The following is a 72,089-nucleotide window of genomic DNA, read 5'->3' as shown; positions in this document are numbered from 1 at the left end:
CCAAAATTGGCATGAATGATCAGTTTCCGAAGGAAATTGCAGAACGGCGTAAAGTTCTGTATCCAATTTTCAAAGAAAATAGATTAAAAGTGAAACGAGTAGCTCTCGTCGTTGATAAACTATATATTCATAACCAGTTGTTCAGAGACACAAAGACTACTCCATGGTTATTTAAAAAATTACAAAGTTCTCATAGATGAGGAAAATAAATTCTAGCCCGGTTATGGATTGTAGCAATACAATAAAAAATATAGCTTTTCTATATATCTTCACATATAACTAATTGATCACACAAGCACTAATTCAACATAGTGAAGATAAAAACTAAGTTAACAGAAGGCACAGTATGTGTGGATGGTGTGGTGTGTGTTTATTTGTAATATTTGGGAAAGTTGAGTGAGTGAGTGATGAAATGGTTGCATATCCCAGAACCAATGTATTGCTGTGAGCCGGGGTATGAGAGGGCTTTCAATGTTGTTCAGATGATGGATATACTTTTATAATGAATTATACATCTTATTTATTTATTGTCCTATCATGGTGGAACAGTTTTAAAATAAATTATACATTTAATTTATTTGTTGTCCTATCATGGGGAACTACATTTTTAAAATAAATTATATCTAATTATTTATTTATGATCCTATTTTAATGGTACGGTCCATGACCCTATACCCTAGACACCCACCTGAATGACCCAGATACTAAGGAGAAGTCCCTGTTTTATGTGCCTGCTGTAAGCGGTCTGTATGCAGCCAAAATGAGATCAGAGACCAAGAGCAGCACTGCCCCCTCAAGATTCTGAGCCTGCTTGGCAGGGTTGGTCCTGCAAAGCCAAAGCCCCCTAAAGGGAGAGCATACTACACAAGGAAATTCTCAAAGCTGCTAATGAGAACCTTGACGACCTTGTACCTAGCCGGTGGAGATTCCGGTGGGGTGCCCCCACCCAGGCAGTGGCAGTGCTGGCAACACTAGCTGCAGTAACCCATGGGGAGGGGGTCACACTTTGACATTCAGAGAGGGGTATATTATTGTGACCCTGGTGGCACAAAATCAAAGTCTGACTGCATGGAGATGCTTGGGAATATGGTCAATACGGGTGACCGTATTGTGGGTGTTTCAGATAAAAGATGTACATTTGACCTCCATCATCTAGGATGTGACAATGGTTAATAAAATCTCTAAATTTCTGCCCATTTTTTGCGCGGTCTTGCAGGCCTTCTCATGCAGCTGCAACTGTAAGTGCATTTGTAAATCAAGACCTTTCTTGAGTTGGGCTCTGGGATGGTGCAATTGTTGAGAATGTGAGCTTATGGTTGTGTGGGGGGAAAGGGTTGAGTGTGTGTGGGTGTATGTGTGCATCCCACAACTGTTGTGAAGGAGTAAAATATGTTAGGGACAATAGAGGATGATCCACAGCTATATATAATACAAATCGAGGTGAGGGCGCTGGAAATGCATTTGGCAGTTGATCTACCTCAATTCGGTAAATGGCACTGTGTGCTCTTTTCAAAGGATGGATCCCAGTCGGTTCAGGGCTATGGGATACAGGGGGTCGAGGGTGGTCTGCCGGGCATTGGGATGACAACCCAACTCGGGTTGGAGGGCTTTTAGCGGGTGGAATAGTAGGGACCAATTGGAGGTTTACTTAGTAGCAATGCAAATATCATGGTATAGCTATATAGACACTCAATCATCATGTTACTTTTTAATGGTACGTTTACAAACATATATTTTGATAAAAATAATTGAAAGTTTTGTCTCATTATGGTAAGTGGTGAAATAAGTATAGCCAGTTACAATTGCAATTCTTTTTGTTGCCAACCTTACTTTGCTACCTGACAACTTTATGTTTTTTACTTTTTAATTACCGTTTATATTTTGCTGTGCGTTTTGTTGCCAACCTTACTTTGCTACCTGACAACTTTACGGTTTTTACTTTTTAATTACCGTTTATATTTTTCGTTTTTTCCCTCAAATTTTTTTTTTTTTTCATTCAACTTTTTCACTCTGGACACTTTATCTGGACATGGTTCGTCAGCACCTTCAACAGCCGAAGCTAAGTAGTAACATTAACATGATGCCTTCTAATTGCAGTCGCTGTACTCATAATATACAGGAGAACGATCGCCTTACGGCGATGATAGCTGTGCTACAGGCCCAGCTTCAGACGCAATCGTTAGGCAAGGGTAATTTCAGTGTAGGAAAGGATGAAACAGCATCTGTGCCACCAGTAAGTACAGATAGTAGTATAAATCCCCTCGCACAGTCCCCGCAGCCGGACAACTTTCTCATTATTTCTGTAGGGAAATGCTGTAGGAATGCTCAACCGGTGTCGCTCATTCAGCCGATAGAAACTTTCAACCGGTTTTCCCCATTAAGCAGCGAGTCGGAGTCGGAGTCTGAGTCTTCTCTTGTCTCTACTCCTCCCGTTACGGGGTCTGAGACGCCGAAGCTTCCTACCATTAGCTCTGACAAATTGAAAACCCTAGTCATTGGCGACTCCATTACCCGCAGTATTAGACTTAAAACGAAACACCCAGCGATCATACACTGTTTACCAGGGGGCAGGGCTACCGACGTTAAGGCTAATCTGAAGATGGTGCTGGCTAAAGCTAAAACTGGCGAGTGTAGAGAGTATAGAGATATTGTTATCCACGTCGGCACCAACGATGTTAGGATGAAACAGTCAGAGGTCACCAAGCGCAACATAGCTTTTGTAAATCAGCTAGAAAGATGTGTCGGCATCGAGTAATTGTCTCTGGCCCCCTCCCAGTTAGGGGGAGTGATGAGCTCTACAGCAGAGTCTCACAACTCAATCGCTGGTTGAAAACTGTTTTCTGCCCCTCCCAAAAGATAGAATTTGTAGATAATTGGCCCTCTTTCTGGGACTCACCCACAAACAGGACCAAGCCTGGCCTGCTGAGGAGTGACGGACTCCATCCTAGCTGGAGGGGTGCTCTCATCTTATCTACCAACATAGACAGGGCTCTAACTCCTCTAGCTCCACAATGAAATAGGGTGCAGGCCAGGCAGCAGGCTGTTAGCCAGCCTGCCAGCTTAGTGGAGTCTGCCACTAGCATAGTCAGTGTAGTCAGCTCAGCTATCCCCATTGAGACTGTGTCTGTGCCTCGACCTAGGTTGGGCAAAACTAAACATGGTGGTGTTCGCCTTAGCAATCTCACTAGGATAAAGACCTCCTCCATTCCTGCCATTATTGAAAGAGATCGTGATACCTCACATCTCAAAATAGGGCTACTTAATGTTAGATCCCTCACTTCAAAGGCAGTTATAGTCAATGAACTAATCACTGATCATAATCTTGATGTGATTGGCCTGACTGAAACATGACTTAAGCCTGATAAATTTACTCTGTTAAATGAGGCCTCACCTCCTGGTTACACTAGTGACCATGTCCCCCGTGCATCCCGCAAAGGCGGAGGTGTTGCTAACATTTACGATTTCAATTTACAAAAAAAAAATGACGTTTTCGTCTTTTGAGCTTCTACTCATGAAATCTATGCAGCCTACTTAATCACTTTTTATAGCTACTGTTTACAGGCATCCTGGGCCATATACAGCGTTCCTCACTGAGTTCCATGAATTCTAATCGGACCTTGGAGTCATAGCAGATAATATTCAAATTTTTGGTGATTTGAATATTCACATGGAAAAGTCCACAGACCCACTCCAAAAGGCTTTCGGAGCCATCATCGACTCAGTGGGTTTTGTCCAACATGTCTCTGGACCTACTCACTGCCACAGTCATACTCTGGACCTAGTTTTGTCCCATGGAATAAATGTTGTAGATCTTAATGTTTTTCCTCATAATCCTGGACTATCGGACCACCATTTTATTACGTTTGCAATCGCAACAAATAATCTGCTCAGACCCCAACCAAGGAGCATCAAAAGTCATGCTATAAATTCTCAGACAACACAAAGATTCCTTGATGCCCTTCCAGACTCCTTCTGCCTACCCAAGGACGTCAGAGGACAAAAATCAGTTAACCATCTAACTGAGGAACTCAATTTAACCTTGCGCAATACCCTAGATGCAGTTGCATCCCTAAAAACTAAAAATATTTGTCATAAGCAACTAGCTCCCTGGTATACAGAAAATACCCGAGCTCTGAAGCAAGCTTCCAGAAAATTGGAACGGAAATGGCGCCACACCAAACTGGAAGTCTCCCGACTAGCTTGGAAAGACAGTACCGTGCAGTATCGAAGAGCCCTCACTGCTGCTCGATCATCCTATTTTTCCAACTTAATTGAGGAAAATAAGAACAATCCAAAATGTATTGTTGATACTGTCGCAAAGCTAACTAAAAAGCAGCATTCCCCAAGTGAGGATGGCTTTCACTTCAGCAGTAATAAATTCATGAACTTCTTTGAGGAAAAGATCATGATCATTAGAAAGCAAATTACGGACTCCTCTTTAAATCTGCGTATTCCTCCAAAGCTCAGCTGTCCTGAGTCTGCACAACTCTGCCAGGACCTAGGATCAAGAGAGACACTTAAGTGTTTTAGTACTATATCTCTTGACACAATGATGAAAATAATCATGGCCTCTAAACCTTCAAGCTGCATACTGGACCCTATTCCAGCTAAACTACTGAAAGAGCTGCTTCCTGTGCTCGGCCCTCCTATGTTGAACATAATAAACGGCTCTCTATCCACCGGATGTGTACCAAACTCACTAAAAGTGGCAGTAATAAAGCCTCTCTTGAAAAAGCCAAACCTTGACCCAGAAAATATAAAAAACTATCGGCCTATATCGAATCTTCCATTCCTCTCAAAAATTTTAGAAAAAGCTGTTGCACAGCAACTCACTGCCTTCCTGAAGACAAACAATGTATACGAAATGCTTCAGTCTGGTTTTAGACCCCATCATAGCACTGAGACTGCACTTGTGAAAGTGGTAAATTACCTTTTAATGGCGTCAGACCGAGGCTCTGCATCTGTCCTCGTGCTACTAGACCTTAGTGCTGCCTTTGATATCATCGATCACCACATTCTTTTGGAGAGATTGGAAACCCAAATTGGTCTACACGGACAAGTTCTGGCCTGGTTTAGATCTTATCTGTTGGAAAGATATCAGTTTGTCTCTGTGAAAGGTTTGTCCTCTGACAAATCAACTGTACATTTCGGTGTTCCTCAAGGTTCCGTTTTAGGGCCACTATTGTTTTCACTATATATTTTACCTCTTGGGGATGTCATAAAAAAAATTATAATGTTAACTTTCACTGCTATGCGGATGACACACAGCTGTACATTTCAATGAAACATGGTGAAGCCTCAAAATTGCCCTCGCTAGAAGCCTGTGTTTCAGACATAAGGAAGTGGATGGCTGAAAACGTTCTACTTTTAAACTCGGACAAAACAGAGATGCTTGTTCTAGGTCCCAAGAAACAAAGAGATCTTCTGTTGAATCTGACAATTAATCTTGATGGTTGTAAAGTCGTCTCAAATAAAACTGTGAAGGACCTCGGCGTTACTCTGGACCCTGATCTCTCTTTTGACGAACATATCAAGACTGTTTCAAGGACAGCTTTTTTCCATCTACGTAACATTGCAAAAATCAGAAATGTTCTGTCCAAAAATGATGCAGAAAAATTTACATTTACATTTACATTTAAGTCATTTAGCAGACGCTCTTATCCAGAGCGACTTACAAATTGGTGCATTCACCTTATGATATCCAGTGGAACAACCACTTTACAATAGTGCATCTAACTCTTTTAAGGGGGGGGGGGGTTAGAAGGATTACTTTATCCTATCCTAGGTATTCCTTAAAGAGGTGGGGTTTCAGGTGTCTCCGAAAGGTGGTGATTGACTCCGCTGACCTGGCGTCGTGAGGGAGTTTGTTCCACCATTGGGGTGCCAGAGCAGCGAACAGTTTTGACTGGGCTGAGCGGGAACTGTACTTCCTCAGAGGTAGGGAGGCGAGCAGGCCAGAGGTGGATGAACGCAGTGCCCTTGTTTGGGTGTAGGGCCTGATCAGGGCCTGAAGGTACGGAGGTGCCGTTCCCTTCACAGCTCCGTAGGCTAGCACCATGGTCTTGTAACGGATGCGAGCTTCAACTGGAAGCCAGTGGAGAGAGCGGAGGAGCGGGGTGACGTGAGAGAACTTGGGAAAGTTGAACACCAGACGGGCTGCGGCGTTCTGGATGAGTTGTAGGGGTTTAATGGCACAGGCAGGGAGCCCAGCCAACAGCGAGTTGCAGTAATCCAGACGGGAGATGACAAGTGCCTGGATTAGGACCTGCGCCGCTTCCTGCGTGAGGCAGGGTCGTACTCTGCGAATGTTGTAGAGCATGAACCTACAGGAACGGGTCACCGCCTTGATGTTAGTTGAGAACGACAGGGTGTTGTCCAGGATCACGCCAAGGTTCTTAGCACTCTGGGAGGAGGACACAATGGAGTTGTCAACCGTGATGGCGAGATCATGGAACGGGCAGTCCTTCCCCGGGAGGAAGAGCAGCTCCGTCTTGCCGAGGTTCAGCTTGAGGTGGTGATCCGTCATCCACACTGATATGTCTGCCAGACATGCAGAGATGCGATTCACCACCTGGTTATCAGAGGGGGGAAAGGAGAAGATTAATTGTGTGTCGTCTGCATAGCAATGATAGGAGAGACCATGTGAGGATATGACAGAGCCAAGTGACTTGGTGTATAGCGAGAATAGGAGAGGGCCTAGAACAGAGCCCTGGGGGACACCAGTGGTGAGAGCACGTGGTGCGGAGACAGATTCTCGCCACGCCACCTGGTAGGAGCGACCTGTCAGGTAGGACGCAATCCAAGCGTGGGCCGCGCCGGAGATGCCCAGCTCGGAGAGGGTGGAGAGGAGGATCTGATGGTTCACAGTATCAAAGGCAGCCGATAGGTCTAGAAGGATGAGAGCAGAGGAGAGAGAGTTAGCTTTAGCAGTGCGGAGCGCCTCCGTGACACAGAGAAGAGCAGTCTCAGTTGAATGACTAGTCTTGAAACCTGACTGATTTGGATCAAGAAGGTCATTCTGAGAGAGATAGCAGGAGAGCTGGCCAAGGACGGCACGTTCAAGAGTTTTGGAGAGAAAAGAAAGAAGGGATACTGGTCTGTAGTTGTTGACATCGGAGGGATCGAGTGTAGGTTTTTTCAGAAGGGGTGCAACTCTCGCTCTCTTGAAGACGGAAGGGACGTAGCCAGCGGTCAAGGATGAGTTGATGAGCGAGGTGAGGTAAGGGAGAAGGTCTCCGGAAATGGTCTGGAGAAGAGAGGAGGGGATAGGGTCAAGCGGGCAGGTTGTTGGGCGGCCGGCCGTCACAAGACGCGAGATTTCATCTGGAGAGAGAGGGGAGAAAGAGGTCAAAGCACAGGGTAGGGCAGTGTGAGCAGAACCAGCGGTGTCGTTTGACTTAGCAAACGAGGATCGGATGTCGTCGACCTTCTTTTCAAAATGGTTGACGAAGTCATCAGCAGAGAGGGAGGAGGGGGGAGGAGGGGGAGGAGGATTCAGGAGGGAGGAGAAGGTGGCAAAGAGCTTCCTAGGGTTAGAGGCAGATGCTTGGAATTTAGAGTGGTAGAAATTGGCTTTAGCAGCAGAGACAGAAGAGGAGAATGTAGAGAGGAGGGAGTGAAAGGATGCCAGGTCCGCAGGGAGGCGAGTTTTCCTCCATTTCCGCTCGGCTGCCCGGAGCCCTGTTCTGTGAGCTCGCAATGAGTCGTCGAGCCACGGAGCAGGAGGGGAGGACCGAGCCGGCCTGGAGGATAGGGGACATAGAGAGTCAAAGGATGCAGAAAGGGAGGAGAGGAGGGTTGAGGAGGCAGAATCAGGAGATAGGTTGGAGAAGGTTTGAGCAGAGGGAAGAGATGATAGGATGGAAGAGGAGAGAGTAGCGGGGGAGAGAGAGCGAAGGTTGGGACGGCGCGATACCATCCGAGTAGGGGCAGTGTGGGAAGTGTTGGATGAGAGCGAGAGGGAAAAGGATACAAGGTAGTGGTCAGAGACTTGGAGGGGAGTTGCAATGAGATTAGTGGAAGAACAGCATCTAGTAAAGATGAGGTCAAGCGTATTGCCTGCCTTGTGAGTAGGGGGGGAAGGTGAGAGGGTGAGGTCAAAAGAGGAGAGGAGTGGAAAGAAGGAGGCAGAGAGGAATGAGTCAAAGGTAGACGTGGGGAGGTTAAAGTCACCCAGAACTGTGAGAGGTGAGCCATCCTCAGGAAAGGAACTTATCAGGGCGTCAAGCTCATTGATGAACTCTCCAAGGGAACCTGGAGGGCGATAAATGTATAAATAATATATAATAATAATAATAATAAATATGTAATAAATAATAGATAAAAATGTATCTATGCTTTTGTTACTTCTAGGTTAGACTACTGCAATGCTCTACTTTCCGGCTACCCGGATAAAGCACTAAATAAGCTTCAGTTAGTGCTAAATACGGCTGCTAGAATCCTGACTAGAACCAAAAAATTTGATCATATTTCTCCAGTGCTAGCTTCCCTACACTGGCTTCCTGTTAAGGCAAGGGCTGATTTCAAGGTTTTACTGTTAACCTACAAAGCGTTACATGGGCTTGCTCCTACCTATCTTTCCGAGTTGGTCCTGCCGTACATACCTACACGTACGCTACAGTCACAAGACGCAGGCCTCCTTATTGTCCCTAGAATTTCTAAGCAAACAGCTGGAGGCAGGGCTTTCTCCTATAGATCTCCATTTTTATGGAATGGTCTGCCTACCCATGTGAGAGACGCAGACTCGGTCTCAACCTTTAAGTCTTTACTGAAGACTCATCTCTTCAGTAGGTCATATGATTGAGTGTAGTCTGGCCCAGGAGTGTGAAGGTGAACGGAAAGGCTCTGGAGCAACAAACCGCCCTTGCTGTCTCTGCCTGGCCGGTTCCCCTCTTTCCACTGGGATTCTCTGCCTCTAACCCTATTACAGGGGCTGAGTCACTGGCTTACTGGTGCTCTTTCATGCCGTCCCTAGGAGGGGTGCGTCACTTGAGTGGGTTGAGTCACTGACGTGATCTTCCTGTCTGGGTTGGCGCCGCCCCCTTGGTTTGTGCCGTGGCAGAGATCTTTGTGGGCTATACTCGGCCTTGTCTCAGGATGGTAAGTTGGTGGTTGAAGATTTCCCTCTAGTGGTGTGGGGGCTGTGCTTTGGCAAAGTGGGTGGGGTTATATCCTTCCTGTTTGGCCCTGTCCGGGGGTATCATCGGATGGGGCCACAGTGTCTCCTGACCCCTCCTGTCTCAGCCTCCAGTATTTATGCTGCAGTAGTTTATGTGTCGGGGGGCTAGGGTCAGTTTGTTATATCTGGTGGATTTCTCCTGTCTTATCCGGTGTCCTGTGTGAATTTAAGTATGCTCTCTCTAATTCTCTCCTTCTCTCTTTCTCTCTCTGAGGACCTGAGCCCTAGGACCATGCGTCAGGACTACCTGGCATGATGACTCCTTGCTGTCCCCAGTCCACCTGGCCTTGCTGCTGCTCCAGTTTCAACTGTTCTGCCTGCGGCTATGGAACCCTGACCTGTTCACCGGACGTGCTAAAAAAAGCTGGTTTTAATTAACAATAATTTTGATCCAAATGTGCAAATTGTCCAAACAGATCCTCAAGGTAGATGGATTATTTTAAATATGTTATTGGACAATAAACAGATATGGTTTATTAACCTATACGGTCCGAATAATGATGATCCAAGCTTCTTTGAAAATATATATAAGAATTGATCAACTCTACAAGCAACACTTGTTACAGCTCTCGTTGGTGGTAGGAAGAGTGGACCAAAGCGCAGCATGGAAAGTGTTCATGATTCTTTTATTTCAAAAACACTCAAACAAAATAACAAACATGGAAACGAAAGCGCACAGTTCTGTCAGGCAGAAAACAAGATCCCACAAAACCCAAAAGGAAAATGACAACTAATGTATGATCCCCAATCAGAGACAATGATAGGATAGACAGCTGCCTCTGATTGGGAAACACACACGGCCAAAAACAAAGAAATAGAAAACATAGACTTTCCCACCCGAGTCACACCCTGACCTAACCAAACATAGAAAATAATAAGGAACTCTAAGGTCAGGGCGTGACAACACTAGACTCTATTATTATGGTGGGAGATTTTAATACGGTCTTAAATACCTCTATGGACCGGAAAGGAAATCACACTACAAACTATCACCCTCAGGCACTTAAGGAAATCATGAATGTCATGGATATATTGGAATTAGTGGATGTATGGAGACTTAAATACCCTGACCTAGTGAGATATACATGGCGGAGGCTTAATCAAGCTAGTCGTCTTGACTACTTTCTTCTGCCATTCTCTCTGGCACCAAAAGTTTAAAAAGTGTTGATAGGGGACAGAATGCGATCGGATCATCACATAATTGGCATATATATTACTCTTACAGAATTTCCACGTGGGCGAGGATATTGGAAATTTAATCAAAGCCTACTAGATGATAAATTGTTTAGAACTAGGACAGAAGAATTTATAACTGACTTTTTCAGACATAACATAGGTACAGCAGATCCCCGTATTGTATGGGACACTTTTAAGTGTGCCTTTAGAGGCCATGCAATTCAGTACTCATCTATAAAACAAAAGCAATTTAGATCAAAAGAGTCCATATTAACAAAGGAAATTGAAGGACTAACAGTACAGTTAGATAGCAATAAAAACAGTACCATAGAGGCACAGAATAAGTTAGAGGAAAAACAAAAAGAAATGGAGGAACTTATTCAAGAAAGATCCAGTGTAATATACTGTATTATAAAAATAAAGCGAACTGGATGGAATATGGGGAAAAATGCACCAAATTCTTTTTCAATCTTCAATATAGAAATGCTACAATTTTTTTAAATTAAAACTTGTTTCAGGCTCCTCCATCTCCACTAACCTAAACTAATTGTATGGATTTTTTCCCTAATAATATTGTTAAATTAACATCTGTACAGAAAGACTCATGTGAAGGCCAAATTACAGAGGAGGAACTGCTTGATGCAATTGGGGCCTTTAAGGATGGGAAAACTCCAGGGCTGGATGGCATACCAGTGGAAGCATAAAAAACTTTTTTTGATACTCAAAGGACCATTATTAGCATGTTTTAACCACTCCTATATAAATGGTAGATTATCAGACACGCAACAAGAAGGTCTGATATCATTATTACTGAAACAGGACCCAAGTGGTATATATAAAGATCCAGTCCATTAAAAAAATTGGAGACCTCTTACACTTCAGTGTTAGATCCTAGCAACATGCTTGGCGCATAGAATTAAAAAAGTATTGTCAGATATTATTCATCCTATTCAGACAGGTTTTTTACATGGACGATACATTGGAGATAATATAAGACAAGTACTGGAAACAATAGAATACTATGAAATATCGGGGACACCAGGCCTGGTTTTCATAGCTGATTTTGAAAAGGCTTTTGATAAAGTATGACTGGAGTTTATATATAAATGCCTAGAATATTTCAATTTTGGGGAATCTCTTAGAAAATGGGTTAAAGTTATGTATAGTAACCCTAGGTGTAAAATAGTAAATAATGGCTACATCTCAGAAAGTTTTAAACTATCTAGAGGAGTAAAACAAGGTTGTCCACTATCGGCATATCTATTTATTATTGCCATCGAAATGTTAGCTGTTAAGATTAGATCAAACAATAATATTAAGGGATTAGAAATCCGTGGCTTAAAAACTAAGGTGTCATTGTATGCTGATGATTCATGTTCTCTTTTAAAACCACAATTAGAGTCTCTCCATGGCCTCAGAGGATCTAGATACTTTTGCTATCCTCTCTGGATTAAAACCAAATTATGATAAGTGTACTATATTACGTATTGGATCACAAAAAAATGCTAATTTTACATTACCATGTAGTTTACCAATTAAATGGTCTGACGGAGATGTGGACATACTCGGTATACAAATCCCAAAAGAAAGAAATGATCTCACTCCAATAAATTTTTATAGAAAGTTAGCAAAAATAGATAAGATCTTGCTACCATGGAAAGGAAAGTACCTGTCTATTTGTGGAAAAATCACCCTGATTAACTCTTTAGTCATATCACAGTTTACCTATTTGCTTATGGTTTTGCCTACACCTAGTGACCTGCTTTTTAAATTATATGAACAAAAAATATTCATTTTTATTTGGAACGGAAAGCCAGATAAAATTAAAAGGGCCTATTTATATAACGAATATGAATTCGGAGGGCAGAAATGATTAAATATTAAAGCATTAGACCTCTCACTAAAGGCATCAGTCATACAAAAGTTTACTTAAATCCAAACAGGATCTCTAGTAAATTGGTACGAATGTCTCATCCTGTCACGATCGTGTGGAGGAGAGACGGACCAAAACGCAGCATGTGGAAAATAATCCATCTTCTTTTATTATAACGACGAAGATGAACATGAAACGAAACACTTATACAAACTATACAAAAACAGCAAACGACCGTGAAGCTACAAACGCAAGTGCACTCACAAACTACTTACGTTAAACATAGACAATTACCCACAAACACCTAAAGCCTATGGCTACCTTAAATATGGCTCCCAATCAGAGACAACAATAACCAGCTGTCTCTGATTGAGAACCAAATCAGGCAACCATAGACTTTCCTAAACACCTACACTCAACCATAGACAATCCTAGACACATACACTCAACACAAACCCATACACTAAAACCAACACCCCCTTTACCATAATAAACACCCAAAACACAAACATACCCCATGTCACACCCTGACCTAACTAAAATAATAAAGAAAACAAAGAATACTAAGGCCAGGGCGTGACACATCCTATGTTCAAGAAGGGCCTTTTCCCCTTTATTCAGATTACACCTGCTCACTTTCGGTTGTTTGAAAAGGAAATAATCTCCAAAATATCTTAATTTTTTTAACAAGCCTTAGAAAGTTGGTTGCAATTTCATTTTAATCCACCTGAAAAGACAGAACAAATAATACACAAAATTTGGTGGTTAAATTCAAAATACTAATTGATAAAAAAAATGGTATTTTTCGAAGATTTAAAAAAGAAAGGTATAATTTTTGTGAATGATATCATAAATAGGACTGGTGGAGTTATGTCACACATGCAGCTAACACAGACATATGGAAATGTCTGCTCTACCCAAAATTACAACCAATTAATTGCAGCATTACCACAAAAATGGAAGAGGCAAGTAGAAAGGGAAAAAAGTAAGGAACTTGTATGTCGGCCCTATATTAAAGAACATAAATGGTTAAAGAAAAGTGTGATAAATAAAAACATATACCAATTTCATTTAAGGACCAAAACACTGACAGCTGTGCCATATAAATTGCAAAATAGTTGGGAAGAGATTTTCGATGTACCCATTCCATGGCACATGGTTTATGAATTGATACGCAAAACAACGCCGGATTCAAAACTTCATATTTTCAATTTAAATTACTATACAAAATTCTTGCAACTAATAGAATGTTATATATATGGGGGATACAATCTTCCCAGCTCTGCAGATTTTGCTGTGAGGAGGCAGAGTCATTAGATCATTTATTTTGGTATTGTCCATATGTAGCTCATTTTTGGTCACAGGTCCAGGAATGGCTGAAGAATTGCAACATTTGCCTAGAATTTACGCTACAGATAGCAATACTGGGTGATTTGAAAAGCCATAGTCAATCAATCATTAATATAATAATTATTTTAGCAAAAATATATATTTATGGTTCTTAAACATGCCCAGCACAAATCCTACCTGTAGTGGAGTTACGCTCCCAGCATCGCTATTCCTACATTTCAACTCTAACATGAAAGCTAACGTGAACCTGGATCTCGAACACAGTAAATTGACAAAAATAGAGATAATTCTTCATCCACCATTTTGTGATCGAATGCATATCAAATACAAAACAATACCTATAGAGGGTATCCTGATTCCCAACACGTATAACATGACAGGAATCAAAATAAAAGCACAAGACATCTTGGCTCAGCCAAACAGAAGGGTCTGCTCGGCCTCCGACCGCAAGGCATTACAGAGGGTAATGCGAATGGCCCAGTACATAACTGGGGCCAAGCTTCCTGCCATCCAGGACCTCTATACCAGGGGGTGTCAGAGGAAGGCCCTAAAAATTGTCAAAGACTCCAGCCGAAGTTATCATGTTTATTGATAAGTATGTTTCAAATATATCGGAAGCTCTTGGTCACGCTTCTTGCTAGCTTCACCTCATCACGTGACTCTTGGCTCCCTATTTAAAAAGAAGACAGAGATTTGGTATTTTTGGGGGGTATTTTAATAGAATCCCCATTAGCTGTTGCAAAAGCAGCAGCTACTCTTCCTGGGGTCCACACAAAACAGTAAACATGACATAATACAGAACATTAATAGACAAGAACAGCTCAAGGACAGAACTACATACATTTTCTTTAAAAGGCACAGGTAGCCTACATATCAATACATAAGCTGAATAATGGTGTTTGGGTACATGTAGAGCCAACTAGCGCAAAAATAATATTGTGATATTATCAAAACAATACGATACGATATATCGTCAAAAATAATATCCCAATATGTAACTGTATAGATTTGTTCCGTTATCACTAGATTGTAGAGTGACACACACATCATTTGATTTGATTTTAGCTGCCGGTGATGGGCAGGACTAGCATGAGGTATGTTTGTTGATTCTTATTGATTCCTTTGTATTTGTATTTGTATTTATTAGGGATCCCCATTAGTTGCTGCAGCTACTCTTCCTGGGGTCCAAACACATTAAGGCACTTACAGTACATATAAAAACAAAAGATCAAACAGTACATCATATAACATTATTTCCCCACTACATATCTACAGTACAAAATGTATAATACCACCACATAACAATATTACAATGTAACATGTGTGTGGAGTGTGTGTGCTAGCGTTTGTGTCCTTCTTGATTAATGAATAAAACTAAAATGTTGTTTCTCTGTAATACTATTAGCCACCTAACAATTGTATTGTTGGTTTTAGCTAGCCCAGATAGGTTCCCCATCTCCCAACCTCATAACTAGCTACCAACCCACTGGGGTTTCATCTTAATATGCCAACGTATTGTGTTATCAACGTGGAAAATACATTGGACTTGAAAAAAGTCATCAACCAGTAGGCCACTGTTTTTATCTCATTTCAACCAGCCTAGTGAACATTGAAATTAAGGTAAAAGTCAACTTAAATACATTGACTTAACCTGACTAACAGGTTGCTACATCAATGTTATTTCAACGTAATCATCAGAACTATGTATACATAGAAATTGCATTGAAAATTCCACGTAATCTTTTTTCCTCCTATATTCAATGGTGGTTGAAATTATGTTGAATTTCATATTTGATAAGACATATATTATTTGACCTTTTTTCAATGTTGATAGTAAAATGCTATGTTTGAATGAAAATAAATGTTTCAATGTCATGCCATCATGCCATGAAAATGTAATGTGTAGCCACTGTCGAATGAATCCTGCCTGAACAGTGACTCCTACTGGTATATGACGGGTAATGCACTTCAGTGAGAACAAGTATATCCTCCAGATGCCTACCTCTATGTAACCAGCTTAGCTTTGGAATCAAGCTGTGTACGTATCATGTCAACACATTTAGACATTGATTAGCTTCCATACTCATTTGTGTAGACTACCTAAATCACATTGAATAGTTGAAAGTAACTCCTCAAACTTTTCTTGCCAAGCTGTATGTGAAAGAAAATGCAGAGTGAGGTTTGGTTTATGTAGGCTACAGTTACATCTGATTTGCCCAACAAATCATTTCACTGTGTAGCTAGGTGTACTATCATTCATCCATGGTTAATTGGATCTTTGGAAGTTTAGAAGTAGTTGCCGTTAGCCCTACAAATAGGATGTCAAATGCCGGATATTCATAATACACTATTACCTTTGGATGTTGTCGTGTATATGAAGGATGGTAACAAATAGCGTTGAAACAATGTTGAGTCAATCAGTGTGTGCCCAGTAGGAAGCCATTTCAGGCTATCAATCAGGTTATAGTAGCTTGTCTAGCTATCCTAACTGGCATGCCTGCTGGCAAGGTTGCTAGACTTTAGAAAAGCAAGCAATAACTAAATGTACTGAAAAAGACTCACATTCCATTAAATATTTTACCCAGATTTTAGCAGAGATGCAGAGAAGCATAGTTCGTTTCTTCAAATTACAAAGAACCACCAGTCAGGAGGATCCAGATAGCTCAAGAGGTATGCTTAGATATACAGAAAAATACTTGGGTTTAAATGTAATCTGGCACCTTATGATAATGTCATGGTTTTTGTGTATTAATTATGATGTCATGATATGTGCCTGAATTGATGTGTGTTACGATCCCATGTACTGTGTTGTAATTTGGATGTAATATCTTAGTGCAGTATATTGAGATTGTCACGCCCTGATCTGTTTAACCTGTCCTTGTGCTTGTCTCCACCCCTCTCCAGGTATCGCCCATCTTCCCCACTTATCCCCTGGGTATTTATACCTGTGTTTTCTGTCTGCGCCAGTTCGTCTTGTTTGTTCTTGCCTTCCACCGTTTTGTTTCTCAGCTCCTGCCTTTTCCAGTTTTTCTTTTCTCGCCCTCCTGGTTTTGACGCCGCCTGCCTGACCACTCTGCCTGTCCCTGACCCTGAGCCTGCCCGCCGTCCTGTAACTTTGCTCCTACTCTGGATTATCGACCCCTGCCTGCCTTGACCTGTCGTTTGCCTGCCCCTGTTGTTACAATAAACATTCTTACTTCACACAGTCTGCACTTGGGTCTTACCCTGATTCCTGATAGAGATGTGTGATTTACAACAGTCAGAATGACACCCTTATTAAAATGACAATTGAACAAGTGAAGAGGTAAGGTTAGATAACCTATGCTGAGAAATATATTTTAAAAAATCACATAGTATTAGGCATAATGATTGCAGGAAAAACCTTTTTAAAAAATGGTGTTTGAAAAATGCTAAATTCTCCAACTTCCGGAGTGAGGCGCACTGATGTCAATGTATGGTAGAGGTTTTGTTTTAGGTCTGTTTTTGTTCTGTTTTCACCTTTTGCAATGTACACTAACTGACTCACACTGACTACACTCGAATTTATGCAAATTCAATTGTGCATGACAGCTAGGCTACATCAACAAGAATCTTTCAATGGAGATTAAGCTTATTGTGTCGGAATAAGATGGAATACCCTATATCCAGAATGTGCCAAATGACTCATGCTGACTTTGTTCACACAGCTTCATCTGTGTTCTTGAATTATTTTGCATTTGGAATGCATTTTATGACCTTGTCATCTAGATTGTGCCTGTTGTCAAGTGCCTCCTAAACTGTTCACCTAAACTGGCCAATCCTGTTGGTGTAGGCTACATTCTAATACTATTCAAACAGGAACTCATTCGAACCTGCCATAGGAAAACAGTAGTGTCTTTGTTTTTTAATTACATCCTGTGTAGAGTGCTGAGTGCTCATATAGTGCTTCTTATTCTGATAATTGGAAACCTCAACCAATGAGGGGAGACCACACTGGTAGGTTATTCTGGTATGTAAAGTCATTCTGTGATTATAATGAGAAAAGACAGCTAATGTATGACAATGATTGAAAAGACAGCTACTGTACAGCAATGAAGCTATGTGTCCACGTTGCAAAAACGTGGAAATGAAACGTATAGCTCAGGAGACTGGGTTGCATTTATCTGTGATATGGTGACTTCATAGCAGTGTACATGTCTTTGCTCTACTGTCATTGAATTATATTGAATTTCAATGTACAAGATGCACTTTAATGTACCTTAAAATTCCTCCACAAGGGTCTTCCTACCTTGGGTCTTGGTCCTGTTGTAGAACTGTTTGCAGACTTGAAGAGACTTGCCATGGAGAGACACTTGTTGTTTCCACTGGAACAGAGAAGGGTCCTCCTGGATCAATTTACTTGTTTATTTGTTGTCATGGTGTTTAAATAGGCAAAATCAACTCCCTATTTGTAACAGACCTCATAGTTCCTATGTGGAGTTGGTGTGTATCACATCATGATCTCATGAGCTCCAGTTACGTACGTTTTTATCAAACTTTCCCTGTTCAATTTTATGGTTGCCGTTTTTAAGAATTATGGTTTAGGCAAGTCTAACCTAAAGTCTTAATGTATAAATGTCAATGTAAAGGTAAAGTTGAACTTTTAACACATTAACAAATCACTCTTAAGTTATAAGAGTGTAATTATAGTGTATGTAATTGTATGGTAATTTCTGTAGGCCTACCATAAAATAAAGTCCCCAATCTCTGATCCTGAAACACTGCCTGATCATCTTAAAGCCAGACACACACAAAGCCTTGTAGTTATGCTCTACAGGAAAGCACAGCCTTTTCTAGAGGGGCTTGTAGACACCAAAACACTTTGATTTGTTTTCAATCAATGTCATACATTTTCATTTCCACCGTCTTATCAGTTGGATGTTATACTGTATGTACATTTTCAGGAGTTACTCAAATGTATGAATAGTGTATAAGCAGCTGACTAAAACACACACACACAACATTTTGAAGGAAGGCCATGGTCCTGATGTGAGCCAATCAAATGATTACAAGTAGTGTGCTGTCCTGGTTACATACAGTGCTTTTTGTCTCTTCTGTTGATCAAAATGTACCTCAGCAAACTCCAACATAAAACTGTTCACTTTTTGGGAAGAAAACACACGCATTTTCATAAAATGAGACAGATTTAACTTTATTTCACCACGGTCAAACACAGATAAATAACATTTGTCATTAACATAATACAATCAACACAAATGTGACTTTTTCAGGGACCCACATATAGAGGTTGATGATAATTAACTTACATCTATGACATTTCACAACATTAAAGAGATTTGAGTTGTTATATTATGCACAGAGCTTCCATCCATAGTTGTGTCTTGTTATCATGGTGCAGGTTAAATTGTTCTCTGATTGAATTGTGTCTGTCTGTCTGTCTGAGACAGATGATGGGTAGTCATTATCAAACTGAAAATCCAAGCATCGCTTCACACTGTTGGCATCTGAAGCACCTCAGGTTCATCTTGTGAAGAAGGTGAGACAATCCATTTAGCGAGAGGCATAAACAATCAACTCTTGGAACATGATTGTTGGCGTAGTCTCCAATGGCCATCTTACTTGAAAAGATTGTGCTTGTTATACAAGACATTTCAAGTCCTGAGGTGGAACATTGGGAAAGAGAAGACAAAGAACATAAGACCATACAGAAATGAGAATACCGTAACGTCAGAGCAACAACACTTTTAAATGGAGATAAATCTAGTGCAGGAGTGGATATTGTGTAATAACATACTTGCTATGTGTCTTGTAATGTAAATACAATATTTGTTGTGTAGTTGACATACACTTTTTATGAATGAATCAGCTATTGAAATAGGACAGGATACTATCTTCCGTTTTCTGAAGCATTCCCAATGTTGAAGCCTGATGCATTGTTCAGGCTATACTACACAGAGAATTGAGAGAATTTGGAATATGAGTATCACAACTAAACAATGCATTAGACTTCAACACTGGGAATGCTACAATACACTGAGGAATGATATGAACCCTCTGCCATTTCGCCCTCACAGGTTACTTGATAGGCCTCCAGTGTGCTTTGCTTTTTGAGACTTTACCAATGTGTTCTCAACCTATTCCTTTTTAAACTCGGGATTTATTGTAAGCAACTTCAAGTTCTCTCTTGACGGCACTAAACAAACTGATGGATGTCTACTCTAAGGTACTTAAAACACAGTTTTCTTAAAAACAGCCAACTCGGCATCTCTGAAAACAAAATGAAGTTGCTGGTTTTGCCTGATAAGCATACAACATATATCGTACTTCAGTGGAGGCTGCTGAGTGGCGGACGGCTCATAATAATGGCTAGAAAGGAACGAATGGAATGGCATCAAACACATGAAACCCATATTTAATACCCTTCCACTTATTCCGCTCCAGTCATTACCAGAAAACTTGTCCTCCCCAATTAAGGTGCCACCAACCTCCTGTGTTGTACATACTTATTAGAGTAATTTTTGTCAACAACTCCACGACTGTCATGACTGGTAATGTAATGGCAATGTTACAGTAAACCATAACAAAACAAAACAGTAAAATGTGAATGGAACAATCAGACCCTAGACATTAACTCACTAACTGCCTTTACTCAATGCACCACATTGAGTATGCTGTCCTACCAAGCAAAAAGGCAGCAACTGCTCATTTGGTCGAAAATTAGTTCATGTCATTTTTGCTACAGTAAATACATGCTTAATCATGTGGACAAGTATCCTGCCTCTATTGTATTGTGTTTTGGAGAAAATGGGGGTCATGTTAGCAGTAACTGGATAAAGTTACTGTGAATACAAGGTAAATAAAAGCAATTTTTCTAAGTTCCACGCTATGTACATCCTTGGGGCCAAGCTTCCTGCCATCCAGGACCTCTATACCAGGCGGTGTCAGAGGAAAGGCCTAAAAATTGTCAGACTCCAGCCACCCTCGTCATAGACTGTTCTCTCTGTTACCACACGGCAAGCGGTACCGGAGCGCCAAGTCTAGGTCCAAGAGGCTTCTAAACAGCTTCTACCCCCAAGCCATAAGACTCCTGAACATCTTGTCAAATGCTCTTTTACACTGCTGCTACTCTCTGTTATTATCTATGCATAAGTCACTTAGTAGTAACTCTACCCATATCTGCTACCTCAATTAACCGGTTTCCCCTGTACATGTTATTTTACTGCTGCTCTTCAATCATTTGTTACTTTATTTCTTAAAACTGCATTGTTGGTTAAGGGCTCGCAAGTAAGCATTTTTGATTTATTTAACTAGACACGTCAGTTAAGAACAAATTCTTATTTTGCAATGACAACCTACCCTAGCAAACCCATACGACGCTGTGCCAAATGTGCGCTGCCCGATGGTACTCCCAATCACAGCCGGATGTGATGCAGCCTGGATTCAAACCAGGTACTGCAATGACAGAGATGCAGTGTCTTAGACCACTGCGCCACTCGGGAGCCCTGCCTGGTTGTAAGGTGTAGATGTAAGGTGTAGACCTTACATTTCACCGTCATTTGTATTTGGCGCGTGTGACAAGTAACATTTGATTTGACTTGAAGTGACTCCAAAGCCACATAACTGGGTCACGATCAGTTGTCATCAAACAAGATGAATCATTCTCTAATAGAATCAATTATACTTAAGATTGTCTAAAAGGAATTTCTCACTCCAGTTTGGAGTCTACAGAACGTGGCCTTGGCCTCATACACAGTGTAGATGTGCTATGCTGTAGAAGTCTTGAGAAAGCAAGCAAGGGCAGTCAGCTGAGACTTTGAGACAGTTGTCGTTATGGAAACAGGCAGCACTGACATCTCTGGGTTCACGACCAGTGAAGGTCACTGGTTGACAATGGTACACAACACCTACTGAAAAAAACAGGAATAGAGCTGTTTTTCATCTCAACCTTCAACATGTTTATTAAAAGACACCTATGCCGAGATGCAAAGTAGCATTTAAATTACAACCCTATTTGTTATTCATTTTTCCCAATTCTAATTACTGTATAGATAAAAAATATATATAGCATGTCCACTATTCCATCACTCTGGGCCATTCATGTGTCACATGGCAAAGCAAAACACTTATTCTTTGGATTGGGGATAGCCAGAGGGTGCGAAGAAGAAGCAACACAGAAGAGTTGAATGTTATCATATTTAATAAAGACATGGGACAGAAAATACTAACTTTATTCACCTCACTTTACACTAACAAAGGCAAGGAGGAAAGAAATGATGGCATGATCTTTTTTGTTGGGGGCGGGGAAATGTTTTTTGAACTTGCAAAATTACTGTATTTCTAAGAGAGCAATAAAAAGTCCTACGATCAAAATGATCTGAACACTGCAGATATAAATGTAACATAGAATGTGTATTAACGCTCCATCACATGGAATGCAGAACTATGTCTTGCTCTATAATATCACATTACATTTCTAAACATTATGCCTCACTCGTGGTGAGTGTATCTGTTGCTGCAAGTGTATCTGGATCCTCCTCATCCCATTGCCTGAGTTTCACACACTGTTCAGCAGTTCAATAGTCTGCATGGCTTTTGGCTGGCACACACCACCCAGCTTCCCCAGGCCCAAGTCATCCAGCCATATCCTATGGGCAGCTGAACCTTCACCCAGAGGGCACCTCAAAGCATTTAGTTTCCACTCATATACACCATTTTTTTAACATTGCAGGCATGGAGGTACTCCGGCCACCATTAGACCTGGTAGGGATAGAACACACACATACTCACGCGTGCATACACATGCACACGTACACACACACACACACACGCACAAACACCACACACACACACACACACACACACACACACACACACACACACACACACACACACACACACACACACACACACACACACACACACACAGAGCTCTAAAAAGTGAGCTCTTAAATCTACAATCTGTAAGGTATGCATACCACCAACAAACACATTGAGCTTTTTCACATGCAAATAGCACTAGATTTTGTAATGTCCAATGACATTCCATGAGAGCAACATTACTTTAAAAAAACATGATTTATGGCTTATACATTTTTCTTCAATGAAAACATAAACAATGGAGTATGTCAACATGGTGTCCACACACAGTTTACAGCAAAGCCATTTTAACACGCAACCATATTCAGTTATATTTGTCTCTACTCACCTCTTTCCCTGGTTTCATGGTAGTTGCTAGTCCAGTAGATATTTGGATGATTCAAATACTTGCAGTTGTGGTACAGTCCACCCAGAAAGCACCCAAGGACCGTACCATTCCATAGAGGAGAGATGCTCCTATAGTCTAAATCAGGGATGGGCAACTTTGATGGGGGCCACAAAAAAACGGAACTAATCATGAGGGGCCGCAGTGGCTCATGGGTCTGCATACCCTCCTTGCGAGGAAAACATTTTAGCGTCCCCCCTTGTGACAGCAAAGAGAGAAAAAAATGTTTTAAAGTTCATTTTGCCATGGGGCAAGGAGAACATTTTGCTGTTTTAAAGCAAATTTGCTGAAATTCTACAAATTTTGCCATGGGGTGGAAAGAAGATTTTGCAATTTTATAACTAATTCCCTGCAATTCTACATATTTTGCCATAGGGTGGAGGCAAATGTTAGCTGTTTTTAATATGATAACTGATGATCAATGGGCCCCACCCTGGTGATAATTCGATTATGCTTACTACAAGTGTAGATAGCTGGCCCCTATAATAATTGACCAATCTTTAAAAAAAGCTGACATAGGCTAATTGAGTGACTGCTGATGCACAACCACATTAAGAAATTGTAGAGCCTGTATTATATTATTCTAACTCTCAATAGTAAGTTCATCCCACGACTGAGTTCCAAATTATAATAACTTTTTTTTTAAGTTGTATTTTTTTTAAATTATTGGTCAGCAGGCCTACAAATAGGGTGCGGCCCGCAGGCTCGCCAGTTGCCTATCCCAGGTCTGAATGTCTGGTTAAATTGACTCCCCGGAGAGGCTGGCATCATGCAGGCTCAAAATAGAAATAGTCTAATCTAGCCAATGCATTTTCAATGTATTTTTTAAAAATATTATAAAACAATGAGCTGTACCTGTAACAGTATATTTAAACAATACACATAACTATTAATCTGTCCTCAGTAGTCATTTTCTACCAGCTGGTAGTGAAGAAGTAGGCCTTATCCAGAGGTTCGCCACCATTTTGAAGAGTTAAAGAAATGCGAAATATTTGGTCTGCTGGTTAAATATGCAAGTGATTTTCTTAAAAACTGCTATGATAGGCTTAGGCATCTCCATCATTTATGTATATAAACATCTACATAGGCTACTCACTATATTTCTAAAACACAGCGAATCGCTTTTATGTGCATCAACGTGATCCTCTTGACATGATCAAATTAAAGCTAACAAAAGTAAGCTATTTGTTACCAGCGCCAACTCCACTGGCCTGTTGTCCTGGCTATAAATCACGTACATGCTGCCGCAAAATGATGGATGGTATTGGTAACCTATCCTGGCTGAATTCATCCAATATCAATCCAAAATACAGGTTTTTGTAGAGGGGTTGTTAAAAATTGCAGTTTTTGTTGTTGCTTATGTGTGCGTAAATACAGCCCACCCTGGTTGCAATCGTTTGTATGAGCAGGGCGCCATTGCTCTAAGATGATGATGAGGATGAGGAGGGGGAGTGCAGGATGATGATGCTGCTACAGTGAAATTTCATTTTTAATATAATTATCAATAATTTTACATTGGTCATTTACCAGAATGACTTTTTCCAACTCCGCCGCTGATCATATAGGCAGCTTTCTATTCACATATATTCCACCAACGTTTTGAAAATGGCATGTTGCAATTGCCCTTATATGTCCACGGTGCTACAATAATCAAAAATATGAATCCGTGTCATGCATATGGAAAACACTGATATGGAAAATGTTGAAAATATTTTCTTTAAAATGTTTTCATAATCCAATTGCGCCACACTGTGGAGTTGGTCTCTCTCTCGCTCTCTCTCTCTTTCAATGAGGGTGCGTAATTTGCTTTATTTTCGAAAGTGCAATATAATAATTTTTAAATCATATATTGTATACTTGCTCTCTTTAAATGGCACCATATTGATCATATGCCAAGTTGTTCATCAGATGTATAAGTAAAATAACATTTAAATGTATAAAATTATAATGGTAATACTGTAGGCCTGTGAGTTTTGAGGACAACGGTGTAATATTGGTCCAAACTATAGACCTCTGCTTCCATCTTGTGGCAACCAGGCGTAACGGCTGATTTCTCTCTCTCTCTCTCTCTCTCTCTCTCTCACACTCTCTCACACTCTCTCACACACTCTCACACACTCTCACACACTCTCTCTCTCTCTCTCTCTCTCTCTCTCTCTCTCTCTCTCTCTCTCTCTCTCTCTCTCTCTCTCTCTCTCTCTCTCTCTCTCTCTCTCTCTCTCTCTAATATCTGCACTGTGCCACGGCACTAGGCGAATCTAATCTAGATCTTCTTTAAGGCAATAAAACTAGATTGCTTCCTTTAAATGAAAGCTCCGCTTATTATAGCTTTGAAATCCTCGTTTATTTGGAGATGTACACGATCCAGAATGATTTATGTCGAGGTTCAAACGGTCAGGATGACGAAGACCCACACAGTCCCAAGTGCATATTTCCTGAAGTATTCTATTCTAACGCATATAATAGCATTATCCACGGGGTGAACTATGTTGCACATACCGAGATGTTTGTTTTATTTGTTGTTGAGACCCCCCCCCCCCGCCACCTCGTGCATCCAAAAGCAATTTCAGATAAACATAGCGCTGCTACTGTTCTGGCATTGAGAAGCTGCATAATTTCCTCGTGTATTAATTAATGCGAATATAAGAACCGAAATTTGGTCCCAAGGTGAATGTGGTTCATGGAGAATATTTCTACTTCTATAGTCGGAAATAAACGTAGTACTACTCCTGAATGTGATAGACCTTGAACTAGGTGCTATTCAGCAAGTTAGTAATTGTTAAGGAGAATAATTCGCGTTAGGTCTGCACGGAGACCTGTCTTTATTATAATACTCGATTCTTCTCCCAAGGACAACAAACAAAAATCATAAATAAACAAGTAGGACTAGAGCTATCGGAGAAATTCATTTAGGCCTACATTCGGATTTATACATTCAAAACCAATATCCCGTGCTCTGTATTATCTATTGGTAAGTCTACTGCATTCATTCAATCAATTTTCAATCAATCAATTTTATTTTATATAGCCCTTCGTACATCAGCTAATATCTCGAAGTGCTGTACAGACACCCAGCCTAAAACCCCAAACAGCTAGTAATGCAGCTAGTATTCATTATATTGTCATTGTTGAAAAATAACCGTTTATAAGCCTACACTAAAAAATATTGAAATAGAAATGTCTGGAAAGTGAACGGATAAAGCTAAGGGAAATTAGTATTGCATTCAGATTCCTGAATTCTTGAATGTCTTGTCTCGTGTCATGGTAGGCCTATATGAATCAAGTCAGATATTTTCCAAAGAGATCAGAAATATGCTATCCATAAAACGGATATAAAGCTAACAGGAAATAAGACTGCTCGAAATTATGAGTTTTAAAATAGTTTTGCTGCCCAGTGACCGAGCACACACTTCGGGGGACAGACAATAATCGTTCTTTGAGTTGGGAGGAGAGCGAGAGAAAGAGAAATGAGAGGGTCTGTTGTTAGCATAGCTCTATCAAGGAAGAAGGACTCCCTGTTATCTGTGAATGGGGGTTCTTTTTCCACAATAGATAAAGCACGAATTTTTTATTCGTTTTTCTTTGAGACAACAATGCTTTATTTGAAAGCTGGACACAATTTGGGTTTGTGAGGGATCCTTTTCTCCTTGCCCGAGCCCAGCTGTCCATATGGGATACAACGTGTACAACAAGGATCACAATGGCACCAACTGACAGGCACGACAAAAACCCAAGGATACGTCTCCCTGACTCGGGGATGCACTGGTCAAGATAAAAGAACTGAATAGCACCAAGAAACTCTGACAGTCTCTCTATCCACACTGTCTGCACTCCCACTCTGGCTCCTCGTTAATATGCACGCCTCTAACATCCACCACAACCGGCCCTGGGCCTTTGTGTGATTTTTGTGTGGTGTACTGTATATTGTGCCACGATGGACTGCAAACAACTGCCCCGTCACAGTAGTAAATCTCGGGCATCGGGGTTAGGGCCACACAGAAATCAACATGTTTTATTGACTTAAACGGAACCTAAATGATGTCAACGCTGTGTTACGCGGGTTGCTATAGCCAGGGGTGTTTATCGGAATGTATCATTGTAGCCTAGTTGTGACGTCTAGTTGTATAGTCTAACATTAATGTCATCTTTTTTTAATCAAGTTTTTATTTCACTCGAGGTTAAGGCAAACGGAAACTGCAGGCAACAATAGTCTAGAAACATTATCTAGAAACATTATGTTGGAAATAAAATGAAATGCGATAAATTAGGCTATACTTCAATTATATAGCTTATTTCCCCTTCCACAGATATGCGCCCTTAAAAAAATGTTGTAGGACCCTGGGTTTCTACCCAATAGTGCTATATGAAATCGAAACTATTAGCCTATAGGTCATTCAAGGAATGCTATTTCCACTGTATTTAAAAAAAAATCTATAGCCTATGGAATAAGCAACAACTTCATTGTGAAAAAACAATGCGATACAACTCGGCCATTAGCTTGTACAAATATGATTACGTTAATAACTAGTTAATAGAGCGAATATTAGTGAATAAGTCCCCGGCACAGCTCGCAAATGTAAACATTGTAGCCTCTCTGAAGAAAACATATTGAGTCTCTGTAGCCTGGACCAAAAGCAGTGGCCCCTTGAGATAGAATTCTGTAAATAATTAGCAATTCGTGCCAATGTAGCTGTTTGTTCAATGATAGTGAGGGCGACTCTAACATCTGTTCAATAAGATCTCGGTGCTGGGACAAACACAATGCAGTTAGGATTTTGTCAAAGGTAATGAATGATTTTACCCAGGATACTGAATTGGGTCTGATAATCCGCAATGCGCTCTGTGATTCACTTGGGACCAATTTGGTCCTTGTATCGAGTACTTTGCTGGGTACCCTGTTTTAGATAACTATTTGGATACAGCCAACATTCGTAGCCCATCGCTCTATAGGCCTATATAACCCATCTACTAAAAGCTACAGTATAATGCATAGGCTAACATAGAGCAAGAGATATTGAAGACTATACGTGACTTGACTGATATTCCTTTCACTTTCTGTGTTTGCTTGACAACAGTCACGTGCGTAAAACCGTGCGTAAAATCAAAACGTTTTTGCATTAAATCAATTAAAAAAATATACCACTTCACACCCCAATACGAGAGCAGTTCGAGACCTTGAAATTTGACTCAAAGCTTCTGAGCTGAAGATGCCCCCTTAATTAAGTGAGTGGATTTTAGGCCCATTTCAAAAGTGACTTTAGTTTCCTTATTACTGACGTGTTCAAATTCTGAGAATTTATCAGGATTAATTTAGGTTCAAAAAATAAGAATTCAAGTGCGCGAAAGATAAATGAACCTCCTCTCTCTGCCACTTTACGCAACACGTAGGTCGTCGTCCCTCTCCTTACCAATGTTAAGCGTATGTATTCAATAAACCAAATAGAACGTAGTTAAGACACGCAAACCAAAACGTAATTTCTTCAACACAGCATTTTATTAAAATCCTTATAAAAATCGGTATATTTCCCCATCAGCGCGCGATTGAACTGTTATTCACATAATCATATGAGATCTGTTACGACAGTCATGACAATTTCGCCACAAATTCTTCCTTCTTTTTTTATTGGAAATATGTATATCTCCACTTATACGATCCTGCATGTTTCTGATTTGCAAACAATCACGACAAAGTATTTACAAAAAACAAAGGGAAAAAAGCTAAAAGTTGCCAATGTTTATTCATGGCCATAAATATTTTCGGTCCATTGTAAAAGAAGCAAGAAATCTTCTATAATTATAAAGTGGTTCTGTACGTGCTTATAACACGAAGGACAAAAAGAAAACATTTCTACAACACACAAACATACTTTACAAAATTTCACAAGAGCATTGACATTCTTAAATCTAGGGAGAGGCTGGACCCAGTTCTCTTAACGAAAACATGTAAACATGGCGCACACATTAGCCCCCCAAAAAATGGTAAATAGGCCTATGGGTCAAGCTGCAAAATGAAAAGTCTTTATTTTGTAGTGAACCCCCTATCGTGCTCTTAAAGGGCAGCCCCGCCAGTCTCTACTAGTTCACCAAGTCCACTGTTGCGTTTGCATCAAGTGATGTGCTGAAGGGAATTGTGGCGTGGTGGCGGCGCTGTACTGAGCATTATATTGCATTTGATGAAGGGTCTGGGCGCTATATGCCGAGAGGGGGAATCCAGCCTGAAATGTGGCCGCCAAGTCCTGAGCTTTAAGAGTATGACAAGGCTTTCCATCCCTGACTAAGACAGGCACGGCCACCCGCCGGGGAGAGGGGAGATGGGTCACTTCCATACCTTTTTCAGCGCGCGCTCTCTTCATTTTGTATCGATGATTCTGGAACCAAATTTTCACTTGAGTTGGAGTCAGGCGAATCAAACTCGCGAGGTGTTCTCTCTCTGGAGCGGAAAGGTATCTCTGTTGCCTAAATCGACGCTCAAGTTCGTACGTCTGTGCTTTGGAAAACAGCACTCTTCTTTTTCTCTTCTTACCGGAGTCGCTGCCGTTGCTTGAAGTTTCCTTGTCATTGTCTGGCGATTCGTCCGCGGAGGGTTCTGGGGACTTGGCTGAGTCTTGAGAACTAGCTGATAGACCATGCACTGCGTGGGAGAGACAAAATACAACCGTTAAAATGGGGTTCTCGACTGAAGTGCACCTGCCAAGCACACATGGAAATGCAACATTTAGGACTTTTTCAAAGCAACATGTTAAAGTAACTCACTTCGTTTGTAGGCTACAGCTAAAATACAATGTTATATGCTCATGTCGTTTTTTATGTTGGGACCCACAAAAATGTTTCCCATCAGTCCCCAAAGAAAGTGATTTACTGAAGCAGCAACACCATGCATTGTCTGCCTACAAATCCTCAGCATGCTAAAATGTAATACACAGGGTCACATTTCTGAAGACGATACTATGAGGCTTTATAGTCGATGCATTTACAAGTCTCTATTGATCATATTCGAAACACTTGTTTACTCAATATAAATGGAGTAAACATTATATTATTTTAATGGTGGTAACGCCTTAAATCGAGCGCAGCAATCAATGCACGGTGAATAAAGACGAATGCTGCACATCATTCAAGGGCACCAATGAGCCCAGACACTAAGGAATAGAGTGATTCTGCATTCAATCAAGTATAGATTTGATAACACATATATGATGCGTTCTCACTCACAAAACAGGCAGATACAAGTCTTAACACCAACAGTATGTGCAATGCAAATGAACTTAACATTCTTAAAGAGTACTTACGTGAATATTGGATACTGTCCGTGGTGGCAAGCCATCTTGTGTAAGGATTGTCACTACTATCATAAAAGGGGTTCTTTATAGGCAGATTCTGAACGTTTTCGAGAGGACTTTGCACCAAAACTCCAGTGTTTTTTGTTGTCTCTGATCCCTCGTTATCTTCCTCCGGTCCAGTGATAGATCCTTCTTCATCATTCGTGTCAGGGAGGTCCAAAATGTCCTTTACAGAAAAGCCCGTCTTTGTGTTGGTCAACGACATATTCTGGGGAAATGTATGCAGGAAAGTTGCTGCACCAGTTTGGCAATCCGCTGTTTTAAAAGACAAAACACAATCGCTGTTCAGAAAAAAAGGATCTCTCAGTTCCGTTCTACGTTGAACTACAGTCAAAGCAAATCATGAGCCTCTGTCGATAAGCATTACCTAACCAAGTAGAAGAGCAATCAGTTTTGTAAGTCCAGGAAGAATGCCAAAGTGGCTGAAGTGCTATATCTGGCTCATGTATACTGTGCTACTGCTGGGTGCTAGGGGGAAATAAGCCATTACCGGTCTGATCAGTCCATATAAGGTTGGTCTCAACACATGAACCTGCAGTGAAAAAGCATTAAAAACGCAAAAGGTTGGCCACGTGTGGGCGGGTCTTGGGAGTCAAGTGGATGAAGACAGTGTTTGCAGATGTGAAATTGTGGGTTTTGGGCAGATCCGAGCCTCTACCATTGGTGCTTCAGAACATGATGAGTGGTATAACGTGTCAATTAATTACAAAGATGGGGAGGGCCTTTTTTACACCCTATTTACATACAAAGGACCTCCAAGTAGCTTTACACTCCGAATACTTGAACGCTCGTTTTAACAAATTGCTCCTGAAAAAGCTTTTGCCTTGTACTCTCCGCATATATAAAATATTGAATCATTAAGCTGGAAAACGTATTTTTGATGGTTTGTACAAAACTGTGGTCTGGGTACCCGTTCGATAGCCTATTCATTTCTATCATATTTTATCTCCTAAATAAGACATTGTCTGATTTTTTAACACCTATTTATGTAAACCATTTGAGTCAATATTTTGATTCAGGTTTAGGGACAAGGGGCTTAAATAAAATAAATCGGATTATATTTATTTGGAAAACAATTTCGGATATAATATGGGCAATGAATGATAACCTATAGACAATAATAATATTGACGAATAGCCTATAATAATAATAATAATAATAATACATTATAATAATACATAGGAATAATAGCAGCGTTTTAGCCGAGATGAAGAATAGCCTAGCGTTTATGCATGCTTTTGAAGACTATATTCTAATCTTGACAATGATGGTTTTGAACGTGCTATTGAATTGAACAGAACAGGTTCTCACAGCATGCTCTAAGAACTTTTTTAAAGACATTTTTCCAATTGCATTATTGGGAAATTGCTTCAATGTGCGTTTTCCCCCAAGAACACAGCAGATTATTGTTTGTGCAGGCTCCTTCGACGTGCTTTATAAGTGCTCCATCGTCACCTCTTTCATAGAAAGCAAAGTATCATTGTAGATTCGTTTATTTTCCTCCCTTCAATACTTTTTTTTAGCTTCCCCTCTCTCTGCTGTTGCCCCTCTGCCTCCTATCTAGTATGTGATGTGGGTGACAATGTTGCACGTTTCTAGCAAGTCCTCTGCGCATCCTGGGTGGTCGGACCCGGCCAAACACAAATACAAACCGATTGCTAAGCTGCAGACAATGGGGGAAATGTAGACAAATGTCCGGCTCCTGTTGGAAGCTTTTGTCTGGGTGCAGTTTTTGCATTTATTTCAGGGGCGAAATAATGGATGATTGACGCCCCTGTACAATGCTTTCTAACTGTTTGGAATAAATCTGAGGTTGTTCCTAGTTGTCATGGCATTCAACTGCTTTCAATGGACTATCTCTTCATTCCGTCCTGAATCCTTCCACAATAGCCTATTAAGGAAAGTCCTTCATCTTAGCACACACACACACATACATACACAGACACACACTCTCCTTCTCCCTCTCTAGGACGCAGGCGAGAAAGGTGTCAGAACATTTTATTCAGTGCCTAAACATGCCATTTACTTTACTGGCTAAAGTTTGTGGGGTTTCCTACCCTCCCGCCCACAGATGCAATTTCACGAAGGAAAGCCCGTCCTTACACAGTTTGAAATACAACATATTTGAAAGATAATATTAACATAATTTTTTTGATTATTATTGTTTTGTTATTATTATTATCCACACTGGATGGTGGTAGGTCTGTTTTCCTTCACCCACGGAGCTAGCAGTGCACCTGACCTGAAAGGTAAATCGTTTTGGCATAGGCTATATAATTAATCACACTGTCTCAAACAGCGACAGTGACTCAATTGAACTGAACGGGGTTTGAGCAAAGTCGAGCTGTGACATAGCAAAGAGGTTACTGCCTGACCTTATCTGCCGAGTATGCTGCATAAATGCGATGTGTGAGGGACACCTTCGGGGGTATCCAGCTCGCTCTGTGTGCAGTAAACAAGCACAAGAAGTAGGCTTTTTGTTGTTGTTGTTGCAACGCCTATGTGCACATCTCATCAATATATGCAATATGAGACAATTACTTAATTTTACAACGAGTAGCCTAATTTTTATGTTCAGTAAAACTTAAGTTTATGCATTATTTATAGTCATGTCATTCCGCTTGGCCATTCTTCTTTGTGGCAAAATGAGAGTCCGCTGGTGTTGATGGTAGTAGGAGCGCACGACGCGGTCTGTGGGCAGTTATTGGGGATGTATTTGAACAATTGAAGTGAGGGTTTCGGCAGGAAGAGGTAAAGTGGCCGTGCCTACTTCACTTCGAGAGCCATCTCCTTGTGTTTACCTGTTTACTTTCACATGTAGCTCAAACAGGCCGCTTGCCTTTTCACTCTGACTATGGGCAGTGGTCTATTTATTGCCTTACCTCCCTACTCTTCTACATTTGCACACACTGTACATAGATTTTTATATTGTGTTATTTGACTGTACGTGTAACTCTGTGTTGTTGTTTTTGTCGCACTGCTTTGCTTAATCTTGGCCAGGTCGCAGTTTTAAATGAGAACTTGTTCTCAACTGGCCTACCTGGTTAAATAAAGGTAAAATACAAAATACAAAATAAAAAAAGTGCGTGGCATTCTTTAACAAAGCAGGTTCAGCTAACTTGACGGGACCGATTCCTGGCAATAAGTGACTTATAATAAATGTGTCCAACCAGCCCACTGCAAGAAGTGAGCTTAGCTTACTAAAGCTTTTAATGAATGAATATCCTACATATTCTACATGATTATGTTATTACTATGGATATATCATTTCACACTGAAAAATGTAATAAAAAGAAAACTAATTGCAATGATACCAGTAATGATATACATAATGGAAATATTAATTATATTATTAATACTGATACTATTTAGGATGTAATATTTATGACGTTTATAATAATGATAATAATAATAAAACTGTAATAAATCGTTTCCTCTCTCGTTATATTTAACTCCAGAAAATGACAACACAGCATTATGCCCGGCTGCCAGAGGGTCTCAGGCGCAGCGTTGACAGGGGTGAGTGAGTGTATCTTCTGCTGTGTATCGGACCCAGTAATGATCGGACAGAGAGAGTGTTGATGCGTAGAAGAACCAAGATGCAACCCTGACTATTGTTTTTAAATTGGCGCTTTGCAACAGATAGAGCGAGGCTCGTGGTTTGCATTTCCGCCCAGTTGAGTGTAATTGTCGCTAAAGGCATTGGATACAGTCTAAACAATACATTACCAGTGTATTCTGAATTCACATGGGAATTCCTAGCTCTTTCATCACTGGTTGTGTGTGTAACTAAAACGGAGCATGTATAAAGGTCTGTAATATTCGACTGATATAAATAATTATACTGCACTTGAAAAAATAGGCATACTGTTGAATTTGTTTAGTTGTGTTTTACACAAATAAATAATAGAGAGCTAAGTTCTGCTGTAAACAGCTTATTTTATAAGACGGTTCTCATGCTTATAATTGTTACAATACAATACCAAACCAATGCAGACACATGCATTCACCATCATCACATTGCCTAGGCCTAATTAATTTTCAAATTAATCAAAAAAGGCCGTCGGACGAATAGATCGTTCTCACCCAAATCTCCCCACATTTTAAAGAAACTATTGTTCACGAATGAAGAAAGGCCTTTTATACAGTTGATTAAATACATCTTCTGATTGAATGCTTTAAGAATGCTTCAGGACGATGTATTATAACGTTGGTCATTCCTTTCTTTAATCTCTGAATTTCAGTGTGTTTCGACACCTCAGGCTGGGAGTTAAGCTTTGATAAAGGTAACCCCGTTTGCCTCGAGGTGCTCATGATAAATGTATAAAGTGACATGACCGATTCCCCTCCTCTATGATTGAAAGGCTATATATAATATGCAGGTAAAAGTAGGCCTACATCCGGTTTATTTATGGGACTAAGTCATGGCCCGGGGAGGGTGGCCCGAGGCACAAATCATTTGGAGAACTTTGATTCCAGAAATCCAAGCACCTTTCGCTTGCGGGCAAACCCAATGCCTTTATTCGTCTCCCTTCTTCTAATGATTAAACATGTCACAACGAGATTAGCGCTGCGCCCGTGCCCAGAGGAGATGCCTTCATTTGTTAAACCACCAATTTATTTGTAACGTTGAATTTCATGCTGCACTGTTAGTGTGTGTGGCAGGCCTTTATCTGGTTCTCTGAGACAAATTGCTAAACGGTTTATTATTTTTAATCACTTCCCCCTTTTATTGTCTCACATAGAGACTATAAGGAACAATTTGCTAGAGTCTCTGCGACCTGCTTGAAATTAATCATACGAGAAGCAACCGTTCACACTTTGTGCATGCATTCACCCTGCAAACACGATTACATTTCCCCAAACAATTCGCGTCACCTATACCAAGCAGCAAACGGCTCCGGAGTCACTAATATGACACAAACATACTGACACAGTGTCCTTACGCAGGGCAGACAATGGTGTTAAACTGTCTTTGGAGAGGCATCTGTAATACTCTAGCGGACTCTACTGACAAAGCAGTGACATGACAAGGGGGAAAACATCGTCGGATGCAGGCCTGTGTTAAACGTTGGTCAGTTTTCTCTCTCAAATTTTACTCAGAACAAAATCAATACTATCTTGCTTCAATAGTACATATTATTTTCACGTTTTAATCCTAACTATTGCATCGATTTTACCATAGCAAAATACTTACAGTCCTCCCATTATATGACACACATGCAGACAAAAGCACTGGAAATAGTTTCTTTTTCTTTTTAGCATATCGTTTAAGTTGTGGTTCATACACAGTTACCCTGGACACGAGAGTGATTTAACTATCCTATTTGTTTTGAAAGTTAGATGTAGAATATGGTGGGAAATGTGGGCACAGTGACTGTCATAGTAAAACTTCGTGCGCGTAAAATCATCAACATCCACTGCTCCAATAGTAATTCAAAACTAGTTGTGATACACATTCAAGTTTAGGAACATCACAAATGCAATACAAGCTAGCATTAGAAAATCTGAAACACGTGGACATATAGGCTACGACATTCTGGATTTGATGTTAGGAAATGGTGTCAGGCACAAACGCACACCCAAACACAGGGACACAGCGAGGAAAAAATAAACCGTATTATTCTACATCACCTGCCATGCACAGTATCTGAGGGAGTTCAACGATCATAGGCATATTGCGCTCACCTGGTGACTGATGACTGGAATTGGATGAGTTGTGTAGCCTGCGTTAAGACAGCGCGCGGTTAATGAAATATCTCCAAATGGGAGTCAGGAGTGCGTGCAGAGATAAGCTTGATGCGGTTTATATACCCAGAAAGCAAGTGGTGCTCTTCTGATATGGTCCAAGTGCGTTTGCATAGCTGGCCAAGTGGCTCTGCTCTTGCTGACTCGCTAACATTGCATGATGTTTGTTTTCCCCCTGCTATGACGTGAAACAAAATATTGGCCATATGTTCATCGGCAATAAATTGGTCATGAGAGATAACACTGCTGCCTCTTGATGGTGCTTTTAACTGGGCCAACCAGACTTTCTATTTCAGGTTGCCTTTTGTGCCACTAAATCGTGATGTTTAAGATGGTACTTTAGTTTTTATATGTGAAACTTGGATATTTTAAAAGTGAACTGAAAATGAGCTCAGGAGTTTGTCGGTTCTTTAGACCATGGCTCGTAGCCTAGTCGTTGCGCAGAAGGATCTCTAATAAATCGCTTGGTAACCAAGATACAACGATGCCAAGTGACCAGATGTGTCATGTTATCCATGCAACACCCCCGTTTACATTAGATACACTGATACAATGATTGATAGCAATGTCACTATGATTCTTTGCAATTGTAAGCCATTCTCTCAATGGTGTAGTTTACACACAGTAGTAGCCTAATAACTGAATAAGAAAACATATGCAAGCTGGTTTATTCTATCTTATAAACACGCAACAAGCGTGGAAATAATGACATTAAAGAAAATTCGTATTTTACAGTTCACGCATTATATCAATCAATCGAAATGTATAGGCCAAAAAACATACTTCACCACAATCAATATTAGATTTAATCTATATCTCAATTTAAACGTTATAGCGTTCATGTTGAACTGTTATAGGCTACTTTCCATGTCACTAACAATTAGGGCTGTAGTATACATTTATAATACAAATACAAACAATAATAGCAAAAATAGCAATAACAACAACAGCAACAATAACAATATATTTGATCAATTATATAATAATAGTCTAATATATTTTACATCATCTTTTTAGGTTATAGCCTAGGGTCTAGGCTGCTGTACGATCATGCATCGCAAAATGCACTTCAAGGGACTAGGGTTCAACTAAGCTGTAGCCACATGAAACCACACCTTTGCATAATATCAAATAGCCCACACGTTTTGATCCAATACTAAAATGAATCAATATGCTACATGCTGCTATTCATAGGCTACAGTAAGCAACTTCTCATCCCCCATAACAGCGCGTTTTGACCATCTCAGCAATTTAGCTGTAAATTCTCATTATACACTTCCGTGGGAGTTTCCAAAGATATGATGTAGGCTGCAAGTGTTCATTAGTCTATTACCGAACCAGGGTTACGTTCACCGTGGTAGAACGTTAGTCCGTCATCATGCAGGCTTCGTGATAATATTCATATGTAGGCTAAGTTGTAAACATGGCTGACATTTATATATGACTCAAGAATCACAGGAAACAAGTAAAAATATGATATTTAAGCCGGATATAAAAACTATATTCATAATACAGTAATAATAATACAGTCTTGTAACATTTGGTGCCAACTGAATTTAAAATAGAATATCTACTCATAGATATCTAAATGATATTGCATGGATTGAGAAATGTCTTTAATTCAGAAAACTGAATTAGCAGATGGCAGCAACAGGACTAAGTAGCTAAGTAGGCAGGGATGCCAATGATTGCTGTGAAGAAAGTGATATGAAGCATCATCAGCTGTGGTATTATGACACCCTGGGGGAGGACAACTTGAATCAAGGCACAATGATTTTATTGTGGGCAGTTTGGAATCTTTGCATGATAATAATGCTGTTGCCTAGTACTGCAGGAGAGACCATCAATCAATACCGAATACATTACTGATGGGGGTTTTGTGCACAGCCACTTTACTGCTGAAAGACTAAGATTATCCTCCCTGCTATCACCATGTTCAAGAGTATAGCTAAGTCGTTGGGAATACAAATAAATAAATTGGCCTCATCCCACTTTTCAAATTCCACATTAAGCCAAAGTAGTTAGTTAGAGTTTGGATGTATTCATGAGGTCCCGAGGAGTGAGAAATACTTTCCACTCACCCGCACTGTGAATCCCCTTGTGCTGTTTGAGATTCATCATAAGTGCTCTGTTGACTAAATACAACACCTCCTGAACAAGGACGAATAAGATAGGCCCAGCGGTCAAGCTATTATCAATCCCTGGTCTGAAGCCCGATGACTAAGACACTTCAGATCTAGTCAACGGCCATAGCAAGACACCGACGGCATGGCATTCTCAAATCAATCTGTTCAAGTTTTAATATATCGACCACTCGAGGAGAGCTGAGAGAGGGAGAGCTTCTCCTCTCACAAATGCCAGGGAAAGTGGGGTTGATTTTCACGGGAAGATGCACTTTCGGAGAAAATGTTTAATCAACATGAGGGCACACTTGTGTGGTTTTGTGTGAGCCCTGCAGAGTGGCTGAGACTCCTGGTCTGGGAGTTGTTAATATACATTACCTTTGGTTTGTATCATAGACAGGCCTCTCCTATTAAAAGGCACAGCAATTTTTCCTCAGCAATAGATCCACTCATAGAGGTGAGGTACTAGGAGTCCTAGCCCTGGTGAATGGAAGTCTTGGCCCACTAAGAGCTGAGAGAGAAAGTAGAAATAAAAGCCTTGTTTTCCACAGGCTGAGACAAAAGTGCCTGGTTCAAGAGATTGGAGAATACTATCATTTATTGTGTGGTGATGGCACAATGTGGGAAGAGAGGAGCTGTGGAGTGCTGGGTCAAAAAAGTCCATCCTCTCACAGTTCCTCTCGGAAAGGCAAAGGGAAGGAGACAATGGCTGGAGAGAGAGAGACTCAGTAAAGTCGTAAAGTGTTTCCAAAGAAATGAGTCTAAAATGTTACGACAAATCTGGCATTCTCCATCAACACGTTTGAATCAAGCACCTCGGATGGAACTTAAAGTACATGTGTCTTGGGTGGAAGATTTGAAATGAATAACTCTTGGCGTGGAATGCTTTTTGTTCAGGGTTAGGCCAGTAACTTCAATAAACAACTCAAGACATTAACCTGTATAGCATAGGTAAAGGACCTAGAATGCTGAATACACTATTGCCACATGAGTCTTGAGACACACATTACATGCCAAATAGGACACATACATACAGTACATGCCATACTCAAGGCCTTTAACTAATGGCATAAAACTCCAAATTCAGAATGTTTCTGGCTTACTTGGTTACATACTGAGTCACATACTGTACTGAAAAGGCAACGTTGAGCAACAATTGTTGCCATTGACATAATACTAGGTGTAAATTCTTTAACGCTGTAATTGGCTGGAATGAAAACCAGCACTCACACTGTCTCATTGAATGGTGCAAACCATATTTTTGACCAGTGATCAATGGAAAGACTAGCGAAACACATTTACAGTGGAATGTTGAGTATGCTTCCAGGATTTGCTACATGGTAACTGTTGAAATGCCTTCCAATTAATATACTTAAAACATTAAGGCTTTCAATAGTTGTCTACCAATTGTTAGACAGGGACCACATCTGTACGATGAGGCTTTCAAAACAGTTAGGTTCGATAAGCAATGTATATTGAGGGAGGAGCGTTGTTGGGTGCTCTTTCACTGCTGTAAGAGTAAGGTAGAACAGCATCCCCACACTGTCATTTTCCATCAAGGTGGACAATAAGTGTTTACCAAGGTGAAAACTGAAGAGCAGTATCAAGTCACACGGTTATGACCAGCTCAACAATGTCTTGCTCACTATTGCAGAGGCGTTTATAATGGGTGGAGAAGCCTGAGAAAAAAATAAACTGCATAAAGAGCAAGCAGACTGTCACAATGAAATGGAAATGCTGGGATCTGATGGTCTCTCAGAGCAGTCATATGCCAAACTATTCCCCACGGAGGGGGGGGGGGGGGGGGGGGGTTAAAGGATAACGCACTAAATGAATGGAGAGATAGTGGTTTCAGAGAGGTTTCTTTCTTTTGCAGTTGCAGTCAGTCACCTTGCCATTGATCGGGAAACAATCCTTAGCCAGACCAAGGCCAGATCCATCCCAGGTAAGTGAGCCAGTCCTTGCTTTCACACTCTAGCCCTTAAGGACCGCTTTGGAGTCTCAACTTAAAAAGCTGTGCAGTGATCAAATATTTGGTTTGCCTCAACGCCATAGGTTCATAGTGAAATAGTGGAGAGAGGAAGCTCATATTATTGTATACATTCCTAAACCTACATTATATATAGAAAACATGGACATGGGATGATATTGAATAAAGGACAAGCATGTACAATATCAGAAGGACATTGCACAAAAGATGGCCTCATGGAAATAAGGCCAGTGGGAGCCTATTATATTTTTGGACTATTCAGACAACCTTTCAGATAAACCATGCCTTCAATTCTGAAATTTCCATCCCCAACTTCAACATTTTCCGCCAAGATAGAACTGCCAAAGGGGGTGGAGTTGCAATCTACTGCAGAGATAGCCTGCAGAGTTCTGTCATGCTATCCAGGTCTGTGCACAAACAGTTTGAGATTCTACTTTAAAAATCCACCTTTCCAGAAATAAGTCTCTCACTGTTGCCGCTTGTTATTGACTCCCCTCAGCCCCCAGCTATGCCCTGGACACCGTATGTGAATTAATTGCCCCCCATTTATCTTCAGAGTTTGTACTGTTAGGTGACCTAAACTGGGATATGCTTAACACCCCGGCCGTCCTACAATCTAAGCTAGACGCCCTCAATCTCACACAAATTATCATGGAACCTACCAGGTACAACCCTAAATCTGTAAACACGGGCACCCTAATAGATATCATCCTGGACAACCTGCCCTCTAAATACACCTCTGCTGTCTTCAACCAGGATCTCAGCGATCACTGCCTCATTGCCTGCGTCCGTAATGGGTCCGCAGTCAAACGACCACCCTTCATCACTGTCAAACGCTCCCTAAAACACTTCAGCGAGCAGGCCTTTCTAATCGACCTGGCCCGGGTATCCTAGAAGGATATTGACCTCATTCCGTCAGTAGAGGATGCCTGGATATTTTTTTAAAGTGCTTTCTTCGTCATCTTAAATAAGCATGCCCCATTCAAAAAATGTAGAACTAAGAACAGATATAGCCCTTGGTTCACTCCAGACCTGACTGCCCTTGACCAGCACAAAAACATCCTGTGGTGTACTGCATTAGCATCGAATAGCCCCCGCGATATGCAACTTTTCAGGGAAGTTAGGAACCAATATACAAAGGCAGTGAGGAAAGCAAAGGTTAGCTTTTTCAATCAGAAATTTGCATCCCGTAGTATAAACTCCAAAAAGTTCTGGGACACTGTAAAGTCCATGGAGAATAACAGCACCTCCTCCCAGCTGCCCACTGCACTGAGGCACCACCAATAAAATCTACGATAATCGAGAATTTCAATAAGCATTTTTCTACGACTGGCCATGCTTTCCACCTGGCTACCCCTAACCCGGTCAACAGCAACTTGCCCAAGCCTCCTCTATTTCTCCTTCACCCAAATCCAGATAGCAGATATTCTGAAAGAGCTGGAAAATCTGGACCACTACAAATCAGCTATGCTAGACAATCTGGACCCTCTCTTTCTAAAATTATCAGCTGCAATTGTTGCAACCCCTATTACTAGCCTGTTCAACCTCTCTTTCGTATCGCCTGAGATCCCTAAAGATTGGAAAGCTGCCGCGGTCATCCCCCTCTTCAAAGGGGGCGACACTCTAGACCCAAACTGTTACAGACCTATATCTATCCTACCCTGCCTTTCCAAAGTTTTCGAAAGCCAAGTTAGCAAACAGATCACCGACCATTTCGAATCCCACCGTACCTTCTCCGCTATGCAATCTGGTTTCCTAGCTGGTCATGGGTGCACCTCAGCCAAGCTCAAGGTCCTAAACGATATCATAACCGCCATCGATAAAAAACAATACTGTGCAGCCGTCTTCATCGACCTGGCCAAGGCTTTCGACTCTGTCAATCACCGCATTCTTATCGGCAGACTCAACAGCCTTGGTTTCTCAAATGACTGCCTCGCCTGGTTCACCAACTACTTCTCAGATAGAGTTCAGTGTGTCAAATCGGAGGGCCAGTCGCAAAAACCATCAAGCGCTATGATGAAACTGGCTCTCATGAGGCCCGCCACAGGAAAGGAAGACCCAGAGTTACCTCTGCTGCAGAGGATAAGTTCATTAGAGTTAACTGCACCTCAGATTGCAGCCCAAATAAATGCTTCACAGAGTTCAAGTACCATATACATCTCAACATCAACTGTTCAGAGGAGACTGCATGAATCAGGCCTTCATTGTCGATTTTCTGCAAAGAAACCACTACTAAAGGACATCAATAATAAGTAGAGATTTGCTTGGGCCAAGAAACACAAGCAATGGACATTAGACCGGTGGAAATCTGTCCTTTGGTCTGATGAGTCCAAATTTGCAAATTTTGGTTCCAACCAGCGTTTCGAAGAGTTGGTGAACAGATGATCTCCGCATGATCTCCGAACTCCTTCAAGACTGTTGGAAAAACAATACCCATGAAGATGGTTGAGAGAATGCCAAGAGTGTGCAAAGCTGTCATCAAGGCAAAGGGTGGCTATTTTGAATAATGCAAAATATAAAATATGGTTTGATTTGTTTAACACTTTTTTTGATACTACAAGATTCCATTTGTGTTATTTCATAATTTTGGTGTCTTCACTATTATTCTACAATGTAGAAAATATAAAAAAAATATAGAAAAACCTTTGAATGGGTAGATGTGTCCAAACTTTTGACTGGTACTGTAAGTAAATTAGATATTTCTGTATTTCATTTTCATCAAATTTGCTAAAATTTCTAAAAACATTTTAAGAACTTCTCTTTAAGAACTCAGTGATGACATCACAGCTATCAGAAGCTGACAGTGTTCAGTTCATTAACCTATTGCATCAGGATTAAAACTGAATGTTTCTAAATGTGAAATCTTATGTTTATTTGACTTTAATGAAAATAGAAAATATTCCTGTAAAGGACTGTGTTAAATATTTAGGAATACATCTGCCAAAAAACTACTTAGTCAGACAACATTTGAATTTCTCTCCTAAAATTAAGAAAACCAAAAATATATTCAATAATTGGCTACAAAGAGATCTTTCTATACTTGGGAGAGTACTTCTGTCCAAGGCAGAGGGACTGTCTCGTTTTGTGTACCCCGCATTATCATTATGTGTAAATCCTGCTACTTGTAAAGAGATCAATAAGACCTTTCTTGACTTCATCTGGAAAAATAAGTCTCACAAACTAAAAAAGTCAGTCCTTTCTAACAAAAGAGTTGAAGGCGGTCTAGAAGTGTTGGATTTTGTTGACATAAATAACACTTTCAAGATCAACTGGTTGAAAAGATGTTTGATCAATACTGATTCAATACGGTTTTTCATTCCAAATAATGTATTTAATAAGTTGGGAGGTCTTCAATTTTTACTGAAATGTAATTATATTCCTGAAAGATTACCTGCTAAATTGGCTAGGTTTCACCAACAAGCTTTAATGGACTGGAAAATATGTTTCCTGCACAATTTTTCCCCACATAAAACTATTTTGTGGAATAACTCAGACATAACTGTAAGGAATAAGTCATTGTTCTATCCCAGCTGGCATGAGAGGAATATTGACTTTGTTCTTGATGTTTTTGACAACGAGGGTAATATTCTGACATATGAACAATTTATAACATTGAAAGAGTTTCCAATACCTTTCAGAGAGTTTATTTCTGTGATCAAAGCCGTTCCCAGTGGTCTAACTACACTAATGAAAACTCATCTTAGCTTTGGTAATGATCACAAAGTTTATCCAGAACTCAGATTGGAAGGCGTGGGTTTACTTGAGAAATCTTGTTGTAATAAATATATAAGACAAATTCTTCATTCACAAAACCAACTTACACCGAGAATAAAGTTTTTCTGGAACACGCTTATTCATGACAGTGTCTGGAAAAATGCATGGTTAATGCCTTACAAATATTGTATACCAAACAAGGTTAAGGAAGTGCACTTTAAAATTTTACATAAGATATATCCATGTAATTCTATGATATCCAAATTTGTGGCAATTGATGATATCTGCATTTTCTGTGAAAAAGAAGGTGAGAATCTGTCTCACTTGTTCTTTGAATGTAAATTTGTGTCAGAATTTTGGGAAAACCTTGCAAAATACTTATTTACCGTTATGAACACTACCTATGTTTTTGACATGAAATATATAATATGTTACTATTGCAATGATAACAAGACCACTGAAATGATTGTGAATTATTTTATTCTTGTTGCCAAATACTTTACATTTACATTTTAAGTCATTTAGCTGACGCTCTTATCCAGAGCGACTTACAAATTGGAAAGTTCATACATATTCATCCTGGTCCCCCCGTGGGGAATGAACCCACAACCCTGGCGTTGCAAGCGCCATGCTCTACCAACTGAGCCACACTTCATACACAAACAAAAATTCTAAAATTCTAAAATTCTATACCAACATTTTTTTGTTGTTGATTGAATTTAACTATTTTATTAAAACATTAACCCGTGTGAGCAATAACAAGAATAACATTTTCCTAAATCATTACAATAAGATTTTTTCAGAGTGATATCTGCACTCTATATATTGATATAGAGATATAGATATTGCACTAGAATTGTTTATTTTTTAAATATTTTTTGTTTGTTTCAGTATTTTCTCGTTAATACCCGCGTTCTGTTTTGTATGATGTAAGAATGTAAATTGTTGACCTGTATTTTGAATATTTTTGTTTTTCTTAAACAGAAAAAAAATATATGTTCAATTCATTAACAAGTGCAGCTCGCCACTTACTACTGTGAACACAAATCTCTTTTTTTTTATGACCAATTTATTAATCACTGTGCGTGAATGCCAGTAATGTAAGTAAGGTATTTGTTTCCCCCCTGTTTTACTGACTAATTTGTCAATAGTTAATATATTTTCATCATTATTACAGAATTCTGTATCTCGTTTGGATGCTAACTATCTAAAAAAAAAAATCACCTGTAATTGTTTGCTGGTTAGTCTGATCTTGCTAGCTACTTGTATGTTTATTCCAGTAATTGGATTATTATAACAGATGAGAGCTGTATATCTTGTTTTGTTATTGCTAAATGAATATGTGCCTTATCTTAGTATTGATGCCATTGTATTCATGTTTATTATTATTTCCAGAGCACATCTTGTATGGATAAAAGGACAGTAAATTGGATAATCACAGCTGGGTGACATGGCACAGAATTTCAAAACTTGTTAATCTCCAATCAACATTAAAGAACCCTAAACTGAGGAACTGTCTCTTTCACCGTCTATCTAATAGGAGTAACTTTACCTACTCTCTAATTCAAATGTTTTCACTTTGTCATTATGGGGTATTGTGTGTAGATGGGTGAGATTTTTTTTTAATTAATCAATTTTGAACTCAGGCTGTAACTAAATGTGGAATAAATCAAAGGGTATGCATACTTTTTGAAGGCACTGTGGTGTATAAGAGATCATACAAGAGGTTTTGTAATGATTTCTATGTTGAAGAACTAAAAAATATTTGGCGGTCTGTGTCATGAGGAGCATCCAGACGCTGCACATAACACATTTACGGTGCATTCGGAAAGTATTCAGACCTTTTCCACATTTTGTTACGTTACAGCGTTATTCTAAAATGGATTAAATCATTTCCCCCCTCACCACCTACACACAATACCCCATAATGACAGAGCAACAACTGGTTTTTAGAGATTTGTGCACATTTATTCAAACAGAAATTTTACATTTACATAAGTATTCAGACCCTTTACTCAGTACTTTGTTGAAGCACTTTTGGCAGCGATTACATTCTCGGGTATGATGCTACAAACTTGGCACACCTGTATTTGGGGAGTTTCTTCCATTCTTCTCTGCAGATCCTCTCAAGCTCTGTCAGGTTGGATGGGAAGCATTGCTGCACAGATATTTTTCAGGTCTCTCCAGAAATGTTCGATCAGGTTCAAGTCCGGGCTCTGGCTGGGCCACTCAAGGACATTCAGAGACTTGTCGTGAAGCCACTCCTATGTTGTCCTGGCTGTGTGCTTAGGGTCGTTGTCATGTTGGAAGGTGAACCTTCGCCCCAGTTTCAGGTCCTGAGAGATCCTGACTAGTCTCACAGTCCCTGCTGCTGAAAAACATCCCCACAGCATGATGCTGCCACCACCATGCTTCACCGTAGGGATGGTGCCATGTTTCCTCCAGAAGTGATGCTTGGCATTCAGGCCAAATAGTTCAATCTTGTTTTCTTTAGACCAGAGAATCTTGTTTCTCATGGTCTGATTCCTTTAGGTGCCTTTTGGCAAACTCCAAGCGGGCTGTCATGTGCCTTTTACTAAGGAGGGGCTTCCCTCTGGCTACTCTACCATTAAGGCCTGATTGGTGGAGTCCTGCAGAGATGGTTGTTCTTCTGGAAAGTTCTTCCATCTCCACAGAGGAACCCTGGAGCTCTGTCAGAGTGACCATCGGGTTCTTGGTCACCTCCCTGACCAAGGCCCTTCTACCCCAATTGCTCACTAAGGCCGGGCGGCCAGCTCTAGAAGGAGTCTTGGTGGTTCCAAACATCTTCCATTTAAGAATGATGGAGGCCACTGTTCTTAGGGACCTTCAATGCTGCAGAAATGTTGTGGTACCCTTCCCCAGATCTGTCCCTTGACACGTTCCTGTCCCGGAGCTCTACGGACAATTCCTTCGTCCGCTTGGCTTGGTTTTTGCACTGACATGCACTGTCAACTGTGGGACCTTATATAGACAGGTGTGCCTTTCCAAATCATGTCCAATCAATTGAATTTACCGCAGGTGGACTCAAAATCAAGTTGTAGAAACACCTGAAGGATGATCAATGGAAACAAGATGCACCTGAGCTCAATTTCGAGTCTCATAGCAAAGGGTCTGAATGCTTATGTAAATAAGATCTGTTTTTATTTTTAATACATTAGCAAAAATATATATTTTTTTGTGTTTGCTTTGTCTTTATGGGGCATTGTGTGTAGATTGATTAGAACAAAAAAATAATAATTCATTTTTGAGTAAGGTTGTAACATAACAAAATGTGGAAAAAACCAAGGGGTCAGAACACCTCTGAATGCATTGTATGAAAAGGGTTGTTCCAGTTACGAATAAGCATTCACCCATTAAGAAAATTATGGTAAAAACTGCTGAATCCTTGTGGCTTGATGTGGAATTGAAAAATGGTGTGGTTGAGAGGGATGAGGAAAAAGGAATGGCAAATGTGTCTGGCTGCACAGCTGATCGTCAAACGTGCTGTAAATTGAGAAATCATGTGACTAAACTAAACAAAAAGAACAATAAACTTTACAATTAAGCAAAGATAAATTATATAAAGAATGATGGTAAAAAGCTTTGGAGCAACTTAAATACAATTCTGGGCAAAAACGCAAACACAGCTCCATCCTTCATTGAATCAGATGATTGATTCATCACAAAACACACTTATATTTCCAACTACTTAAAAAAAAAATCATTGACAAGATCAGCAAACTTAGGCATGACAACAACAAACTCTGAATCTACTTATCCATTCATAACATACCAAAGTATGAAAGACAAGCATTGTAATTTTTAATTCCAGAAAGTCAGTGTGGAAGAGGTGAAAAGAGTATTATTGTCTATCAACAATGACAAGCCACCTTGGTCTGCTTACTTGGATAGAAAACTACTGAGAATGATAGCAGACCTTATTGACACTCTTATTTGCCCACTCTTTAATCTAAGACGACAGGAAAGTGTGTGCCCTCATGCCTGGAGGGAAGCAAAAGTAATTATGCTACCCAAGAATAGCAAAGCACCCTTTACTGGCTCAAAAAGCCGACCAATCAGCCTGCTACCAACCCTTAGTCAACTCTTAGAAAAAATTGTGTTTGACCAGATACAGTGCTGTTTAACAGTAAACATCTGACTTTCAGCATGCTTATAGGTAGGTGCACTCAACATGTACAGACAGCAGCACTTCAGTGCCGCTTTTGACATTTTCGTTCATAATCTGCTGCTGGAAAAACACGTGTTATGTCTTTACATCCCCTGCTATATTGTGGATCGAGAGTTAACTGTCTAACAGAACACAGAGGGTGTTCTTTAATGGAAGCCTCTACAACATCATCCAAGTAGAGTCAGGCATTCCCCAGGGCAGTTGCCTAGGCCCCTTACTTTGTTCAATCTTACTAATTACCTGTCACTTGCACTGAGCAAAGCCTGTGTTATCTATGTATGCCGATGACTCAAAATTATACACGTCAGCTACCACAGCAAGTGAAATCACTGCAACACTTAACAAAGGGTGACTAATAAGCTAGTGCTAAATATTTCCAAAACTAAAAGCATTATATTTGGGACAAACCATTTGCTAAACCCTAAACCTCAACTAAATCTTGTAATGGATAATTTGGAAATTGAGCAAGTTGAGGAGACTAAACTGCTTGGTGTGACCCTGGATTGTAAACTGTCATTGTAAAAACATGACAAGGCTATCAACAAAACAAGTCTTACAGGCCTAGTTTTGTCGCACCTGGGCTACTGTCCAATCATATGGTCAAGTGCCACAAAGAGGGCAATAGGCAAATTACAGTTGTCCCAGAACAGAGCAGCACGCCTTGAACCTTAAATGTACACAGAGAGCTAACATCAATGACATACATGTCAATCTCTTCTGGTTAAAAGTAGAGGAGAGATTGACTGCATTATTACTTGTCTTTGTGAGAGGGATTGACATGTTGGAAGTACCGAGTTCTCTGCTCAAGCGACTAGCGCACAGCTCAGACACCCATGCATACCCCACAAGACATGCAACCAGGGGTCTCTTCATAGTCCCCAGGTCCAGAATAGACTCCGGGAAACACAGTACCACACAGAGCCATGACTACACTGAACTCTATTCCACATCAAGTAACTCATGCAAGCAGTAAAATTTCATTTAAAAAACAGATAAAACTACACCTTATGGAACAACGCAGACTGTGAAGAGACATACAGGCACACACACATGCTAGCACACACACATGCTAGCACACACACATGCTAGCACACACACATGCTAGCACACACACTGTACACACACTTACATTTTAATATTGATGTGGATATGTAGTGGTGTGGTGATTTTCTCTCAGCCTCATGACAAAATGTGTAGAATAATTAATTTTGGGGGGGGGCACACCCACATTTTTGCTGGCCCACCCACCAATGAATATCTGGTTATGCTACTGTCATAACATCATTATAACAGCATCACTCGTAGAATTTGCACTTTCAACTAGCCTTTGTTTTGGTTAGCACTTAACTTGTTTCATTTCATGGCACATTTACATGACTTGGACTTCATAGTTGATATAAAGAGTCTTCAAACAAATAATTATCTTATGCATACACAACATAGAGTAGTAGGCCTATTATGCAATGTGTACTTCATATCCAATTTCTTTTAAAGCTACATTTGGAAGTATATTGAGAGCTTTATCGAAGTGCCTTTGAAGGTAGGAAAAGACTAATCTACTTTGTTCATTAATACAAAGAAGAATCCTATCAAATGTTTCACTCGAGAACAGATTAAATGATATGGAGCTCTGAAGAATTTTATGACAATGCTCTTTCTGATAACGGCCAATTGTTCAATGATGACAAGTGAAATACCCTTGAAATGTGATTGCATGTGATTAAGTTGTCCACTGTCAGGGAGAAGTCCTGTAGAATTTGTAAGCAAGACATTTAGCTCACTTAGAAACAAACTAATTGTTATTTTTATTAGATATTATAGCCCCCCCTTGCCTTCCGGAACCGTATAAACCTACAATATATACCCTATATCTGTATCTGTAGAAGGCATATTGTACTAGTATCAACTGTATTTTTCTCTTATTATTCTTGATAATAGTTCCTATGTATTACATATGCTAAAAATGTAGGCATATACTAAATCTGACATAGTAAGCACTAAGCCGACAGTAATCTAGTTTTTGAAAACTACCAGAGTCTCAGGGTTTATATTCTGATCTCAAACATGTTGACGTGAAAATAAAAGCCTTTTCGGACCTTAGATGGTGCTGAAATCAGCAATGACCACTCATCTGTGAGTCACACCTGGTAATCAGTGCTTGCCTCTCTGCATTGTAGACCTTATAGTGTGTTTTTGAGCATTTATGTGTGTGTATGTGTGTGTGTGTGTTCGTAGGCTTCAGAAAGTAGTCCGTATGGTGCACAGTGAAACATCAAGATCCAATCCAGATACATCACCCATAGAGCACAATGGAGTGAAACAGGAGGGCCTAAAAGGATGTAACACTCACCTTGAACCAGACCAATCCTTAAAGAAGCAAGCATTACCCATCTGCACATTTCTGAAGCCTTTTGATTAACAATGTGTCCAAAATAAAAGCAGAAAAGGGAAAATGCAATTTAGAAATGTCAGTGTTGCTTTTACAGATGGGCAGCCAACATATCAGGATAATTAAGTTCTAGATATTCTTTTATGCAAGCCCACGATAGCAATTAACACGTTTTGTGGAGAGGTGAAAACTTTTTTCGAAAGTGGTGAAGATAGATAGAAATCCATTAGAGGAGGTAATAAAATTGGACTTCCATTATAAAAAATTGAAAGGACGCCTTTATAAAGTGATATCAATTGAAAAATAAACCTCCAAGGGCAAATTAATGACTGAGAACTCATCTTTAATTGGCCATCTTGTTGGTTTATATGAATACAACTCCATTAAAAAGGTAAGGCCCATCCACATTTTCCTTTGACTGCATGGCAAGGCCCTCTTGAGCTATGGGTTCTAGAAAGCAAGGGGGGTTATAATATCGACTAAAAATAACCATTTGTGCATTGCTAAGCTAGCTAAATGTCTTGCTTAACGCAATATAAAACACGATTCTACATGCTCCACTAAGTTTAATGATTGTAGGAAGCTGAATAAGAATAACAATGCCTGTTAAGAATAACAAGTATATTTTCAATCTCTTAAAAGTTTGACAGCAACCTATTCTTTATGCTTAATTTTACAGTGACATGATTTACATTTTGTGTCTTCACTTTGTGTCTCCAACTTTGTGTAAAACACTTGTTGTTTCAAGCAGTGAACTCTGGGGCTGAATAAAATACTATTTGTGTGATAAAAATACTCATGAAACTATTACATGTGAATATAGCAGTCATGAGAATAGAATAGAATGATATTCAAGTGATTGCGGCTATTTGGCAAGGGGAGGACATTTATTCTGCTCATACACCAGCTCAATGTCTATTACAGAACCTGAATGAGGTATCTAAGCTATTTTATTTTTATTTTATTTATTTATTTCACCTTTATTTAACCAGGTAGGCAATTACTATGGTGGACTATTCCTAATTTCTCAATATCCATTCCCACAATGTATTGGTCTTTGATTTACAGACAACTATCTAAGTGCGCTTCTCATGCCAGTTTTCCTCAGGGTCTAGACTAGATTGTACATCTCCCTACTCCCCTCTCTGTCGCCATCTAATGGTGGGAGTATATTCAGTCTAAGCCCTGGAGCCCAGCTGAGGAAGAGTAGCAGTAGCAGCAGCAGCACATCGTCCCCTCTCAGGTAATTACTTCTTTTATCCCAGAACCACAAACAGCTACTTTCACATTGGACATCCAGCCGTCCTAATGGCCCATTATTTAAATAAATGGGGGTAACAGTGTGGGGTTGGTGACCCCCTCAGAGCCGGCAGGCCTCTCCATACAGGCACACCTGCTTAGACAAGGTAACGTTTATAACTGACACCTTCACGGGCCACAACAAAATGGCTGGCGGGGTCAGTGCTGGAGGAGTGCACCGGGCCCATCATATTGCAAACATATCCATTTGCTCAAGCTTTGCTCTTGTGGTTGCCAGGCTACCAACTAATGTACGGTGACCAAGCGTGCGTCAGAAAAACAGAAGTAAGATGTTGACTTTGAGATAAGTACCTCTTCAAATTAAACAGCGCCATCACATTGCATTGAAAAATAACATTTCAAGAGGTCGACTTTAAATGGCTCCCATTTGGCTAAAAAAAATCCCTGTGTTCTTTAACTCTCTAAAATCCCAGAATTTGCATACCAGTTGTGTTAGTTAGGACCAATTAATCATTAATGTTTTAATTGCGTAGAATGAAGGGGATAATATCATTCTACCACATTTTTTAGTCTGTGCTTATGTCAACTGAACATTCAGATGTCTCCTTATTAAAGAACACAAAAATATCATTATGTCCTGCGCTGTCTAAACATTGTTATTGTGCTGTTCGAGGGAATATTTGGTGAATTGGATACAGGAGAGGGTTAGGCCTCTTATGGCTAATGTGATCGGTCACACTTACACACTGATAGTCAAGGCATGTCAACTCCCTCTCTCAATGTTCCAGACTCAAGGTTCAGGAAAATATTTTGTTGATGGAGCTGATTGTACCACTAACCACACTCACCATGAAGTGAGTTGTCCATTGGGCCTGTTGGGAAGGAGCCAAAGCTGACACAGGGCCAGAGTGGTGCTCAGTAGTACAACGCCACCCACCTCCTAATTTGAATGTTGCTGAAATCAAAGGGTCCAGTCTACCCTTGTTTTAGATGAAGTTATACATTGTTAATGTATGTATTATTTGGTCAGTTTCTGATAGGTAACTGGAATGATGAGATAGATGTTCTTCTTCTCTGTTTTTGTTTTATTATTTCACTGCCTTACTGTGTTCGATCTTGTATAGCCATCTTGTCTCAAGAGGACCACAATGGAAATAAGTCCCAGACTTTATTGTGTGTTATCCTCAATGATTTTATTCATGTGCATGTATGGCTTTTTCAAGTTTTATGTGTGCTTGTTTTTTAAATGGTCGAATTAATAAACTAAACTAAACTAAACATCACCCAAACTCCTCTGATGGCCAACTCCCATGAGCAACTCCCATGGACCTCCAGTCCTTCAGATAACCCTTGGGGTGGGGGGTCTGTCGAGGAGGGGGGGGGGGGGTACTTAAAACGTCCATTCTGGGTTCAGGAGTCGGTGGCATGATGAAGCCTTTTTCTTACCAACTCTCCCACGAAACTCCTATCACCTGGAATGGCCCCAGTGAAAGGAGAGACTGATGTCACCGGGGAGGAGATATTGATTGACCGGGAGAAGCAGAGGGCGATGCAATTAAGGGACAGAAAACATACAGCGTCAAAGACTGTGTACATAAAGAGACACTGCAGTGGGGCCACACAAAGGCCAGGCCAGGGCCCATTCAGACCTTGTTGTTCCAAGTTGGTCTGGGGTCTTCTCCAAGGACTGAAGGCCTGTGTGGGGAGGACACTGGATGTTGCTAGGATGTCACTGAGTGGCTGAAGAGAGCAGAGCTCCCGTTGTCTGGAACTATCAGGGTGTCAGGTAATTACGGATGATAAACATCTCAAGGGGGGACCAACTGAGATAACCGGAGACTGGCTCTTCACAAACCATTCTCTTTCTTTTCCCTTCTCCTCCTTTTTCTCTTTCTAGAATGCTGTGTAGGAGTAATAAGTTGCGACGGACTAACAATATGCGATGTGGCTCTAAACCCTTCATGGTGTAGGAGCCGAGCTCATTTCTATGCCTGAATAGAGGTCATATATGGCGTTAGAGGATTGTAGATATTAGCTATAAATGCATTTGATGCATAACAGAACAATCTTTCATTAGTTAGTCAAAACAGTCTTAACACTTTTGGATACATCATTTATTTGAGGAAATATACCAATCTCTGACATAAGGATATAGTTGTTGAATCTATTTAAGTCATGGTAGAGTGGTAATGAATTGAATAGTGTCTCTCCTTAAATCTGTGGGTGGTTTTGAATAGGGCTCAGCCAGACTGCATTTACCCACAAAAAAAACAGAATTCCACAGTGTTTATTTACCAAATGCCTTTTCCTCTCACCCTGGGTGTGCTGAATGATTTCTGAGAACTGCTTGTGAAACATAATAGCCCAAGCCTGCTCTGTGCCCGCTCATTCAAATGGTATGCATTGTGAAAATGTCCAGCGTTAACACCAATATAACTGAGCTCCATATCTCTCTGTATCTACAGAGTATGTGCTCACATCAGCTGCCAGTAAATGTTGTAAAGAGATACAGTATGGATTTTATTTTGGCAGGAATGAATAGGTTCAGTGTGAGGAAGTGGCTCCTCACCTAAAGACATTCTGGTTTTATCCTATTTATTTATTTAAGAGCAAGTTGTGTTTTGTGTATGTATTTATTCACTCATTCACTTACACATCTTTAACAGTTCTAAAGTTAACTTATCCGCCATCTCAAACTCAACAGCAAATTGTCATGTGTTTAGTCGTTTCTTTGTTTCTATTGGCTGAGATCTAACGATGTGGCTAATTGGGGTTGGGTTTCCCAGATAGCATATGAACACGTCAGAATTATAGGACATTTGTGTTAAAACTATAAAAATGTCTGTCAGCCTCAGGCAAACTGTGTAGAATAGCAGAAAATTAGCTCAGAGATTCTTGAAAGTCAAGCCAATCTTTGAAAAAAATTGACTTTGTTACATTATTTGAGCTTTATATGTACATTTAGGGGAATTGTATAAGGGAAAAGATTTGTTTTAGGAAATTGCTAAATGCTTTCAATATTATTCATTTCCATGTCAGCTCTATGCCCTTGTCCAAAACAAAGGATCCCAATTTCAAAGTCTCCAAAAAAGTGTTAAAAAAAAAAGAAACGGGCATTAACTGGAAATTAACAGAAAAATGTTCTTATGTAGTTTCTTGCAATAGCCTTACGACTTTAAAGATTATTTCTCTCAAAACTGTAATTCCTAAAAGATGTGTCCAGAGATTTGGTCAACTACGTCAGATTTATTTAAAATCCTAAATGAATCAGGAATGAGCAGGGTCAACTATACAACAAGGACCCCTTATTCATGTAATTACACGTAGTGCAACAAGACCACTCATGGTCTATAAAGTTTTCTACTGTTGATAGATTTAAACAAACAATGTTGGAATCACCATGGTCACAACCATTAACTGTCAATTCCATCTGCATGATAGATTGAGATAGAATATGAATGTTGGTTCAAATATATTGCATGTAATTAGGTTTCAGTCAAAGTTACTGAGGAAAAAAAATTGCTACTGTGTATACCACTTTAATATATATATGTTTAACTCCTTAAATCATCTACTCCATCAGATTTTTGTTTAACGTCAACTCCGTCAGAATGCTGAAAGATCTGATGGAACTGTTATTAGTATTGGTGATTTTCAAATGAATATTTTTCCATATTTTACAAATGTTTGTATTGAACTTTTATTTTTAGAGGAAAAAATATGTCTGTTTTGAGTATCTATTGTCGTGGCTTGTCAACTCCGTCACTGATGGAGTCAATATTTTTTTGTCAATAAAATATTATAATCACTGTTCTGCAACATATACTTACATTTTTTTAAGTATTTGCTGTACCAGACCTAAAGGATAATGTCGGCTTTATAAATGTTATTTTTTTCTAAATGTAGAAAAACATGCCAAAATGCTAACGAAATTTGCCCTGGAGCATTTAGTAGTGCTTTAAAACAAAAACAAAAGAAGTTTGGAGATTTGTATTACATATTTAATTAACCTTGCTTGGCCCTATTGATTTAGTACCACGGAGAGTTACTGCAAGTTGCAAAGAAATCAGGAGCTGCCTCCACTATTCCAGCACCATTTCAACTTCATAATTTCAATACCATCACCAATACAGTGATAACTTAAAGATACTAAAAAACGACTTAGTCTAATCAAGGTAAGCTGAATATCATGTTGCTGTCCATTGTACTGATTTATGTGTGTAGGCTGTGTGTGTGTGTGTGTAGCGGCGTCATGCCCATAGGGGGCACAGGGGCACGTGCCCCCTCAGATTTGTCCTGTTTTTGTTTCTCTGTAATACTATTAGCCACCTAACAATTTTATGAAATTGGCTTTAGCTAGCCCAGATTGGTCCTGGAGATTGGGAACCTTTCACAGTTGAACTCACTCAGTTTAGCTCAACACTGATTGGCTATTATTTATACTTTTTTTATCAAGGGATGCCAAACGCTTGCTGGCTTCCCTTGCTGTTGAATTCAATGCTACGGGCGGCAACAATGTCAGACTCTTTTTGGGCTACACATACTGAGACAGATGGGTGGTGTTTTGCGCTCTCGGATGCTTTCTTCGGTGAGATACATTCAACCACTTGCGATTTGAAGAACAATTATGAAACAGAGAGACGAAGGATAAATTATACATTATTTTATTTTATTTTTGTTAGCATTGTTGGGGAAGCCTGGCTTCCCTTGACATCCATAAATACACGCCACTGATTCTTGGTTGAGTTTAGCCCTTTCAAATCAAATCAAATCAAATGTATTTATATAGCCTTCTTAGATCAGCTGATATCTCAAAGTGCTGTTCAGAAACCCAGCCTAAAACCCCAAACAGCAAGCAATGCAGGTGTAGAAGCACAGTGGCTTGGAAAAACTCCCTAGAAATGCCAAAATCTAAGACGAAACCTGCATTAACAGTGTTCTTATAAAAATAGTAAATTAAAGAAATGTAATTGACAGGAAGAAGCACCCCAGATGCATCATCACTTTCCATCATCATATCTCTTCTATGTCGACTACATAGATGATCACTCGTACAGTGTGTTACTGCTACTTGATGTTGTGTTGCTGTAGACCCCCTGTGTTCATCCTGTATTCTACCTGTGGACTGTAGAACCAGTGATGAGGAGGATGCCTTCCATCCACTCACAGAGACACTGGGACAGGTCGACCCTGTCGACCCCTGGCACCCTGCATTTGATCGGCCACTTCTCCTGGAGACAGAGAGCCCCCACTCCACTTCATGTGGTGTCACCTGTCCTGATGAGCTTCCTCTGACCCCCCCCCCCCCCCCACCCCCCCACCCACACACACTTTAACACAAACACACCCTGTGCATCTGTCTGTACCCATGAGCACAATGACGGCGAGCTCATCCGTCACCCAGGTGTCAAGCTGAATGTGCTCCGCCACTAATTTCTCCCCTCATCCTTGTTTCTACATCAAATTGAGGCCACTGTCTGTCTGTCATCGGAAACTAATTTGCATTTTCTCATTAGCCAGCCACTTTTATCATTCAAATGTGTACAATATCGCTCTTTCCATGCGCATCGCCCGAAACAATAAAGAAAGGCTAGGGGCGGTGGGCAAGGGCTAAACATCCACTTCATAGGCCACCTGAAGATGCAGCAGGATCCCACCCAAAAATATTTATTCTCTGTGTTCCGTGTACACTACATTTAAGGCTGGATCTCACATTTACAAATCAAATCAAATTGTATTTGTCACATGCGCCGAATACAACAGTGAAATATTTACTTACAAGCCCTTAACAACAAGTAAAAAATATAATAAAACGTAACATAATAAAATAACAATAACGAGGCTATATGCAGGGGGTACCGGTACGGAGTCAATGTGCGGGGGTACAGGTTAGTCAAGGTAATTTTTACATGTAGGTAAGGGTAAGGGTAAAGTGACTATGCACAGATAATAAACAGCGAGTAGCAGCAGTGTACAAACAGAGGGGGGTGGGGGAGTCAATGTAAATAGTCCAGGTGGCCATTTGATCAATTGTTCAGCAGTCTTATGGCTTGGGGATAGAAGCTGTTAAGAAGCCTTGGGTGACTGGAGTCTTTGACAATTTGTTGGGCCTTCCTCTGACACCGCCTAGTAAATAGGTCCTGGATGTCAGGAAGCTTGGCGTGATGTACTGGGCCATACGCATTACTCTCTGTAGCGCCATACCGAGCAGTTGCGTCAAATGCCGAGCAGTTGCCATACAAGGCGGTGATGCAACCGGCCCGGATGCTCTCAATGGTGCAGCGGTATGACTTTTTGAGGATCTGGGGACCCATGCCAAATCTTTTCAGTCTCCTGAGGGGGAAAAGATGTTGTCGTGCCCTCTTCATGACTGTCTTGGTATGTTGGGACCATGACAGTTTGTTGGTGATGTGGAGACCAAGGATCTTGAAACTCTCGACCCACTCCTGGGGGTGAGTTTGGCCCTGTACTTCCTGTAGTCTACGATCAGCTCCTTTGTCTTGCTCACGTTGAGGGAGATGTTGTTGTCCTAGCACCACACTGCCAGGTCTCTGACCTCCTCCCTATAGGGTGTCTCATCGTTGTCGGTGATCAGGCCTACCACTGTTGTGTCGTCAAAAAATGTAATGATGGTGTTGGAGTCGTGCTTGGTCACGCGGTCGTGGGTGAACAGGGAGTACAGGAGGGAACTAAGCACGCACCACTGAGGGGCCCCAGTGTTGAGGATCAGCGTGGCAGATGTGTTGTTGCCTACCCTTACCACCTGTGGGAGGCCCGTCAGGAAGTCCAGGATCCAGTTGCAGAGGAAGGTGTTTAGTCCCAGGGTCCTTAGTTTACTGATGAGCTTTGTGGGCACTATGGTGTTGAACGCTGAGCTGTAGTCAATGAATAGCATTCTCACATAGGTGTTCCTTTTGTCCAGGTGGGAAAGGGCAGTGTGGAGTGTGATTGAGATTATGTCATCTGTGGATCTGTTGGGGTGGTATGCAAATTGGAGTGGGTCTAGGGTTTCCGTGATGATGGTCTTGTTGTGAGCCATGACCAGCCTTTCAAAGCACTTCACGGCTACCGACGAGAGTGCTATGGGGCGGTATCCATTTAGGCAGGTTACCTTCACTTTCCTGGGCACAGGGACTATGGTGGTCTGGTTGAACCATGTAGATATTACAGACTCGGTCAGGGAGAGGTTGAAAATGTCAGTGAAGACACTTGCCAGTTGGTCCTCGCGTGCTCTATGTACACATCCTGGTAATCCGTCTGGCCCTGCGGCCTTGTGAATGTTGAGCTGTTTAAAGGTCTTGCTCACATCGGCTACAGAGAGTGTGATCACACAATCGTCCGGAACAGCCGGTGCTCTCATTCATGCTTCAGTGTCGCTTGCCTCAAAGCGAGCATAAAAGGCATTTAGCTCATCTGGTAGGCTCGCGTCACTGGGCAGCTCGCGGCTGGGTCTCCCTTTGTAGTTTGCAATCCCTGCCACATTTGACGAGCATCAGAGCCGGTGTAGTAGGATTCAATCTTAGTTCTGTATTGATGCTTTGCCTGTTTGATGGTTCGTCTGAGGGCATAGCGGGATTAGTGAAAGGAGCACTTACTACTTAAAACTTGTAGTATGTCCAACAAGAACAGGCCTACTTGTTTGATATTGTTTGGCAATGCTTGGTAGAAGAATATCGATTGTCTTTTTAGGTTTTATTTGTGTGGTAGCCTTTTTCCTCTGCAGAGACAGCTACAAATATTCTGCATTGTCTACCACTTGACCATGATTTTAAAAGTTCTGCCACATTTTTTACATGTTCAGTGAGACTATGAATGTCAAATAAGCATGGCCCATGGAATCAGAATATTTCCAACAAACATAGCTCTCAACGAGTATCTGTTTCGTAAAGGGAAGGGAAAGGGAATACCAAGTCAGTTGCACAACTGAATTCATTCAACCAAAATGTGTCTTCCGCATTTAAAACATCCCCTCTGAATCAGAGAGGAGCGGGGGGCTGGTTTAATCGACGTCCACGTTTTCGGTGCCCGGTCAACAATTGTTGTGGGGGTTAACTGTATTGCTTAAGGGCAGAACAGACGATTTTTCTATCTAGCCGGCTTGGGGTCTCGAACAAGCAACCTTCGGTTACTGTCCCAAAGGTTACTGTACTTCAACTCAGTATATGGAAGGTGTTCCTTGGTATACTCAGTGTATATGTGTGTTTAATAATGGTCAGCATAACCTGTATTTAATCTAAACGAAATCATTTTCCAAACATAGAATATGACAGTAAAAAATTAAGACTAAATCAGAAACTTTATTAATCATTTCGCTAGTCTAAAGCAGTACTATTTTCAAGTCTAAGGGCTGGATTCAATCCGTATCGCCGAATTATAGCAAAAACCAAGCCATGAGGTCAAAGGAATTGTCCGTAGGGTCTTCCTAGAGCTCCTAGAGCTCTTCCTAGACTCTTCCTAGAGCTGGCCGCCCGGCCAAACAGAGCAATCGGTTGAGAAGGTTCTTGGTCACGGAGATGACCAAGAACCCGATGGTCACTCTGACAGTGCTCCAGAGTTCCTCTGAGGAGATGGGAGAACCTTCCAGAAGGACAACCATCTCTGCAGCACTCCACTAATCAGGCCTGTATGGTAATGGCCAGATGGAAGCCATTCCTCAGTAAAAGGCACATGACAGCCCGTTTGGAGTTTGCCAAAAGGCACCTAAAGGACTCTCAGACCATGAGAAACAAGATTCTTTGGTCTGATGAAACCAAGATTGAACTCTTTTGCCTGAATGCCAAGCGTCACTTCTGGTGGAAACCTGGCACCATCCCTATGGTGAAGCATGGTGGTGGCAGCATCATGCTTTGGGGATGTTTTTCGGCAGCAGGGACTGGGAGACTCGTCAGGATCAAGGGAAAGATGAACAGAGGAAAGTACAGAGAGATCCTTGATGAAAACCTGCTCCAGAGCGCTCAGGACCTCAGACTGGGGTGAAGGTTCACCTTCCAACAGGACAACGACCCTAAGCACACCGCCAAGATAACGCAGGAGTGGCTTCGGGACAAGTCTCTGAATGTCCTTGAGTGGCCCAGCCAGAGCCCGGACTTGAACCCGATCTAACATCTCTGGAGAGACCTGAAAATAGCTGTGCAGCGACGCTCCTCATCCAACCAGACAGAGCTTGAGAGGATCTGCCGAGAAGAAGGAAAGAAACTCTCCAAGTACAGGTGTGCCAAGCTTGTAGAGTCATACTGAAGAAGACTCGAGGCTGTAATCGCTGCCAAAGTTGCTTCAACAAGGTACTGAATACTTATGTAATTGTGTGATATTTCAGTAGTTTAAAAAAAATACATTTGCAAACATTTCTTAAAACCAGTTGTTGCTTTGTCATTATGTGGTATTGTGTGTAGATTGATGAGGGAAGAAAACAATTTAATTAATTTTATAATAAGGCTCACGCCCTGACCTTAGATATCTCTGTTTTTCTATATATTTTGGTTAGGTCAGGGTGTGACTAGGGTGGGTACACTAGTTTTGTATGTCTAGGGTTTTGTATGTCTAGGGGTTTTTGTATGTCTATGTTGGCCTGATATGGTTCCAAATCAGAGACAGCTGTTTATTGTTGTCTCTGATTGGGGATCATATTTAGGTAGCCATTTTCCTCATTTGTGTTGTGGGATCTTGTTTTTGTACAGTTGCCTTGTGCACTGCAATACTGCACGTTTGTTAGATTCTTTGTTATTTTGTTGTAAGTTTCACTATTAAAGAATGTGGAACTCTACGCACGCTGCGCCTTGGTCCGATCCTTTCAACGAACGTGACATGCACTGTATATAGACAGGTGTCTACTGTATTTACCACAGGTGGACTCCAATCAAGTTGTAAAAATATCTGAAGGATGAGTAATGGAAGCAGGATGGACCTGAGCTCAATTTTGAGTCTTATAGCAAAGGGTCTGAACACTTATTTAAGCAAGGTATATCAGTTTTTTATTTTGAATACATTTGCAACAATTTCTAAAATCCTGTTTTCGCTTTGTCATGGGGTATTGTGTGTAGATTGATGAGGACCATTTTTTATTTAATCCATTTTGCAATAAGGATGTAACGTAACAAAATGTGAAAAATGTCGGCTTAATCTGAAATTATCTTTGCATTTTAATGTGTATCTTCAACGACACTTCCACGATATGGATTGAATCCAGCTCTAAAGCAGTACTTACAAATGTTTGTCATATGTGAAATGTCTGTCTTGCAGCCTGTGGAGGGGGCGTGGTGGCCAAGTGTGCAGCTGACCATGGTCTGCTCATTAAGAAAGGACACTCCATTATTGAGGGTTTAAAGAGTTTCTGCAATGTTCCAGATCTTGAAAGTATTCTATATTTACACCACAGCATTGTTGAATACTTGGTTCTGATTGACTAGAAAGGCATTCTAGAATGGACATTAAAACCATATATCGGGACACCAATAAGCGCCTACACATGTAGACCGTACCTGCTACAAAGTTACAGAAATCTTAACCAACAACCACACAAACCGACATTAGATACATTGTAAACCTAGGTCTAACAAGGAAAAACATAGCTACCTAGTTTAATATCATTGATTTGTTTTTGAAGGGACATATATTTTTTAGAGCATCTGATGCCCTAACGTGGTGAGTGATGAACATGAATTTCTCTGGTCCCTACTGTTGCAGCCGTGATGCAAGTGGCACTATGCCGTCAAGTCCTACGTTTCTTGTTTGACCAGTTTAATTCGGTTGTCAAATTGCCAGGTTTGCTAACTACAAACTACTTAGCTAGATTCTAGCCTAGTGTTTGATATGCAATGCGATCTCCTCGTAATGAACCGTGTCGAGTGTCCTGGCGAGAAGGCAAACCGTTCTAGCTATGCCAGGCAAAATCAGGCATTATCAGCTCATTGTTTTGGATGTTTCCAAATGAATGTCAAGAGAAAACAACTACTTTGCTGTTATTCTGTCTGCAGAGGTCGTGACTCTGTGTAGCCGTAGCTAGTTGGCTAGCTAGCAGCAATCAAGAGATAAGAAAGTTGTCACTGAACATGGCAACGGAACCTAAAGAACAATCGACAGTGTCGCATCCATAAATATCAAACTAATCGACTGGTTCGCGACTCTAGCAACCAAAATTTAAATATAAACCACCCCCAAAATGTTTTTCTACCATTAAATATGTGCTTTAAAATGGTTTTCTTTGGCAACTGTGGCTGCATCGTCCATTATTTCCAAGGTAATGTACAGAACGTCGGCATATACAGTTGAAGTCGGAAGTTTACATACACTTAGGTTGGAGTCATTAAAACTCGTTTTTCAACCACTCCACAAATTTCTTGTTAACAATCTATCGTTTTGGCAAGTCGGTTAGGACATCTACTTTGTGCATGACACAAGTCATTTTTCCAACAATGGTTTACAGACAGATTATTTCACTTATAATTCACTGTATCACAATTCCAGTGGGTCAGAAGTTTACATACACTAAGTTGACTGTGCATTTAAACAGATTGGAAAGTCCCAGAAAATTATGTCATGGCTTTAGAAGCTTCTGATAGTCTAATTGACATCATTTGAGTCAATTGGAAACTCGGTGCCTCCTCTTCAAACTCGGTGCCTCTTTGCTTGACATCATGGGAAAATCAAAAGAAATCAGCCAAGACCTCAGAAAAAAATTGTAGACCTCCACAAGTCGGGTTCATCTTTTGGAGCAATTTACAAACACCTGAAGGTACCACGTTCATCTGTACAAACAATAGTACGCAAGTATAAACACCACGGGACCACGCAGCCATCATACCGCTCAGGAAGGAGACGCGTTCTGTCTCCTAGAGATAAACGTACTTTGGTGCGAAAAGTGCAACTCAATCCCAGAAGAACAGCAAAAGACCTTGTAACGAGTCCTATATCGACATAACCTGAAAGACCTCTCAGCAAGGAAGAAGCCACTGCTCCCAAACAGCCATAAAAAACAGACTACGGTTTGGAACTGCACATGGGGACAAAGATCGTACTTTTTGGAGAAATGTCCTCTGGTCTGATGAAACAAAAATAGAACTGTTTGGCCATAATGAACATTGTTATGTTTGGAGGAAAAAGGGGGAGGCTTGCAAGCCGAAGAACACCATCCCAACCGTGAAGCACGGGGGTGGCAGCATCATGTTGTGGGGGTGCTTTGCTGCAGGAGGAACTGGTGCACTTCACAAAACAGATGGCATCATGAGGACAGAAAATTATGTGGATATATTGAAGCAACATCTCAAGACATCAGTCAGGAAGTTAAAGCTTGGTCGCAAATGGGTCTTCCAAATGGACGACCAAGCTTACTTCCAAAGTTGTGGCAAAATGGCTTAAGGACAACAAAGTCAAGGTATTGGAGTGGCCATCACAAAGCCCTGACCTCAATCCCATAGAAGATTTGTGGGCAGAACTGAAAAAGCGTGTGCGAGCAAGGAGGTCTACAAACCTGACTCAGTTACACCAGCTCTGTCAGGAGGAATGGGCCAAAATTCACCCGACTTATTGTGGAAAGCTTGTGGAAGGCTGCCTGAAACGTTTGACCCTTGTTAAACAATTTAAAGGCAATGCTTCCAAATACTAATTGAGTGTATTTAAACTTCTGACCCACTGGGAATGTGATGAAAGAAATTTAAGCTGAAATAAATCATTCTCTCTACTATTATTCTGACATTTCACATTCTTAAAATAAAGTGGTGATCCTAACTGACCTAAGACAGGGAATTTTTACTCGGATTAAATGTCAGGAATTGTGAAAAACGGAGTTTAAATGTATTTGGCTAAGGTGTATGTGGACACCTGCTCATCAAACATCTCATTCCAAAATCATGGGCATTAATATGGAGTTGGTCTCCCCTTTTACCTGTTTAACAGCCTCCGCTCTTCTGGGAAGGCTTTCCACTAGATGTTGGAACATTGCTGCGGGGACTTCTCCATTCAACCACAAGACCATTAATGAGGTCGGGCACTGATATTGGGCAATTAGGCCTGGCTCGCAGTCGGCGTTTCAATTCATCCCAAAGGTTTTTGATGGGGTTGAGGTCAGGGCTCTGTGCAGTCCAGTCAAGTTCTTGCACACCGATCTCGACAAACCATTTCTGTATGGATCTCGCTTTGTGAACAGGGGCATTGTCATGCTAAAATAGGGAAGGACCTTCCCCAAACTGTTGCCACAAAGTTGGAAGCAGAAAACCGTATAGAATGTCATTGTATGCTGTAGCTTTAAGATTTTCCTTCACTGGAGCTAAGGGGCCTAGCCCGAACCATAAACTGCCCCAGACCATTATTCCTCCTCCACCAAACTTTACAGTTAACACTGTGCATTGGGACAGGTAGCGTTCTCCTGGCATCCGCCAAACCCAGATTCGTCCGTTGGACTGCCAGATGGTGAAGCGTGATTCATCACTCCAGAGAGCACGTTTCCACTGCTCCAGAGTCCAATGGCGGCGAGCTTTACACAACTCCAGCTGGCGCTTGTCATTGCGCATGCTGATCTTAGGCTTGTGTGCGGCTGCTCGGCCATGGAAACCCATTTTATTAAGCTCCAGACGAACAGTTGGAAAGGTGGCATGCTATGACGGTGCCACGTTAAATGTCACTGAGCTTTTCAGTAAGGCCATTCTACTGCCAATGTTTGTCTGGGGAGATTGCATACTTTTGTATACAGTATATAGTGTATTTCAGTTGACTAGTTATTTATCAATTCATTACATTACTTTGAGCCTGGTCCAATATCTTGTTGGGCACTTTGTACATTTTGTAAATACCTGCACCGGCTCCAAGAGGCTTAATATAAATAACATGCACTGGATATTCTGCTTCCTGCCTCTCCTTGCTCACCAACACCAGCCAGCCAGCTCAAACCATCCAGGGCAACTAAGGGGCATACCATCAACCCCTTCAAAGCTACACACACTCAACCACCTCCATGTCTACTAGTATGGAATTGCTGTAGATGCTACATTGCTGGCAGTCTGTCATAGCTCTGTATGTCCACATTATGCACTCCAAATCGCCTCCCCAAGCAACATGAGTGATATCAGTCTGCTCTGGAGTCCCCTCTGTGGACAAGCTATTGACGGATGCCGAGGTGGAAATCACAAATACTCTAAAACTCAGTCAGAGACGCTGTGCTGCTCTGGAGAGGGACTGAAGGGGACTTAAAAGCTTCAGCTTCAAACTAAGGGGAGGGTGAGATGGGATGGGATAGGTGTGTGACAGGGGAGATATCCCCCCAACGTCTTTTCAGAATAAATATATTTTTAATTTGGGCTCTTTTATTAACCAGCAAAATCACTTCAAAATGAATAGCAGATTATTACGTCTTCTAGTGGCTCTTACTGGGCTTTATCATGAGTTTGCATCAGTGAGCAATTCATCTCCAGCCAATCTTCACTCTGAATGTGTTTTATATGAGGCCCCATTTATCATAGGCTGTCATCTCTTAACTGTATCATTATTCAGTGTAGAGTTATAAATTGGAATCATGAAAAAAAATGCATATAATCTGATGCAATAACTGCTCCTCCTTTATTGGCTTGTGAAAAGAAAATAGTAAATACAATTGTCTGTCAAGATTCTGGAAGATAGTCGGCTCTTCCTGAACTGAAATGAAATTAGGTCTGCAGAGGAGGCAGGATCAATGTCAGCAGATTTGTTCAACGTTCACTGTGGAGGGGAACGGGTTGAACAGATGAATGGCAGAGTCAAAGGAGACTGATATCTCTAAACCTCAGAGAAATCCCTTGCTTAGATGTCAATATTTCTTCATATAAAGAGTCAAATCCATCAGAGGTATCTTTTCAACTTCTAGAGACTGTTTCTTCACACTTTTACAATTGGGTGACATGTAGTGTGAACTCAATTAGATGTGTGGTTCTGTTTTCTTGCCGGGTCTCTGCTGTAGTTATTGATGTCTTTTCACCTCAAAGAAATTATAGATTTGAAGTTGGAACACAGTGAATAGGGATAAACAATATGGGGTTAACCATTCCATAATCTGAATGTTCAACAGAGAGAAAAAGGATTATAGACCTACTAAGTCAGTTTGAAAGATGTACTTCCTTAAGGTTTTTTGAAGTCTTTCATCAATGATTGGAAAAGGTTAGTCATACAACAATTAACAGATTTATTAAAATGCTATATAATACGTAAAGCTGCTTTGTATTTTCACTATACTCTCAGAAAGTAATCAAATGTGGCCTTATTCAGCCCTTGTGGGGCATGTCATGCACAATAGATTGGTCTACACATGTTAAAACCTCAACTTACACCAGCTTTACACCAGTTTGCCTACTTTCCTAACCTTGATAGATTCATCACCAAGGCCAGTAGAGTATCATCTCAACATAATAGATACAGTACCTACCATTTATGTTTCTGACAGGCCCTACAAACAACGTCTACATTTTGTAAGCTCCACTCCTCTCTTCCTCCTCTCTCCTTTCATCCCATGTAGGTATGGCTGTTAGAGCAGTGCTGTCCAGGCTCTGAGATTGCTGGGTGAAGACGACAACCCTCTGGTGCAACATGAAACTCATGACGACTCCCTTTTCAATAACTCCTCCTGTGGTTCTATATATTTTCTGATGTCTGTATTTTAGTATTTCACAGTGTCTGTTTGAATAAAACACTTTAAAAGGCTATACACATTCAGAATTAAGCCCTGAAGGATACAGGAGGTGCAGATGAAGCAATGTAGACTAGGAGGGGCAAAATATATCGTTTTGACTACTCAGACTATTCAGGGATAACCAATTCCTCATTTTTCTGGTCTATGCTGCCATCTAGTGGTTTTGGAAGAGAGTGGAGTACATCACTGGTGCCCCAAATCCTGTGTGGGATTGTTTTCAAAACCAACAACTGATATATGTTTCACTGAAATGTTCATGATATTGATTATTGCAGTTGATTTTTGGGTCAGAATGAATGTGATTATTTTTTGCTTTAATGCAGATATTTATAATTTACTTAGCAGGGACAATGTCCGTTGCACTTCAGGGGAAGTGAAGTAAGTATAGGTTGATATTGGGCGCGTTCCTCTGCACAGACGTTGCTGACGCCTGCCAGATCTTAACGCCTGAGTTTTACTTATCAGCTAACCACATCATGTGTTATAGCAATCTGTCAGTCGATAACACAGTCGATGACGTGGCACACAACCATTGGTTAATGCATGCAAAGCCATCAGGGGAATGCAACCATTGTCTTATTCCACCCTACACCAGGAAATAAGTAATGTACATGGTGTCATGGGGCTTCCTGTATGTAAATAGATCTTAGAGAGGGAAGTTCCACTCCAGACCAGACGGTGGTGCATTTGCACCTGGTAGAAATTTAACAAGGACCTATTTACAAGAACTTCATCCTGATCGGAGTATCGTGAACGTCTTGGTTAAATATGTTTTCTTATCGATCATCAACCAGTTGATGAGTATAAGTTAACAATGGTCCTTTTGCTGTGGATTGGGTCATAAGAAGGGGGATTACAATGTTTTCTGTGATCTATGATAGTAGTCTATGAGCATTACAGTATTATGCAACATCAGGGTGAATACCTTAGACCTTTCTACGCATTACTACCTTAGACCTTTCTATGCATTATCGCCTCAGACCTTTCTACGCATTATCACCTTAGACCTTTCTACGCATTATCACCTTAGACCTTTCTACGCATTACCACCTTAGACCTTTCTACGCATTATCACCTCAGACCTTTCTACGCATGATCACCTTAGACATTTCTACGCATTATCACCTTAGACCTTTCTACGCATTACTACCTTAGACCTTTCTACGCATTATCACCATAGACATTTCTACGCATGATCACCTTAGACCTTTCTACGCATTATCACCTTAGACCTTTCTACGCATGATCACCTTAGACCTTTCTACGCATTATCACCTTAGACCTTTCTACGCATGATCACCTTAGACATTTCTACGCATTATCACCTTAGACCTTTCTACGCATTACCACCTTAGACCTTTCAAAGCATTATCACCTCAGACCTTTCTATGCATTATCACCTTAGACCTTTCTACACATGATCACCTTAGACCTTTCTACGCATGATCACCTTAGACCTTTCTACGCATGATCACCTTAGACATTTCTACGCATTATCACCTTAGACATTTCTACGCATGATCACCTTAGACCTTTCTACGCATTATCACCTTAGATCTTTCTACGCATGATCACCTTAGACCTTTCTACGCATGATCACCTTAGACATTTCTATGCATTATCGCCTTAGACATTTCTACGCATTATCACCTTAGACCTTTCTACGCATTATCACCTTAGACCTTTCTACGCATGATCACCTTAGACATTTCTACGCATTATCACCTTAGACCTTTCTACGCATTACTACCTTAGACCTTTCTACGCATTATCACCATAGACATTTCTACGCATGATCACCTTAGACCTTTCTACGCATTATCACCTTAGACCTTTCTACGCATTATCACCTTAGACCTTTCTACGCATTACCACCTTAGACCTTTCTAAGCATTATCACCTCAGACCTTTCTACGCATTATCACCTTAGACCTTTCTACACATGATCACCTTAGACCTTTCTACGCATGATCACCTTAGACCTTTCTACGCATGATCACCTTAGACATTTCTACGCATTATCACCTTAGACATTTCTACGCATGATCACCTTAGACCTTTCTACGCATTATCAGCTTAGACCTTTCTACGCATGATCACCTTAGACCTTTCTACGCATGATCACCTTAGACCTTTCGGCGCATTATCACCTTAGACCTTTCTATGCATTATCACCTTGGACATTTCTACGCATTATCGCCTTAGACCTTTCGGCGCATTATCGCCTTAGACCTTTCTATGCATTATCGCCTTGGACATTTCTACGCATTATCGCCTTAGACCTTTATATACATTATTTGTCATCTAGACATAATTTGTCCTTGTATGTGTTCTTCTGTCACACAATGCTTTGTCTTACTGTTACTTTATTCCTTCTCATTCAAAATCATTACGATGTTCATAATATCATCCTATGTTATATAGAAACAAATGTTTGATAATAAAGTTGCAGTGTGTTCAGTGATTACTCGTTCATCAAGCACAAAGATGATATAATAACAAAGTTGTCAGTGTTACGTGACAAAAGACAAGTGGAGTCATAAGAGATTGTTCAAGTCCAAGTCTGTCTGAAAAATTCCACTGTTTGTGTGCTGGCCAGAATTCTATTTATTCACCCCTATTGGCCCTTATTTCCACCTGCATGTTCAGGGTGTTTATATGTAAACTACTATGGAGGGAGGGGGGGGGGGGGGTTCACCCCAGGGCCTATTTACTGTTAAGGAGCAAGGCTCGGTCATGCTCTCTCTCTCGCTCTCTCTCTAACACACACAAACATGCATGCAAGCACATACGCACATTCTCTCTCTCTCTGTGTGGTGCGAAGCGATAACTGGTGCTGGAATTCTCCGACAAATGAAAACAAACTGTTCTGTATGGCCCTTTGGCACGATTTTAATTCAGTGGTTTCAGCACTCTTCAAACAGTTCTTCAGTAGAAGCATTTAATTTGAATTGTAGAATGAGGACACAAGATCATCAGAGGATACAACTAAAATAGTCCAAAATAAAAGTTTGATGAAGTCAAGCTATGGGTATGCAGTGATGCAGGATATAAAATAGGCCTCTTGTATACTCTAGTTATATCACTGTCATCCATGACTTTGTTGTTTTCCTTGTCTCTCTGTTTCCAATTACACTAAGACAGGAGGAGGCCGATAAGGCTTTATGAGCTTGTGTTGGAAGTACTCTGGTTGTACTGTTGAGCAGTGGTGTAAAAATTTAAGTAAAAATACTTTAAAGTACTACTTAAGTTGCTTTTGGGGTTACCTGTACTTTACTCTACAATTTATATTTTTCACAACTTTTTACTTTGACTTCACTACATTCCTAAAGCAAATAATGTACCTTTTACTCCATACATTTTCCCTGACAGCCAAAAGTATTTGTTACATTTCGAATGCTTAGCAGGACAGGAATAGGGTCCAATTCACTCACTTCTCAAGAGAACATACCTGGTCATCCCTACTGCCTCTGCTCTGATGGACTCACTAAACACAAATGCTTTGTTTGTAAATGATGTCTGAGTGTTGGAGTGTGGCTCTGCCTATCTTTAAAAAAAGAGATCTGGTTTGCTTAATATAAGGCATTGAAATGATTTATACTTTTACTTTTGATACTTAGGTACACGTTAGCATTTACATGTACTTTTGATACATAAGTATATTTAAAACCAAATACTTTTAGACTTTTACTTAAGTAGTATTTTACTGGGTGACTCACTTTTACTTGAGTCATTTTCTATTAAGGTATCTTTACTTTGACTCAAGTGTTACAATTGGGTACTTTTTCTACCACTGCTGCTGAGCTATCTCATAAGCACTAATGACTGTAGTAACGGGGCTCTCCTCACTAGTCAGTCCGCTGAAGGCTAGTGGCTCTGTCTGGAGGAAATAGAAGAGAAGTAGGATCATCCTTTTTGCTGAAAGGAGACATATTTAACAGTGTGAAAGAATAAAATACGCTGTAGACACTTCTCAGATTTGATTTATTTCACTTCAGAAGCAGCAATCCAAATCAGGCTTTGTAGCTGAAATGCCAAGCTCAAGCTCAGTTCGTCTCCGTCTTGATTGAGATGCCAGGTGACCTCTGAACAACGCGTTCCTATTCACCCGTGGCCTGCGCCTCGTTAGAGGGCCTGATTCTGCAATCGTGTCATCACTTCGCACCGTCTTATCGACAGCATCTCAGCTATCTACATTCTCCCTGAGAACTCAATATGACCCAGAGTGCAGTGGAGGGGGATGGGGGATGTCTGTATGTTTGCAAAGGTGCAGAGACGAGACTTAAAGGCACAGTTCAAAGGGATTGGGCTATCGCCGCTCATCCCACCTTCGCTGTCCTGGGCCCAGTAAAGGCTTTAAGCCACTGGGTTTAATGATGTTGCACCTCTGTAAAGTTCTACCACAGAGTAGTTTCAAAGCACCACATCCATGAACAAAACCTGAATGAAGTTGGCCCATTTGAAATGGCAATCCAATTAAACATTTTTTTTTACACATTTCCACATTGTTAAATTGTATTTTTTCTTCAAGACATCTTTAAAAAATGAAATGGCTTTTTTTGCTGTGCGTGAGCAGAAAAAAAGAAAACTGTTTAATAAACCAGCCAGTCAAATGTGTCCTCCAGGATTTGCTTGTGCTTGCTTTGGCTTAAGTTCAGAAAAAAAACGAGGGGGGAAAACATCTACTGATAGAATTAATCATCTGAAGACAAGGAGACAGTGACAAATCCATTTCTACTTTTAACTCAAACATTTAAACTCTAGAATGCTAATAATGTCACGCTTGATTTAGGCTGGCTGCTTCTAAAGAAAGTGTATCACTTTCAACCTGTTCCTCCAGTTCTGAAGAGTCATACAGTACCAATGAGG

General features: G+C 40.6%; 1 protein-coding gene and 1 long non-coding RNA gene across 2 annotated transcripts; one reads left to right on the top strand and one right to left on the bottom strand.

The window, feature by feature from the left end:
• Positions 1-28,537: 28,537 nt before the first annotated feature.
• On the bottom strand, positions 28,538-36,004 carry LOC139530694 (homeobox protein Nkx-2.2a). The gene is made up of 3 exons (XM_071327320.1): positions 35,847-36,004; positions 30,108-30,413; positions 28,538-29,449 (listed from the first exon to the last, which is right to left on the bottom strand). The coding sequence occupies exons 2-3, from the start codon at positions 30,361-30,363 to the stop codon at positions 28,899-28,901; spliced, it is 807 nt and encodes a 268-aa protein (XP_071183421.1). The 5' UTR covers positions 30,364-30,413; positions 35,847-36,004; the 3' UTR covers positions 28,538-28,898.
• Positions 32,118-68,451, top strand: LOC139530695 (uncharacterized). The gene is made up of 3 exons (XR_011666105.1): positions 32,118-32,407; positions 39,906-39,974; positions 67,047-68,451. It is a non-coding gene; the product is annotated as an uncharacterized lncRNA (long non-coding RNA).
• Positions 68,452-72,089: the final 3,638 nt, after the last annotated feature.

The sequence above is a fragment of the Salvelinus alpinus genome, chromosome 9 (genome assembly GCF_045679555.1).
Source record: "Salvelinus alpinus chromosome 9, SLU_Salpinus.1, whole genome shotgun sequence".
Classification (NCBI taxonomy): Eukaryota; Metazoa; Chordata; class Actinopteri; order Salmoniformes; family Salmonidae; genus Salvelinus; species Salvelinus alpinus.
The sequence above is the reverse complement of the archived record's forward strand: the minus strand, read 5'-3'. Positions and strand labels throughout refer to the sequence as shown.

Excerpts from the sequence above, each read along its gene's own strand:
- LOC139530694 (XM_071327320.1), bottom strand. The coding sequence starts at position 30,363 with ATGTCGTTGACCAACACAAAGACGGGCTTTTCTGTAAAGGACATTTTG. Across the intron at positions 29,450-30,107 it reads GGACAGTATCCAATATTCAC|TGCATGGTCTATCAGCTAGT; the intron begins GTAAGTACTCTT and ends TCTCCCACGCAG.